Below are 72,089 nucleotides of genomic sequence, written 5' to 3'. Positions count from 1 at the left end.
CATGGTCCCTAGGCTCTTATTTCTGCCGGAGGACCGAGGATCGAGGAGCGAAGAGCGATAATGGAGGAGCGATAATCGAGGAACCACCAGACCATCCTCCGATGAAATCCTCAGATACTCGCCCCGCCCCCTTACTGTGTATCGCTCACTGATTGGACGAGGCAGTGCTTCTTGACATGAGAGCAGTTTCCCAGTGGAGTGAAGAAAATAAATGAAACTCACGAGAGTCACTCCTCAGTTTATACCGTGTTTTTGTTTCAATGCATGTAACATTTAGTTACAAATATGTGATATATCTGAACAACAAAGTGGTCAAAAATCATTTTATTCATTTGTTGGAAACATTTTCATGATCGCTTTTTTCGTTTTACATTTTTCATTTATTGTCTTTCCATTCAGTCAGTCATTAAGTGCTATTTAAAATGTTAATGTGATACATATCCACACAAACAAACAAAGTGTGCAATCCCATGCATGTTAATCTAACTGGGTTTTGATAGATAACATATCTCTTTTTCTTCTCTCAATTATTTTATTTCTATTGTGCACTCAATATTAAGCAAGCAAGGATTTCATTTAACCGACCTGAGACGGGGCCTGAGCCACCGCAGTGGAAAGGAGGCCCTGAATGTGCCCTCCGTAAATCAGAAGATTGAGGTTGAGTGTAATAACATTACAGACGCCTGGGAGACCACGCCCGGAAGGCACGCAGATTTATTTATCTGGCCCCTTTTAAACAGACAAGAGATTAAAAACCATGCATTTGGCGTAAAAATTCAACACAGAATATCCAGGGAGAGCCAAGAAAATAAATTGAAACGGGATAACAATGAAATCAAATAAAAACAAAAACCATGAAGTACTCCTCGTGGCTCTGTGGTTATTTGAGGTTGTATTCCTTCCACCCAACCCACACTTTTCAGGGGCGGGGAACCTCCGGCCCCCGGGCCGTATACGGCCCGCGAGACCATTTGGTGTGGCCCTCGAGGTAATTTATAAACACACGCAAAAAAGAAAAAAATTAAAGAAATCTAGACCGCAAGATAATTAAACAAGTGAGTGGCTGTTTTTCCTGGCCAAGGTCGAGGTCCTTGAACACAACACAAGCCTAACGTGTCATCACGTGGTATATGTCTCGTCTGACAGGGGCGGAGTTCTGCCGGAGAGCACCAGAACGTAGCTCTGCTCCGGCACTTCCACAAATTGCAGTACCCATAAGGAGCCGTACACATGCTGCAGTTTCTGCGTGTCTGTGTCTTTAGTTGAAAGCCCAGTGGCGATCTGTCATACTGATCATACAGACAATAACTTTGTTGTTATTAGCATCTGGTTAGCTAGCTATGCTAACGAATATAAGAAGCTTTTTCTACAACCAGTGAGGTAAAGGCACATCTTTATATGATCATTATAGTTATAAAAAAATAAGAGAATACAGTAAACAGGTATAAAATACTATATGACAGTAAAAAAAAGTTGTTATTAATAAACATAAATACAGTTTGAAAGGGGAGTGATTTGTCAAATACCCATAAATAAAAATAAAATCTGCTTCCAGTTCTGTTTCATCTGGGTGTTGAGAGATGTTTCCATAGATCTCCTAATGTTGCTCTCAAAGTGCACCAGATTGATGCTTTAACTTCAATATTTAAAAACAAATCTTCCCGGGGGAGCATGCCCCCCGGACCCCCCTAGAGGAGGTTAGCCTAGGTCCCCCCCACTTAAATCATGTTCACATGGATAGGAAACTAAATACATTTGCACACATCTTGTGTCCATATCTTTCTGTTTGGGTGGTCACGCCACACCGTGCACGTGCATGCGTGAGTCATGGTGAGATATCTGGACTAAGAGGTTGTTTTTTCTTTGCACAGCATGAAAGAAAGGCCAAATGAATGGGCTGTGATTTTAGTTTTTTTAAGCAGAGGTCAATCATTTGTACGGCCCTCGGAGGATGTTGAAAACATTGAAATGGCCCTTGAGAGGAAAAAGGTTCCCCACCCTCTGTCCTCAGACCCTCTGTCCTTAGACCCTCTGTCCTCAGACCCTCACATCGTACAAGGAAACACTTCCAGAGAAAACCCACAGTTTAAGGGAACATGGGAGAAACCTCAGGGAGAGCAACAGAGGAGGGATCCCTCTCCCAGGACGGACAGACGTGCAATAGATGCCGTGTGTAACCCCTGCTTTAATTCATATTATGTCAAACAAACTGTGGGGGGGTGGGGCATTAAAAACCAAATACTGAACTGTGTTACATAAAGGTTATCACCGCCTCCAACAGCAACACACCTCAAGCTACGTTTAACATTTTAAAACCAATGGCAATCTCTTTAAGATATACAAAGAAGAAAAACTTCCGGTGAGGCTGACAATTGACCGGCCCGACCAAGCAAGGAGGCAGAGGCAGAACGTCCAAAATACAACCCGGTGTGGGAATGTATTACAGCATGAACACAATGACACACACAGCCTTAATCCTGCTGTTGTTTCCTTGAGCACAGCACAGCCTGCAGCCACAAGGATCTCACACACACTACCTGCCTCTCAACAGACAGGGCAACAGAGCCTAAATACCCCCACTCCAATCATCACAACAAGACACAGGTGAGGGGGGAGGAGACAACACAGGACACCAGGTGCACACAATCAGCCACAGACAACATATACTGTGCAATCACGCCAACAAAGTGCCCTATCACCCGGCCTGAAGCCGTCAGTCCATAGTGACGAAGCCACCTTCGTCACACTTCCCGTGAGGATTGTTTGTCGTACTCAGGCTCAACAGATGTCCGCTAGTGATGGCAAAATGAAGCTTTGAACGAAGCATCGAACCACTTGGACAATTGTATCGGAAATAGGTTCATTTCTCGAAGCTTCAGTTACAGCGACCTCTCCTGGCGAAGTGCAAGGCTGCAGTGGGTTTAACGTATCTTTGCCTTGAAACATATTCGATGCACACACACACTAAAACTGAATATCATGTTCTATTTGCAATTAAAGATTGATAATTGTGTGTATTGGGTTATTGAGAAGAGACTAGAGAGTGCTGAAATTTTTTGGGGGAGAGGGCCTTTTATCAGTTATTAAAGTTGAAAAGCAATGATTAGAAATACATCCATTCCGGGCTTTGAACCAGCTGCGCGGAGGACATCGCCGCATCCGGGCCGCCGGCTCGACCCACTGGGCTATCTATTCCTCGAACTATTGAACTGTTTTTATATTACTCATAATTGTCTTTTTGTTCACAACTTCTCCACATTTCGAAGTGTTTCCCGAGCCAGAACGACCTATCTTTCTTCCTGGCTTGCTCTATAATGATGCTACAATTCAAATGCAATGCCAACAACAACTCAACAGCAACAACGCAAACTACGACAACAACCCACACATTGCGCATTGTTTAGAGCGGTCATAAAGTGTTGAAGCGCTCAAATTTGAAACTGTTTCAACCTGTCAACCTGTCACCTGTCAAATCACGTGACATATGTCGGACGTCATATGTCACGTGATTTGAAGCAAGCTTCGAAGCACTGCTTCTATGGAATAGGAAGTCCAGGGTTGAAGCTCCGTTCGAAGCTTCAGTGTCAAACTGCCATCACTACTGTCCGCTGATTGAGAGGAGACTTGATTTGTAAACCCTGACATTATTATTTGTTCTTAATTCAAACCTTAACTTCTTGCTTTTGTGGTTAATATCAGAAACACACATCAGATGGCTGCTTCTAATGTTCCTCTGATCAAAGCACGTCCCTTTTCAGTTTGCCATTATTATAAACGGGGTTTTTATTACACGGACAAACATACATGAAGAATCCCTTATTAAAATCAGAAAAGCACAACTAACTGACCAAGTGAATGGAAATTAAACATCGTAAAATGTTCGCCGTCTTTTGAACAATAGCACACAACCAGAGGACATCAAACGCTGCTTCACTGGCCCTTATTAAAACCAGCAACGGAGTTGACATGCAAGCTTTTACAATAAATAACAATAACTGTATGCCATGAATTGTGGTTGAAATTTGGTCCAGAGTCATTTTGTTCAACCTTAAATCTTTCCACGAGTATAGGCAAAGATTAACTTCCTGTGATCAATCATTTTGGCTCCGATTAACCACCTGCATGTGGACAGTCGTTGCTAGCTGTTGGACATTTCTCACAGTTTTCACTTCAAACTGCGTTCATTTCAAAACAGCTGGCAGATACAAACACACAGTCAGTAAAGGGACACAAACCTCAAAGAAGCTGCAGACACTGAACAAGGTACCGTGACGAGATAGCAACACGTTAAATCAGTGTTTTAAAAAAAAAAAAATACAAAACATTTCTAGAAAAATATATTGTTAAATACACAACACATGCACATTTTAGAAATATATGACGCACCAAAGACAGAACAAATTATTTCCACAGGCAAAAAACACACGGTTAAGCGTGTATCATCAGCATACAAATGTTCCAACTCTTGTCGTTAAAATAAATTCAAGATAACAAGCTGCTGCAGCCGACTGCACAGAAACAAATATCTCAAAATATCTTAAGACAGAAGTAGGTCAGGTTAGATGAGTCCATACCACTGAGTTACTGTATGGTATAAGAACATTTTGATTGTAGTAATTAAACAAAATTACTTGTAGTTGCAACCTGATGATCAGAGGTGGGAAGTAGTGCAGTAGCAAAATACTTCGTTGCTGTACTTAAGTACATTTTTCTGGTATCAGTAGTACTTTACTCATTACTTATTTTTCTGACGACTTTTTACTTTGACATCTTACATGTTGAACACAAATACCTGTACTTTCTACTTCTTACATGTTGAACACAAATACCTGTACTTTCTACTTCTTACATGTTGAACACAAATACCTGTACTTTCTACTTCTTACATGTTGAACACAAATACCTGTACTTTCTACTTCTTACATGTTGAACACAAATACCTGTACTTTCTACTTCTCACATGTTGAACACAAATACCTGTACTTTCTACTTCTTACATGTTGAGCACAAATACCTGTACTTTCTACTTCTCACATGTTGAACCCAAATACCTGTACTTTCTACTTCTTACATGTTGAACTCAAATACCTGTACTTTCTACTTCTTACATGTTGAACACAAATACCTGTACTTTCTACTTCTTACATGTTGAACACAAATACCTGTACTTTCTACTTCTTACATGTTGAACACAACTACCTGTACTTTCTACTTCTTACATGTTGAACACAAATACCTGTACTTTCCATTTTGAACACAAATACCTGTACTTTCTACTTCTTACATGTTGAACACAACTACCTGTACTTTCTACTTCTTACATGTTGAACTCAAATACCTGTACTTTCTACTTCTTACATGTTGAACTCAAATACCTGTACTTTCTACTTCTTACATGTTGAACTCAAATACCTGTACTTTCTACTTCTTACATGTTGAACTCAAATACCTGTACTTTCTACTTCTTACATGTTGAACACAAGTACCTGTACTTTCTACTTCTCACATGTTGAACACAAATACCTGTACTTTCTACTTCTCACATGTTGAACACAAATACCTGTACTTTCTACTTCTTACATGTTGAACACAAATACCTGTACTTTCTACTTCTTACATGTTGAACACAACTACCTGTACTTTCTACTTCTTACATGTTGAACACAAATACCTGTACTTTCTACTTCTTACATGTTGAACTCAAATACCTGTACTTTCTACTTCTTACATGTTGAACTCAAATACCTGTACTTTCTACTTCTTACATGTTGAACACAAATACCTGTACTTTCTACTTCTTACATGTTGAACACAAATACCTGTACTTTCTACTTCTTACATGTTGAACACAACTACCTGTACTTTCTACTTCTTACATGTTGAACACAAATACCTGTACTTTCCATTTTGAACACAAATACCTGTACTTTCTACTTCTTACATGTTGAACACAACTACCTGTACTTTCTACTTCTTACATGTTGAACTCAAATACCTGTACTTTCTACTTCTTACATGTTGAACTCAAATACCTGTACTTTCTACTTCTTACATGTTGAACTCAAATACCTGTACTTTCTACTTCTTACATGTTGAACACAAATACCTGTACTTTCTACTTCTTACATGTTGAACACAAATACCTGTACTTTCTACTTCTTACATGTTGAACACAAATACCTGTACTTTCTACTTCTTACATGTTGAACTCAAATACCTGTACTTTCTACTTCTTACATGTTGAACACAAATACCTGTACTTTCTACTTCTCACATGTTGAACACAACTACCTGTACTTTCTACTTCTTACATGTTGAACACAAATACCTGTACTTTCTACTTCTTACATGTTGAACACAACTACCTGTACTTTCTACTTCTTACATGTTGAACACAACTACCTGTACTTTCTACTTCTTACATGTTGAACACAAATACCTGTACTTTCCATTTTGAACACAAATACCTGTACTTTCTACTTCTCACATTTTGAACACAAATACCTGTACTTTCTACTTCTTACATGTTGAACCCAAATACCTGTACTTTCCATTTTGAACACAAATACCTGTACTTTCTACTTCTTACATGTTGAACCCAAATACCTGTACTTTCTACTTCTTACATGTTGAACCCAAATACCTGTACTTTCTACTTCTTACATGTTGAACCCAAATACCTGTACTTTCTACTTCTTACATGTTGAACACAAATACCTGTACTTTCCATTTTGAACACAAATACCTGTACTTTCTACTTCTTACATGTTGAACCCAAATACCTGTACTTTCTACTTCTTACATGTTGAACCCAAATACCTGTACTTTCTACTTCTTACATGTTGAACACAAATACCTGTACTTTCTACTTCTTACATGTTGAACACAAATACCTGTACTTTCCATTTTGAACACAAATACCTGTACTTTCTACTTCTTACATGTTGAACACAAATACCTGTACTTTCTACTTCTTACATGTTGAACCCAAATACCTGTACTTTCTACTTCTTACATGTTGAACACAAATACCTGTACTTTCCATTTTGAACACAAATACCTGTACTTTCTACTTCTCACATTTTGAACACAAATACCTGTACTTTCTACTTCTTACATGTTGAACACAAATACCTGTACTTTCTACTTCTCACATGTTGAACACAAATACCTGTACTTTCTACTTCTTACATGTTGAACACAAATACCTGTACTTTCTACTTCTCACATGTTGAACACAAATACCTGTACTTTCTACTTCTTACATGTTGAACACAAATACCTGTACTTTCCATTTTGAACACAAATACCTGTACTTTCTACTTCTCACATTTTGAACACAAATACCTGTACTTTCTACTTCTTACATGTTGAACACATATACCTGTACTTTCTACTTCTTACATGTTGAACACAAATACCTGTACTTTCTACTTCTTACATGTTGAACACAAATACCTGTACTTTCCATTTTGAACACAAATACCTGTACTTTCTACTTTTTACATTTTTTAACCCAAATACCTGTACTTTCTACTTCTTACATGTTGAACCCAAATACCTGTACTTTCTACTTCTTACATGTTGAACACAAATACCTGTACTTTCTACTTCTTACATTTTGAACCCAAATACCTGTACTTTCTACTTCTTACATGTTGAACTCAAATACCTGTACTTTCTACTTCTTACATTTTGAACACAAATACCTGTACTTTCTGCTTCTTACATGTTGAACACAAATACCTGTACTTTCTACTTTTTACATTTTTTAACCCAAATACCTGTACTTTCTACTTCTTACATGTTGAACCCAAATACCTGTACTTTCTACTTCTTACATGTTGAACCCAAATACCTGTACTTTCTACTTCTTACATGTTGAACACAAATACCTGTACTTTCTACTTCTTACATTTTGAACCCAAATACCTGTACTTTCTACTTCTTACATGTTGAACTCAAATACCTGTACTTTCTACTTCTTACATTTTGAACACAAATACCTGTACTTTCTGCTTCTTACATGTTGAACACAAATACCTGTACTTTCTATGTACTTCTTCCATGTTGAACTCAAATACCTGTACTTTCTACTTCTTACATGTTGAACTCAAATACCTGTACTTTCTACTTCTTACATGTTGAACCCAAATACCTGTACTTTCTACTTCTTACATGTTGAACTCAAATACCTGTACTTTCTACTTCTTACATGTTGAACCCAAATACCTGTACTTTCTACTTCTTACATGTTGAACTCAAATACCTGTACTTTCTACTTTTTACATTTTTTAACCCAAATACCTGTACTTTCTACTTCTCACATTTTGAACACAAATACCTGTACTTTCTACTTCTTACATGTTGAACACAAATACCTGTACTTTCTACTTCTCACATGTTGAACACAAATACCTGTACTTTCTACTTCTTACATGTTGAACCCAAATACCTGTACTTTCTACTTCTTACATGTTGAACACAAATACCTGTACTTTCTACTTCTTACATTTTGAACCCAAATACCTGTACTTTCTACTTCTTACATGTTGAACACAAATACCTGTACTTTCTACTTCTTACATGTTGAACACAAATACCTGTACTTTCTATGTACTTCTTCCATGTTGAACTCAAATACCTGTACTTTCTACTTCTTACATGTTGAACTCAAATACCTGTACTTTCTACTTCTTACATGTTGAACCCAAATACCTGTACTTTCTACTTCTTACATGTTGAACTCAAATACCTGTACTTTCTACTTCTTACATGTTGAACTCAAATACTTGTACTTTCTATGTACTTCTTCCATGTTGAACTCAAATACCTGTACTTTCTACTTCTTACATGTTGAACTCAAATACCTGTACTTTCTACTTCTTACATGTTGAACCCAAATACCTGTACTTTCTACTTCTTACATGTTGAACTCAAATACCTGTACTTTCTACTTCTTACATGTTGAACTCAAATACCTGTACTTTCTACTTCTTACATGTTGAACCCAAATACCTGTACTTTCTACTTCTTACATGTTGAACTCAAATACCTGTACTTTCTACTTCTTACATGTTGAACTCAAATACTTGTACTTTCTACTTCTCTCATTTCCCAACCAGCTGGTTCCTTTAGTCTGAATGTGTGTTGGTGCGTGATCATTATTCTGTAGAGTCATTGCGTGCCTATTGGTTGGAACACGATCCGTGTATCCATCACTTCCTGGTCTTCTCTAAAGAAGAGGGACCAATGGAAACGTTGTCATGTTGCCGTTGTTCAGCATGGAAACATCCATTAGCTAACAATGACATTATTGTTCTATTAATATAAAGGGAGGTCAGGTACTCTTTAAAGCAGCTGCTAGTTATGGGTACTTTTTACTGGAGTACATTTCAAAGTCTTTACTTATACTTGAGTAAAGAAGTTTAGTCAGTACTTTCACCAGAGTATTTTCAAACACGAGTATCTGTACTTCTACTTGAGTAAAGGATGTGTGTACTTTTGCCCTCTCTGGCTGCTGATGCAGATTGCTTAGGTGCTAATGAATTGTAATGCTGACTTGCTATACACTTGCAATGCATGTACTAAATGTTATTCAACACCGCAAGCACGATCAATTCTGTTATTTTGCATTGAATAATGTTTAACGTATATTTTTTCTAATATTTTCATTATGAAGGCTTTTAATGTTCCTAAGACTGAGCCACCGCAGTGGAAAGGAGGCCTGAATGTGCCCTCAGTAAATCAGAAGATTGAGGTTGAGTGTAATAACATTACAGACGCCTGGGGAACAACGCCCTGAAGGCACGCCGGTTTATTTATCTGGCCCCTTTTAAAAACAGACAAGAGATTAAAAACCATGCATTTGGCGTAAAACTTCAACACAGAATACTCAGGGAGAGCCAAGAAAATAAATTTAAACGGGATAACAATTCAATTAAATAAAAACCATGAAGTACTCCGCATGGCTCTGTGGTTATTAGAGGTTTTATTCCTTCCACCCAACCCACACTTTAATTCATATGTCAAACAAACTGTGGGGGGGGGGGGGGGGGCGGCATTAAAAACCAAATACTGAACTGTGTTACATAACACACTCTCACTCCATAATCGTCCAGGAGCGACGTTTGGTCAGTGTCCGTGGCGTGCAGTTGTGACGCTCCTAGGCTCCTTCAGATTCATAAAGGGACGCAAATAGCTTTCAACTGATTGCAATGTATTCCCATCTGCGGCGGGATTTGACGCTCATGGAAGCACGGCATTCGTTTGTGTCGGCTGCATAGACTGTATATATAAAGGTCGGCTGCCCTTAAAGGCAATGTGAGCGTCCATTCCCATTGGATAACGGAGAATTGTACACCCGGAAGTAAGTATTCCCCTTACTGTCGATTGATTTTACAGTGATATCTGCACTACTCATCGACTCAAAAACACCAGATTGTCCTTGTTAATTACACAACATTGATTGGTTTACTCACCAATTTTCCAACCAGCTTTTATGCGGAGTTAGTCTTAATCTTTTTAATGCGAGCTCGGAAACGGCAGGAAATATGAGACGCATTGGCAAAGTGTTTTTATTGTAAATTGTTTCAAATGGACATAGGAAAGACCTTGTATGGAAAATAAAACATGTAATGTGTATAAAAACAGACACAGACTTTGTACCGTGGAGACATTCAGAAGCGATGTGAAGCTGTGCCGAACAGGAAGAAGCTTTTTCTTATTTCAGAAAAACTTCCCGTGAGGATTGTTTGTCGTACTCACGCTCAACAGATGTCCGCTGATTGAGAGGAGACTTGATTTGTAAACCCTGACATTATTATTTGTTCTTAATTCAAACCTTAACTTCTTGCTTTTGTGGTTAATATCAGAAACACACATCAGATGGCTGCTTCTAATGTTCCTCTGATCAAAGCACGTCCCTTTTCAGTTTGCCATTATTATAAACGGGGTTTTTATTACACGGACAAACATACATGAAGAATCCCTTATTAAAATCAGAAAAGCACAACTAACTGACCAAGTGAATGGAAATTAAACATCGTAAAATGTTCGCCGTCTTTTGAACAATAGCACACAACCAGAGGACATCAAACGCTGCTTCACTGGCCCTTATTAAAACCAGCAACGGAGTTGACATGCAAGCTTTTACAATAAATAACAATAACTGTATGCCATGAATTGTGGTTGAAATTTGGTCCAGAGTCATTTTGTTCAACCTTAAATCTTTCCACGAGTATAGGCAAAGATTAACTTCCTGTAATCAATCATTTTGGCTCCGATTAACCACCTGCATGTGGACAGTCGTTGCTAGCTGTTGGACATTTCTCACAGTTTTCACTTCAAACTGCGTTCATTTCAAAACAGCTGGCAGATACAAACACACAGTCAGTAAAGGGACACAAACCTCAAAGAAGCTGCAGACACTGAACAAGGTACCGTGACGAGATAGCAACACGTTAAATCAGTGTTTGAAAAAAAAAAATACAAAACATTTCTAGAAAAATATATTGTTAAATACACAACACATGCACATTTTAGAAATATATGACGCACCAAAGACAGAACAAATAATTTCCACAGGCAAAAAACACACGGTTAAGCGTGTATCATCAGCATACAAATGTTCCAACTCTTGTCGTTAAAATAAATTCAAGTTTCTTCTTCTGTATCTTTCAACACTTCATTGTTCAAATGGGCATGGGGGGGAAAAGACAAAACCACGATCGAGTCAAAGCTCTGATTGTTCATCACTTTCTCCAGCTCAAAAATATTTGTTGATTAACTAACGGCATTTTAAAACTTCTTAAAATGTGCTGGTTACACCCTAAGATGTTTCTTCATGTCAGGGGAACAATCTTTTTTTGATTTTAAGACATGATGGTTGGCTCCTATACGTTATGATAAACATGTATCTTTATATTTGACAGCTTCGACAGTAGATGCAACCCTACTTCTGCACGATATGATTGTGAGGATGACACTAGGACATGAGTCACATAAAGAGCATACGTATCATTTTCAATAAATGCATTTTTTTTAAACTTTAAAACACATACTTTTCTTCATGGTTTTGGCAGTTTTACCTACGGTGGCCTACAGGTTCAAACGCGAACAACGGACTAAAACACTCTGCAGCGTCAGAAAAGGTGCAAAAACACACCAAAAGTGCCAAAACACGTGCAAAGGAAGAAACATCTTCATCAACATAACACATTCGCAGCATTGAGAAAACATTTTACGAAACATGCGTCTACCAAAAGCGCTGCAAATAATTAAAAAAAAAGCGGCAAGAAGCTCAGAACTCTGCAGAAACGGGGACACGAAAAAGTGACGCCCAGAGCTGGGACAGGAGAGCTTAATGATGTTCTGGGATTATAATGCTGGCCAACTGTCACCGTTGTTGGAAGCGTACCTAAAATGTAAGATTTATTGGCTTAATTTAACAATGTGATCAAAAATGATTCCTTCTGATATTATTGCCGATCTGTTGTAAGCTAGCTAGCTAACATAGCTAGTCATTTCAAATATACTGACAAACCACTGCAGGCCTCGCTCGGTTTGGTTAGGCCTTATTAGGCCCGGCTCACTTTAATGCTGCGCTTCCATTACAGTTTAGGAACTGGGGCAGTTACTATAGCAACGCAGTGTAGGCGGAGCCGTGACGTCATCTTCAATGAGCGTCCCAAAAAAACAACACAGCCGTTAGCACTCAGAGCTCACAGCTCCTCATATCTGTTCAGAAACTAGACAGAAGTTAAACAAGTACAAACCACAGACTGCCTGTGTCATGGCGAATACAGTCGCTGCTTTATTTATGTCTGTAGGCCGTTGTTGTGAGTGTGGACGGTCGGAGCATATACTGCGTTAGCTTAGCCGATCTCCATTCAGAAAACACGCATTTTAAAAAAGGGTTTTTCTCTGCCGTCTGTCTGCAGACTTGTCAAAGCATTAATTCATGGTTTTTACTAACCGGTATCAGTATGTTGTTACTTCGGCATCATTTTGAAACATTTATTACAATTACATCACGGTCAAATATGTTCATCTTGTTGTAGTCGTAGCCCCCTTGCCAGCAATTTTCTCTCTAGTTTAGCATACTCAGCCCGACTCAGCCTGGTTGTTCCTGGCCCTAGAACCACGATTTAGTCGGGCCAGAAAAAAGTGAAAAAGTAGCCCCGGGCCAAAACTCGGCTAAGTGGAAACGCAACGCAAAAAACAGGCCCCGCACGGCTCGGCACGCTTAAAGCGAGCAGTGGAAACGCGCCATTATAGACTAACTCTGCTAACGTCAACAAGCTCTCCTGTCCCAGCTGTGTGCGTCACTTATTAGTGTCCCCTGGTTTACGTTGTGTTTTGAGCTTGCAGCGATTCCTAAATGCAGCACTTGAGTAAACGCCACAAATGTTTGTGAAGATATTTCTTCATTTGTATGCGTTTTGGCACATTTGTGTTTACATTACTTTTGAAAGTCCAGCGTGTTTTTCCTAATGGAAATGTTTTAGCTTGTTTGCACCGTACTAAATCAACAAGAGACACATTTCAAACAACTTCTCTTAAGCCATAGGTACAAAAGCTGCTGATTTAAAAAATGAAATGTGTTGTGATTGTCTGGACTATTTAAGGGATGATGGGGAGGCGATTTATGAATATGATTGTTCCCTCTTGTTCCTCACATAAGCCACTCCAGATATGTTGCGATGCACAGCGTACCGAAACGATTCACAATCACAGGGAAACACGACTCTACACCACCATGTGCTCTCAGGACTGCATGCTCGCCTTAAGTCACTAAATCAAGGATATGTTAGCAAAAAAACAACAACACAGAAACCAAATATATATATATATATATATATATATATATATAATTTTCTCCATTTAAAACATTTGTATTCAAAATACATTTTCTTTCTTCAAGTCAAACCTATGAAATCGTCTTTGGTCAAGAAAAATATCTTAAAATCTACAGGCTTTAAATGTTATTGAACACGGAGGATTAAACAGACAAACGGATCATGAAACTGATCGAATTGGGGAGAGTTGATACCAAGTATCTAATCGTTTCCATTTGGAGAGCTCCAAATATTTAAAGTGCTTCTGCATTATTCCCTCAGCATTTCATGTGAAAGAAACATCCATCAAAGTAAGGCAGATCGGTTTCCTCTACTCAACTGTCCTCGGAAAATATTTATACACTTTTGTTCAGAGCAAGGACACTAAGAGAGGATAAAAGGGGGGACACAGAGGACCATAATCCACAAAGATGATTATTAAATCAACTTTTAAAGACGTGGTGTCAGAGCAAAACCATACGAGATTTGGGAGAGCATCATTAAAAAAAAAAAAAAAATGGGTGAATAAAAGAAATTAGCAGCCTATTCACACACCAGGTAATGATGCTTCTTTCACACAGCTGTAGATATCAAAGAGGACATAAATTAAGATGAGGAAAAGGGACCAGAGGAGGGGGGGGGGGGGGGGGGGGTCGAACAGAGCGAACTCAACAGGGTTCAGAGGAGACGGTTCCGGATCAGATCTGCTCGGGTTAGGAGGTTTTCCCGATGATGGGGTTGTCCCTGAAACAGAGAGAATACAAAAGGTAACTTATCTGGTTGGTAGAATCCACGTGTTGTTGGTTCTTTGGTTTTTCCGTTTCAAATGCGAATAGGAAAAACTAAACACCGGTGTTGTTTTTTTTGTTTTAAAACTAAAACGGAAAAACCAAAGAACGAACCATACGCAGATTTGGTATGTATGTGTTACAGAAGGTATATGCAGGAATCCTGAAGTCAAACACCTTTTGAGACCTTCTTTAAGACCCTCTCCATACATTTTAAGACCTCATCGCCACTTTGAGTTGTAACCTTGGCGACACACTTCACCTCACATTGACTATATACTAGGGGTGTAACGGTACACGTACCGAAATTATTCGGTACGGGCCCTTCGGTTCGGTACACGTGTGTACCGAAGTGTACCGAACGAATATAACGTTAAACGTAAAAAATTGAGAACGGGAACAACTTCTTGGAAGCATTCTCAGGTGCTGCGTCGCAGCATTCAGAGTAATTTGCTCCCATTGGGCTCATCGCGTCATAGAGCGAGCAAGTCATTTCATTGGACGAGCTGGTCAGAGGGATGCGTTCAAATGTAGTCAGTAATTTGAGGAACTGTCGAAATGGCGAACAGATAAAGTTGAGCTCGGCATTGTTCAACTAACATTGGTTACGCGGCTGGCAATAAATCAAACTTGCACACTCATTTGAAAAGGCATCACCCGAACGTGAATATCACCGGTACCAAAAGACTGAAGTGCAAACCCAACTCCCGCTAGCATTTAGCCTCCACCACTCGCAGAAACTTCAGACCGAGCCAAAGCTATTACAAACGGCAAATATCCTTATGTTGCCATGTTAGCAAAGCGCTACCTGGCTGTATCTGCTACCTCTGTCCCTAGCGATAGGGTGTTCTCCACAGCAGGAGACATTGTTAGTGCCAGCAGATCTGCCCTTTCAGCAAGCAATGTGGACAAGTTCATCTTTCTTTAAACAACATGAAATGACAAGCAAGTCCTAATGTCAAACTGGCTGCTTAGGTAGTACAGTTCAAATACAGATTATTTCAGTTCATCGAAAAGCTGCACCTTAATGTTTATTTTATTATATTTTATATTTATTTGAGTGAATATTCATAGTTTAATAATAATTAAAAACCCAAAACTAATAGTTTATGTTTTGTGAGTACTAGTACAGTAAAGTTCAAATGCAGATTATTTCAGTTCATCGAAAAGCTGCACCTTAATGTTTATTTTATTATATTTTGCATTTATTTGAGTGAATACATTATTCACAGTTTAATAATAATAAAAAAAAATATGTTATGTTTTGTGATAATTTTTTCTGCTGTACCGAAAACGTACCGAACCGTGACCTAAAAACCGAGGTACGTACCAAACCGAAATGTTTGTGAACCGTTACACCCCTACTATATACAGTATTGATTGTCCTTCCTCCTTATCTTCCAACCATTTGGACGCAGACTTGCATTTCCCCATAACGATGTTGTTTAGCAACCGGCGTAAACGGACCTTCGCGCGCTATCAAGCAGTGAGCGTGCGATGTCCTGTTCAGATGACGTCAAACCCAACGGGATGCCATCAATAAACTACACAGAATCACACTGCACACCTACGCAATGATTACATTCAGGCAGACTGTAGAACACAACCTCTCTGGACCATTTATATACTTATTGAAAACAAGCTACACAATGTAGCACCTTGGAAAATGCCGTTTAATACTTTTTAATAGCCTTCATTTTCGCTAAATTGATTGATCAACTTTTAATACTTTTCAAGACCCCGCAGGGAAGAACAGCCACCGCTCATGCTAATGCTAATAATGAATAACAATCTGTGTGTAAGCAGGTATGGCTGATCGATTGCAGTCACTGGAATTAACAAGGCAGTGTGAAGTGTGAAGTTCACTGTGTCTGTTACTTCATGTTTTCCTCTTCGACATGAAAACATTTCAAAATTATCAAATCAAACTGTTTTGCACTGGTTGCCCCCAAAAAATATGTATGCATATATTTTACTTTTCCAATTAGCTGCTAATGGGGAAAAAACTAAATGGTCGTTTCGATCAAATGTACTTATCATATTTAAAAAGTTAGGCTGCTATAGTCCTTGAGTTGGCATAGCATCCTTAAAATTCTCTCAAGACATGCCTGAGATTTTATGTTAACTAGACTCGGAGACATCTAAATATTCAACAAGCTATTCTCTAAATTCACACACACCACACAGACACCTCACACAGACTTTCATATTTACCTCGAAGGCAAGGAAACGCACCTGTCCTATCCTGGTAATGCACTGACTTTAGAGACTTATACTTCACATAAAAGGTACATGTAACGGAGTGATAACCGATATGTTTCTACCCCTGCTGGTAGTACAGTACAGATTTGAACTCACATGCTCCCGTACTGCGCCGCGGTGTCGCTGCGGATGTTGTGCTGCCTCTGAAGTTCCTCCATGATGTTTCTGAGCTGCTTCAGGGTCTGAAAGGTCTCTTTGGGTTCCTGAATGGTGAACTTTGAGTAATCCTCCTGCTCCCTCTGAGGCCCCTGGTACACCGCCATGCTGGCACACGCATCTGCAGAGAGGGAACCAAGCATTATAGCATCATTATAGCAGCATCATTATAGCAGCATTATAGCATCATTATAGCAGCATTATTATAGCAGCATTATAGCATCATTATTATAGCAGCATTATAGCAACACTATAAAGCATTATAGCATCATTATTATAGCATCATTATAGCAGCATATAGCATCATTATTATAGCAGCACTATAAAGCATTATAGCATCATTATAGCAGCATATAGCATCATTATTATAGCAGCACTATAAAGCATTATAGCATCATTATAGCAGCATATAGCATCATTATTATAGCAGCACTATAAAGCATTATAGCATCATTATAGCAGCATTATAGCATCATTATTATAGCAGCATATAGCATCATTATAGCATCATTATAGCATCATTATTATAGCAGCATTATAGCATCTTAAGCACTATATAGCATCATTACATCAGTGGCGAACCGTCAGGGCCTTCAAGGTATTCAGAGAATACCCTGGAACACTCAGATAAAACAAACAAAACAAAGATGTAGTTATATAAATAAAATGTAATAAAATGAATAAATGAGAATGGTATCCGTGTTGTTGATCTGTAATATTAGTGTTACGTTGATTTGTTTGTCCTTCTCGGACCATGCTCTACGCATTTCAGTGGTTTTGTGTTAGAAAAACCTCTCTCCCCGACCCCGTTGCAGAAACATTCATTCATACCTTCATCTCCTCTCGTCTGGACTACTGCAATGGAGTTCTGTTCGGGGTCACCAGCAAAGCCCTGGACAGGCTCCAGTACGTCCAGAACTCTGCAGCCAGGCTCCTCACCCACACTAAGCCCTGGCAACACATCACCCCTACCCTCCTCCACCTTCACTGGCTCCCGGTCAAGTCACGCATCCAGTACAAACTCCTCCTGCTAACCTACACATCTCTCCACTCCCTAGCCCCTCCATACATCTCTGACCTCCTTCAGCCCTACACCCCCTCTCGTCGCCTGCGGTCCTCTGACAAAGGGCTGCTCTCCATCCAGCGCTCCAAGCTAAAAACATTTGGCAACAGAGCCTTCAGTGTCGCAGCCCCCACCCTCTGGAATTCTCTGCCCTCTGCAATCAGGAATGCAGACACTCTGGACACCTTCAAAGAACACCTCAAACACCATCTGTTCACTCAGGCCTTTGGCCTCAACTAATTTACAGTCACTTATTTCCTGCTATTGCTCTGTATGATTATTATTACCTTTTGTTTTGTTACTTCCCATTGTAAAGCGTCCTTGGGTTTCGTGAAAGGCGCTATATAAATTGAAATTATTATTACATGCACTATTTTTGTTTTTATAATGCTGTTGTAAATACTCCTGTTGTCTGCTGTGTTCAGACTTCATGTGTGTGATGCCTCATTCAAGACATTCACTGTTCTTTTTTAACAGAAGACCGTTGCTAGAAGCAGAAGTTTTTTGTTTTTGAGGATGGAACAATTTCACACACAGATATAGGGAGGCTAGACCTATAATTGATTAATTATGGTTTATAACTTCATGTCAACACGAAGAAGAAGAAAAGATGGCTGCACTGTTCAGTGTCAATCCTGTGGAGATGGAGGTTATAAATCTCCAAAATCATGTTCAGCTCAAGTCTCAGAAAAACTCACAACATTTCTGGAGCCTTGTAGACTCAGACAACTATAAGAACATTCACCAAGCAGCACTGAACATGTCTGCTTTATGTGGTTCTGTATACATCCCTGTGTGAAGCAGCTTTTTCTGGCATGAATGCAATCTAAATACAGAACAAGACTGACTGATGAACATGTAAATGACTCCATTAGAGTGAACCTAAGTGGGTCCAGCAGACCCCTCTATGGTGGACTCCATGCAGCGCCAGTCATCTCACTGACTGTAAAAAAGAGTGACTGCACTTATTTTACACACGTGCCATAAGATGCTTGCAAGGTGGGGATTAAGGCGATGTATTTACTATGTGGGCCATTTAGACGTTGTATTTTTCTCTTGGACATTTATGTGAATCTTCAGTGAAGTACTTACTATGTTGTCCATATTAATATGTTAGAAATTGTCATTTTCTTGGACCTTGATGTGAAGTTAAGATTTAAGATAAGCTTTAGGTATTGATTTCACACAAAAGTAGCTTAATTCAACTGATGAGTGCTATGTGAATAAATGTAAGCGATGCGATGCAAGTAGCTCTTGGCCACTTTCATTTTTTCAAAGTAGCTCTCAGGTGGAGAAAGGTTGGAGACCCCTGATCTAGATGAATGCGACGAAGCCGTTTTATTGTTTTTAACGTTGAAATGACAAGTGCAACAGGTGAAGATGAAGTTGTTGCGAGTACCCTTTTCAAGACGACAATTCAGTGAAAAGACGGACATTATAATGCCGCGGGTGTGTGTGTGTGTGTGTGTGTGTGTGTCTACAGAAGGTCCAGTTGTGATAGACACGGTTCGCCACTGCATCATAGCACCATATAACATCATATAGCAGCATTATAGCCTCTTAACAGCACCATATAGCGTGATTAATATCATCATTGCTGCCTATTTTACCATTTTGATCCCTGCTTTTTTTGCAGAGCACTTTTGCCCCGACTGCTTTTGCACGTGCAAACATAAATCACTAAAAAGGTCAGGAACTCTGACAAAGCCGTAACGCTCCAGGAATCCACAAGGTGTTTCGGGGGCAGCTTTATGTGGAGTGCAATCCTCAGATGCTGCCATCACTCTCACTTCTACAAACAAACAGAGAATATTTCCTGAACAGAACACACACTGACCCTCCATGTTCTGCAGCTTGGCATCGTTTGCGGAGAGCAGGGAGAAGATCCTCTCTGTCTCGCGGTCACAGTCGATGTCCAGCTGCAGGTTGGCCAGCACGGTGCTGAGAGAGGAGAGAGCAACAAGTGTAAGAGGATCTCACACACAGAGGGGGGGGGGGGGGATCACTGAGACATCTGGGGAGGGAAGACATTGATAGATAAACCCTAAATTATAAAAGTTTGCCTTGGAAAGTAAGAGAGACTAAGGATAAATCATTTATTTTGGCATGTTTGGGGTCAGAGCTTTATTGGAGCTAGAGTTTTGAAACGAGGAGATCAAGGGGATGACATTGCTGTTGAACTATCCAGCCATCCTGGAATTCCTTTTCTTTTGCATTTCTCTACCATAATCTGAGATATTCAATATTTGAATTTGTTGAGATAAAAACAGAAATCCAGTAGAGCCCTGCTTGTGCTTTTATGAGCTAAATAATTAAGAAAGTGTAGGAAAAATACACCAAAAACGAAATGTGTCACACTGACTTAAAGGTCACCTATCATGCTATCTTTAGGCAATAACATAGGTCTCAGATATATAAAAATATATAAAAAAACATGTCACCCATTCTAGCCATGCCTCATATCCCTCTATTTCACTTCCTGTTTCAAAAGTGCTGATTTGGGTATAAAGCTTTAAAACAATTTAAAAAAAGGAGGGGTCTGAGCTCATGCGGGACCCGGCAGCTACCGTCTAAACTAAATGCTGCGGTGATGAAACGCCATATCATGGATTATCAAGGATCTGAAACAGTCTGGAGCTCAAAGGCTTTCTCTCTTGCCGGTTACACCACAAGGTGAGTTCCTTTTTACTTCCTGCTTCTTCACACACATGCTCTCCAGTACAGGTTAGCTCTGAGTGTTAGCGATGCTAATGTAAACACCGACCATATTACGTCCAAAACAGTCGAGCATTGTTTCTGATAGCAACGTTTCTGATTGGGCCGTGGGTCCAGATTTCAGATATTACGTCATATCGGACGCAAATCTGGATCAGCTCCGTTGTTCCCCGTTTTTAGAGATTTGGGTACGGAGGAAAAGAGAGAGGGTTTTATTTTCTGACGCTGCGTGAGTTCCCCGACACACCGGGGACACATCTTTATGTAGAGAAGACATCAAAAAGTTTATTTTGCATGATAGGTCCCCTTTAAGGCAAGGCACGTTTATTTATATAGCACCTTTCAACGTGCTTTACAAAAATGAAAGACATTAAGAAAATGGCATTTAAAATCAGTCATTAAAAAGAAAAGCTAATAAAAGAAACATTAAAAGAAAAAATACATGGATAAAAGTTACAGTGCAGTTCAAGATGTGAATAGTTCAATTAAAGCAGCGACAAAAAGAAAAGTCTTCTTGCTGGATTTAAAAGTAGTCAGAGTTGCAGCGGACCTGCTGGTTTCTGGGAGTTTGTTCCAGATATTTGGAGCATAATAACTGAACGCTGCTTCTCCATGTTTAGTTCTGACTCTGGGGACAGAAAGCTGACCAGTCCCTGAAGACCTGAGAGATCTGGATGGTTCATCATTTAGCAGGAGGTCAGAAATGTATTTTGGGCCTAAACCATTCAAAGCTTTATAAACCAGCAGCAGTATTTTGAAATCTATTCTTTGACACACAGGAAGCCAGTGTAAAGACTTCAGAACAGGAGTGATGTGATCCACTTTCTTAGTGTCAGTGAGGACTCGAGCAGCGGCGTTCTGAATCAGCTGCAGCTTCCTAATATATTTTTTAGTGAGACCTGTGAAGACACCATTGCAGTAGTCGAGTCTACTGAAGATAAAAGCATGGACACGTTTTTCCAAATCCTGCTGTGACATTAGTCTTTTAATCCTAGATATATTCTTTAGACTACACCTAGATTTCTGTCTTTATCTGTTGTTTTGAACATTGGAGACTGAAGCTCAGCGCTAACTTTTATACGTTCTGACTTCGCTCCAAAAACCATTACCTCAGTTTTATCTTTGTTTAATTGGAGAAAGTTCTGACACATCCAGTCATTGATTTGTTCAATGCACTTACTCAGTGTTTGAATTGGAGCATAGTCTCCTGGTGAAATTGTTACGTAAATGTGTGTGTCATCTGCATAGCTATGGTAACTTATTTTGTTCTTCATTATCTGAGCCAGTGGTAGCATGTAGATGTTAAAGAGAAGAGGCCCCAAGATGGAGCCTTGAGGAACCCCACATGTCATATTTGTCAACTCAGATGTGTATTTACCTATAGAAACAAAGTTGTTTCTGTCCTTTAGGTAGAATTCAAACCAATTTAGAACTGTTTTCGAAAGTCCCACCCAGTTTTCCAGTCGGTCTAGTAATATGCTGTGGTCAACAGTGTCATACGCAGCACTGAGATCTAATAATACTAACACTGAAGTTCTGCCACTGTCTGTGTTTAAGTGGATGTCATTGAAGACCTTTACAAGAGCAGTCTCAGTGCTGTGGTTTTGACGAAAGCCTGACTGGAACACATCGAAACAACTATTTAAATGCAAGAAATTATTCAACTGTTGAAAAACTACTTTTTCAATGATTTTACCTAGAAATGGCAGGTTTGATATGGGCCTGTAATTGTTCATTACTGAAGCATCTAGATTATTCTTTTTTAAGAGCGGTTTACTGACTGCAGTTTTCAGGGCCTGTGGAAAAATACCTGAGTGAAGAGATTCGTTTACTATATGAAGTAGATCTGAGGCCATGCAACGAAAAACATCTTCGAAAAATCCTGTTGGAATAATATCAAGGCAGCAGGAGGAGGACTTCAGAAGTTGAATAATGTCCTCTAGGTGTTTATCATTAATCTGATGGAATTGTGTCATGGTGTTTGAATTGATATTAGGTGGACATAAGGACAACACATTTGCTGTACCTGATGCAGAGGCACTGACTGCTTGTCTGATTTTCTGAATTTTGTCAGTGAAAAAGGAGGCAAAATCATTGCACGCCCTGGTGGATAGAAATTCAGAGGCTACTGACACTGGGGGGTTAGTTAGTCTGTCGACGGTAGCAAACAAGGCACGTGCATTGTTTTTGGTAATGATGTCAGACAAGAACGATTGTCGTGCGTTTTTCAATTCCAAATTATAAAGGCCAAGTCTCTCTTTATAGATTTCAAAGTGAACCTGGAGATTTGTTTTTCGCCACCTACGTTCAGCTTTTCAAAATTCTCTTTTTTCTGTTTTAACGGTCATGGCCTTTCTCCATGGAGATATTTTCTTCCCAGTCACTTCCTTTACCTTAGTTGGAGCAATGGCATCTATAACATTTTTAATTTTTGAATTAAAATGATCTACTAGCTCATTTACTGAGGTGATAGCAGAGGCAAGTGTGGAAGAAAAATTCCGAGTAAACATTTCCCTAGTATTTTCAGTTAAATATCGCTTTGTGGTTATCTCTTTTTGAACACTTGTGTGAACAGAAATAGAGCTCTCAAAGAAAACACAGGAATGGTCAGAGAGCGCAACATCAGTCACCACAACCTCAGAGATATTCAGACCCTTTGAGATAATTAAGTCCAGAGTGTGCCCCTTATTGTGCGTGGGCTCCGTCACATGCTGAGTCAGTCCATAGCTATCAAGAACACAAAACAGTTCTTTAGCCCCTCTGTCCTGGGGGTTGTCAACATGGATGTTAAAAACACCAACAATGACTAGACGGTCAAAGTCAAAACACACTATAGACAGCAATTCAGTAAAGGCATCAAAAAAGCTTGCACAGTATTTGGATGGTCTATAGATATTTAGGAACAGAGCTCGAGAGGAGCATTTCAGCTGAAGGGCCACATATTCAAAAGAATCAAAGTTTCCATACGATGTCTTCCTGCATTGAAGGGAATCATTGAACAGAATAGCAACTCCACCTCTTCTCTTATGCATTCTTTCCTGACTCATAAAACTAAAGTTGGGAGGGGTTGATTCGATAAGAACAGCTGCACTGTTATTTTGTTCAATCCAAGTTTCTGTTAAAAACATAAAATCAAGATTGTGCTCAGTGATAAAATCATTGATTAAAAATGTTTTTCCTGCCAAAGACCTGACATTTAATAAAGCTAGTTTAAGTTCGTTAAACACACTATCAGTCAGGTTTTTTGTAACAAGCTGTGGCTGACATGGAATCACTGCTAAATTTGATAAACTCACAAACGTTTGAGCACTTCCTGTATCTAAGATGATTTACCGCTCTTAATCTATTACCTATCAACACAGATATCGGCAAAGCTACTGGCAGGCAGGGCCCTGGCATGTCCTGGAAAGAGTTGAGAGTGCCATACGCCCTTGAGCCTGGACCCAGCACATATCAGTAAGAGTTTATTGCGTTTTGTACACACACATCCTTATCAGGCTTCGGAGACTGCAGATGCTTTCTTGAAGGGAGGGGAGGTGGTTGACGTAGGCACGGTGATGGAGACGGGGGAGATGGTGCGGTGGTAGAGGACATGCTGCCAGGGGGGGGAGGTGGTTGACGTAGGCACGTGATGGAGACGGGGGAGATGGTGCGGGGGTAAAGGACATGCTGCCAGGGGGGGGGAGGTGGTTGACGCAGGCACGGTGATGGAGACGGGGGAGATGGTGCGGGGGTAAAGGACATGCTGCCAGGGGGGGGAGGGGGTTGACGTAGGCACGGTGATGGAGACGGGGGAGATGGTGCGGGGGTAAAGGACATGCTGCCAGGGGGGGGAGGTGGTTGACGTAGGCACGTGATGGAGACGGGGGAGATGGTGCGGGGGTAAAGGACATGCTGCCAGCCCTGCGTATCGCCTTAGTTTGGTCTTTGAACTCCAGGAAGGAATCGGTGCCAACCCTCTGTATCTCCTTTGTGTGTTCAGCGATCTCCAGGAGGGTGGGCGAGGGTGAAAGTGTGAACGGAGAGTAGAGAGAGCTGTGGGGTGAAGGAGGAAGAGTATCCTCAGAGGTGATAGGGGGGGGGGGTGAAGGGCGGTGGAGACTCCTCCATTTGTCTCTCTTAAAAGCATATCCAGGAGAAATGTGGCGTTTCTCTCCTGAATTAAGATTCAAATGAATAGCAAGTGCAGTCAAACACCTGTGGATGCAAACTAAATAAGCTTTTTAAAAAGAAGCAAGAAGAATTTCACACCAACATAAAGTGTCTTTATTGAGAGTGTTGAGCTTGGTTTGCGTTGATGTTGATCCTTATCTGTCAAATGAACTCTTTCTACCCGATACGAGTGTTTTCTCCTACCTCTCTGATCTTGGTCAAGTGTTCATTTAGCAGCTATTTTGGATTGTGTCTTGGTACGAAAATACGAGATGGTTGAAAGATAACGTATCTCCGTGCCGGTGACTCACGTTGTTAATCAACTTCTACCCGATATGAGTGTTTTCTTAGCATCTCTGAAATTGACCCTGTGTTCATTTGGGCAGCTATTAAGTCTTAGTATTGTAAAGAGATAGGCAACATATCAGTGCAGGTGACTCACGTGGTGCAGGGCTTGCAGCCGGGGGCGCTGCTGCTCGGGCTCCTGCAGCACTGCCAGAATCCCCCGCTGTAGTTTGAGGGGTGGAAGGAGGAGAAGCGGCCCTCGTTGCAGCGACTGACCGGGCCGAGCACCTCCAGCCACTCGCCGGCCTCCACGCAGTTCCCCGCCTGCATGTACAGCAGCTTCTCGCAGTGCACCACCTGGAACATCTGACACCACACAAACCAGTCAGGTCAACAGGGTGTGAATGTTTTCATACCTCTACAGTTTAATGTAAAAAGAGTAGAGCTGCTACGATAACTTATAGAAATATAATCAAGTGGAGTAAATCCACCAGCTACCCTGCAGTCTACAAAGTCATTCAGACTAGCTGCACCTTCACCAGCTTTGAGAACACTTTCATGATCAATCATTATAAAACATATCATATATATTATTCTGAAATGGACCAATCTGCACAACGACTACTTTTACTGTCGCTACTTTCACTATATGTTGATGAGAATACTTTTCTACTTTCACTTGAGGAACATTTTGAATGCAGGACTTTTACTGTAACAGAGTATTCCTACACTCTGGTACTTCTACTTTCACTCAAGTACAAGATCTGAGTACTTCTACTTTTACTACAAGATCAGAGTACTTTTACTTTTACTCATGTACAAGATCTGAGTACTTCTACTTTTACTCAAGTACAAGATCTGAGTACTTCAGATGTGGATGAATGATGTGAAATATAACCAAGTGTTGAATCAGACTTTAGTTCCACCTGGAGTAAATCCACCAGCTACCCTGCAGTCTACAAAGTCATTCAGACTAGCTGCACCTTCACCAGCTTTGAGAACACTTTCATGATCAATCATTATAAAACATATCATATATATTATTCTGAAATGGATACATTTTATACAGTTTTATGTAAATATAATCGAGCTGCTCGACAACTCAAATCGACAGAGAAACAACTATTTTGATAATGTATTTAAGAGGACATATTCTGCCTATTTTCAGGTTCATATTAGTGTCTCTACTGTGATATGTCTCCATGCTTTAAAGCTGCAGCACCTCTTTTCACCCTCTGTCTGAAACCAGAGCCCAGTCCATATAGCAGCACATCATACTGTAGCACCATATAGCATGATTAATATCGTCATTGCTGCCTATTTTAGCTTAAACCAGAGCCCAGTCTGTTCTGATTGGTCAGCTGCTCTGTTGTGATTGGTCAACCGCTTCATATTATAAGTAAATAAATAAAAGATAAATACAATATTTACACAATTAATAGAATAAAAACGTTTAAATAACCATAAGAACGAAATGTCCCATCAAAGATAACCAGGTAAAGATAAGTGTCCAATATAGGATAAAACATGTATGCAAGCATAAGAAGTAAACATTCACATTGTTCTAATGTTTTACATATTTGATTTCTATTATTTATTTTTGTTCTTGTGTGGTGATTTACGTATATTTTACGTGAAAACATGAATGTGTATTCTGAGCAAAGTGCATCTATTGACGATCAAATGATACATTCATAATACATAATAGTTTTGCAGCTGACTGTGAAGTAAGTAATAGTTCCCCTTTGTGTTATTAATCAATAATGAAAATAATCAATGGTTGAAAACCCAATAAAGACTATCAGAGCGGACCGTGACAGCAGAAATAGATTTATGAAACGACGTGTTTTACTTCCTGTGATTCATAACGCTGCACTTTGACACATTGCAGGAGATTTAGCATCAGATTTGTTTGCTTTTCCGTACTCCTCCAACACGACTTTCCAGGGGAAAAGGAGTGAAAATACCTCCATCTGTGAGAGTGTTCGTTAACAAGGGGCCATACTTTGAGAGTGATGAATGGGTGGGTGTATCGGGGGGGTCGGCTTACATTTTTGCGGTTAAAGGCACTTTCATCCAGTTTCTCCACAGCCTGGATGTTTTTCACATTGATGATGCAGAGGGCTTCTTTCCCTAAAAAAGCAAACATGTAAAAAATGAAACTAGAATAATAGAAAGTCAGAGGTAAGAACAACCCATGTGTGCTGTACAGTGTAGTTGGAGAAGCTCTCAAATATAAGAAGGCGTAGGTCTATTTTTTTTTTTTTCTCAATGGGAGAAGTCGGTGACATTTTTCGTTTTGAACAAGAGCAGTGATTTTTGGCTCATAGGAAGTCAATGCAATCCTAAGACATTGGTGAAGAGTGCTGTCAGTCGGGGAGCAGCGAGTGGTAACTTTTTATTGAGTTCATGTGTGAACAGCTTGATTTGTATGTTGATCCAAACATACTGAGCACACAGATCGCTACTTTCTGAACGTTAGGGAACTGCTGTTTTTTGACATCACTCCAAAACTTGGCTGGCCCGTTATTTGGCCACGGGAGGCTGGGCCACTCGGGAGTTGGTTCTGGGCCGCGGGCCGCCATTTGAATAGGCCTGCTTTAAAGGTGGGGTAGGTACGTTTCAGAAACCGGCCGAAAAGAATCCGCCCCTTCCTTCAGACTTCCTTACAGAGCACCTCCTGCAACACACACGAACGCGCACATGACGTCAGCAGACTGGTGGAAGTGGCCGCCTGTTGCTGGCGAGTCATTGAAGTACTGCTGCAATGCACGCCCAATGAGGGCACGCCCAATGACGGCACGCCCAATGACGGCACGAGATACATTTGTGCGTGCACGAGACAGAAGGCTGACAGACAGGGCGGCAATCGAGCTGGTTTCTGAAACTTAAACGGTTGTACTTTTTACAGTATTACGGCTTCCACAGATGACATTTTTTTATGGATTTTTTGTCAAAGCACTTCAGATATTCATTGCTATCGGATGTTAAGAGCATTCCATGGAATATAACAACAAGTGTATCTCGAGCCGGTTTCTGAAACTTACCTACCCCACCTTTAAGACCTTTTTTAAGACCCTTTCCACACATGTTAAGACCTCATCGCCACTTGGAGTTTTAACCGGTTACCTTGGCGACACACTTTACCTCACATTGACTATATACAGTATTGATTGTCCTTCCTCCTTATCTTCCAACCATTTGGACGCAGACTTGCATTTCCCCATAACGATGTTGCTTAGCAACCGGCGTAAACGGACCTTCGCGCACTATCAAGCAGTGAGCGCGTGATGTCCTGTTCAGATGACGTCAAACCCAACGGGATGTCATCAATAAACTACACAGAATCACACTGCACACCTACGCCATGACTACATTCAGGCAGACTGTAGAACACAACCTCTCTGGACCATTTATATACTTATTAAAACAAGCTACACAATGTAAAACCTTGGAAAATGCTGTTTAATAGCCTACTTTTTCGCTAAATTGATTTATCAATTTGTAATACTTTTTAAGACCCCGCGGACCCCCTGCATACTGTGCATTAGAAATAACTGTAATGTAAAAAACTGCACATTTTGTAATATGTGGGCCAACCACTAAACCACTGTAATGTCAAACTTTGCACTGAGTTGCAAGTTATTTAGAAAAATAACGTTAAATGCATATATTATGGGGGTTGTTCAGGTCTAGAAACATGATTTTATGATTGTTTGATCCTTATTGTGTGTGTGTGTGTGTGTGTGTGTGTGTGTGTGTGTGTGTGTGTGTGTGTGTGTGTGTGTGTGTGTGTGTGTGTGTGTGTGTGTGTGTGTGTGTGTGTGTGTGTGTGTAGGGTGACCAGGTGTCCGGGATTGGGCGGGACTGCACACATAGCATTTTCATCATTTGTCCCGCGTCCCACAAATTGAGACTATGTCCCGCATTTGAGTGACAGTCGCGCAGAAACGCCGGCTCGGTTCGCTGACGTAAACAGCATCATGTAAGTTGCGCTGACAGGCGACAGAGGTCCACAGTGTACTCCCCCCCCCTTGACAGTTCACGAGGGCGTCCAGTGTCCCTCCCCCCGCCCCGTCCACCCAGTAAAAAGAAATCCCCACTACACCACTGATTATATGTTATTAATGATTTCTTTGATAATTATGTATAAAACAACAATATAACGGTGACAGGATTTGAACGTTTTACTTGTATTAATTTGGCGCCCCCTGGTGGTAGCATTAAGAATGACAGAAAGTACTGCATGCAGCTTTCTCTTGTTGGTTTGATTTTATATTATACAACTGGATCTCACCTTTATGTTTGTGGTAGGAGAGCTCCCTATTGGTCAGTCTGAGCCATCGCTTCTTAAAGTGTTTCTTTCCAAGTCGTTTCCTGCCCTGGGCTCGCTTCTGTACTTCCCTACAAGGACACACACAAGATTAAAAAGGAGTTTAAGACGATGAAAAACAAATAAAATAATTGCATTTTCTTTGTCCAGCTGCAAAAAAATAATACAACAGGCCACTTAATGTTGTTTATATATTATGTCATGCCTTCTGTCATTTTTTTCTGCTATACCACTTTTACTGTAAATATCCCCGCTGTGGGACTAATAAAGGAATTCTAATTCTTAAAAGGCAAGTTTATTACAAAAATGAAAGATATTAAGAGCATTAAGAAACATATTATAAAAGGGCATTTAAAAACACTCATTTAAAAGCAAAGATAATAAAACATGAATGACAAAGGTACATTAATGAAATTACAGCAGTGTGAGATACACGCATCTGAAATGTTGAGCTCTGACTCTCAATCATTGCTCACTTTTTAGCAGAAATTGTTTTCCCATCACCTCATTTCATTTTGAACTTATCCTTATCCTAGTTATTTCAAGTGCGTCATGCTAAACGAACCCCCCTTTGGAAAATTCTAATCTGACCCCATGGTACCTTTTAGTTTTCGCCAAAACTATTGCTCTTTTTTTAAAATGCACATTAGTTAAGTTTACCTCGTCTTTCTAGGACGAAAGAAGCAGCTTCGCTTAGCTTCACAGCAGCCACTGGCTTCGCTTAGCTTCACAGCAGCCACTGGCTTCGCTTAGCTTCACAGCAGCCACTGGCTTCGCTTAGCTTCACCGCAGCCACTGGCTTCGCTTAGCTTCACCGCAGCCACTGGCTTCGCTTAGCTTCACCGCAGCCACTGGCTTCGCTTAGCTTCACAGCAGCCACTGGCTTCGCTTAGCTTCACAGCAGCCACTGGCTTCGCTTAGCTTCACAGCAGCCACTGGCTTCACTTAGCTTCACTTAGCTTCACTTAGCTTCACAGCAGCCACTTAGCTTCACTTAGCTTCACAGCAGCCAAGTAGCTTCACTTAGCTTCACTTAGCTTCACTTAGCTTCACTTAGCTTCACTTAGCTTCACTTAGCTTCACTTAGCTTCACTTAGCTTCACTTAGCTTCACTTAGCTTCACTTCCTGTTGATCAGGCTCATATCGAACACTCACCCCTCCTTCAGCACCACAGCGTCCTCCAGCACACTGGACTCTTTGCTGACGTTAGTGGAGATCTCATCAAGGAACTGGACAACAGAATCATTTCAGTGTTAATCATTTAAAATGAAAAATAATGGAGAACAATTCTACAGAGCTTTAGGTAAATGTACCTTTTTTACTTTTTCGATACACTTGTCTTCTTGGAATGATTTGAAGAAGTCGTACATGTAGGTTTCTTTGAAGCTAGACTACAAAGAGAAAGAAAGAAATACAAAATAAAAAACACAGAATTTATGATATTGCATTTCAAAAAGTTGGAAAAACATTGAATGACTATATTTTACACTTTTGACTGTTCCTCTAAAACATAGACTGCAAACAAATCACTTTTACAAATGTCGTTATATTATTTTTTTGGCTCTTTTTAAAAAGTTGTGATATTCTCTAAACTTAAAGTAAATTGTCACAACCGTTTCAAGGGGTAACACAACTCTACTGCATGTCTAGGAGTAACAACATGTTTCTATGTTGGCCAATACAACCAAAGTGAAAATATGAAGCAGTCCAAAGAGGTAGCGCTTCTGCATGCTCGGCCGGCACCGATTTCTCAGATCTGCACAGAGCCGTTTTACCACTTGTCGTGTGAACGCAGCTTTAGCAAATCTCTGTTTAGTTGTGTTTGCTTAACGAATCAGACATTCAAGACTGTTAAACGTGTTGTTCAGAGACTGGAACTCCTTGTTTTAAAAGGAATTGAGCCAAAGCTGATCAGAAAAACCCTAATCCTACAGAGAGAATGAAGCATCATGCTTCCTCTCACTTTGCCATCATATTTATTTTTACTCTTACCATTTTTTTTGACAGACTCCCCCAGCTGCCCAGCGTCTGGATTGTTTTTGAGATGAGGGTGAGCGTGCGGGAGATCTCAGGGTCCTGGAAATAAAAAGAGAAATGTAAAATCACAACTAGTCTTCCTGTATATATATATATATATATATTAAAAAGGTGTTGGGACGGTGCACTCACAGGGTGGTGGGAGCGGAGCTGGAAGGAGTGCGGAGAAAGAACAGCGACGGCGAAGAACCGCAGGAACACAAAGCTGCTGACGGCCGAGTACTGGACATGTGGGTCAGCTGTAGGGAGAAACAATGAAACATTTCGTTTATCAAGGGCTTTATCAGGCGGCAAGTCAAATCGAGCAATAAAACAACATTTATCACAAGGACCCCCAAACAACACATCAAAAACAACAGATTCAGAGACCTGTACTACGAAGCCAGTTCAACAGACCCTGGATAAGTTTGAGTTACCCGGCTTACCTAACACTAACAAACGCGCTCTCGCCAAGCGGTCCTACGACGCTGGTTATCAACTCGGTAACTCTCGGTTTCTCTCTCTCCGGCTGAGTGCGCGTTCACATGAAAGGGGCGGGGCTAGTAACATTCGACCAATCACAAACATGGAGAAGCGCACTGACAGCGCAGCGTCATACTTCCTGAATGAAAAGTCAACTATAATATTAGACATATGAAGAAGTTAAACTTTAAACATCCATGACTTAAACACTTGATCCAGGATCAAAGCCACAGAGCTGCACCTGCAAGGTGAACACAGCTGGGAACAGAACACGTGTTTGAATGCGTACATTAACAGGTTTATGATATCACTGCCCCGTCTAAAACACGATCTGACTTTAATTACATTTGACTCGAGTGTTTCGTCAACTTATGTGTTGCTTAAAATAATACTTCTGCATCCAGTCTGTGACACTGTGAGTGTTGCACGGCCAGATACGGCTCAGCTGACTCAGATAAGGAGAGATATGATACATTATGAAGTGATATGAATGATAATGGGACACATCGACGTCTGCACTCAGTGCCGCGGACTGTAGGCTACGTAATGTTACTTTGATCCGGTTACTTATGTTGTGGCAGATATTTAAGTAAGCTTTCTTAAAGGTCACCTATCATGCTATTTTTAGGCAATAGCATAGGTCTCAGATATATACAAATATATTAAAAACATGTCTATGAAGTGTTTTGCTCAAAATACCAAACAGATCATTCTAGCCATGCCTCATATCCCTCTATTTCACTTCCTGTTTCAAAAGGGATGATTTGGGTATAAAGCTTTAAAAAGGAGGGGTCTGAGCTCATGCGGGACCCGGCAGCTACCGTCTAAACTAAATGCTGCGGTGATGAAACGCCATATCATGGATTATCAAGGATCTGAAACAGCATGGAGCTCAAAGGCTTTCTCTCTTGCCGGTTATACCACAAGGTGAGTTCCTTTCTACTTCCTGCTTCTTCACACACATGCTCTCCAGTACAGGTTAGCTCTGAGTGTTAGCGATGCTAATGTAAACACCGACCATATTACATCCAAAACAGTCGGGCGTTGTTTCTGATAGCAACGTTTCTGATCGGCCCGTGGGTCCACATTTCAGATATTACGTCGTATCGGACGTAAATCTGGATCAGCTCCGTTGTTCCCCGTTTTTAGAGATTTGGGTACGGAGGAAAAGAGAGAGGGTTTTATTTCCTGACGCTGCGTGAGTTCCCCGACTCACCGGGGACACATGTTTAGTTATAAAAGACATCAACACGTGCATTTTGCATGATAGGTCCCCTTTAACGCCAAGGTTATAATAATTGCTCTGAAGATGGGAGGTGATACAGTTTTTCTGTATTTCTTTCTCCTGTAATATGACTTGATAGCTTTAAACTCCGCACAACACAACAATCAATAAACACATAAATAGAACAAATTGCATAAATGATTTGGTCCAGTCAATGATAATAAAAAATGATGCATAATGCTCATTCATTTTAATATTCTGAATCATATTGCAATTGAATAAAAATAATTGCGATGATCTATTCCGAATCTGGCAGCCCCTCTACAGGCTCTTACCTGAAAAGCGTTTGCAGGCCAGGTTCCTCAGGGACCTGAAGACGTCACACATCAGGGGGGGGCAGCTGGAGCTGGACTGGGTGATGGAGGAGAAAACCTTCTGCACGTAACCCTGAAGGTTCTCCTGCACAATAAACAACAACATTAGTTCATTCAAACCATCGTAAGAAAGAGCGGAAAACTAATATCTAAAAAGGAAAAAGGCCTACAGTCGAATGTGGAAGACAAGGCATCCAGATGGATAGTCTTATTATAGGATCGATCAACTTGATTAAATAAGTTGTATTTTGAGTCTGTGTAGAGGTCTGTAATGGCGCATTCCCACTGCAGGGCCTCGCATGGCTTAGTACGGTATAGTTAGGCCTCGGTAGGCCAGGCTCACTTTGTGCTGCGTTTCCATTACAGTTTAGGAACTGGGGCAGTAACTATAGTAACGCAGTGTAGGCGGAGCCATGACGTCATCTTCAATGCGAACCACAAAACCAACCTCAGCCGTTAGCTCTTAGCACTCAGAGCTCACAGCTCCTCATATCTGTTCAGAAACTAGACAAAAGTTAAACAAGTACAAACCACAGACTGCCTGTGTCATGGCAAATACAGTTGCTGCTTTATTTATGTCTGTAGGCCGTTGTTGTGAGTGTGGACGGTCGGAGCATATATAACGTTAGCTTAGCCAAGCTACATTTAGAAAGCACGCATTTAAAAAGGTGTTTCTCTGCCCTCTGTCTGCAGACTTGTCAAAGCATTAATTCATGGTTTTTACTAACCAGTATCAGTATGTTGTTACTTCGGCATCATTTAGAAACGTGTATTACAATTAAATCACGGTCAAATATGTTCATCTTGTTGTAGTTGTAGCCCCCTAGCCAGCGATTCTCTCACTAGTTTAGCATACTCAGCCCGACTCAGCCCGGTTGTTGGCCCGGAAAGAACCTGTATTTTGGAGAGCCAGAAAACGGTGAAACAGTACCCGCTAGCCGGAACTACGCCTAGCGGAAACGCAACCAAAAACGGGCCGGGCATGGCACGCTTAAACCGCGCTGCAGTGGAGATGCGCCATAAGAGTCAGGCGTTTACCTTGTTCACCACCACGTTGTCGCCTTCTTTTAGTTTAACCGGGTCTATCTCACATGTCTTGTTGGACTCACAGATCTATGGAAGACAAAACAACAACAGTCAGGCCTGAGAAATGAGAAATGACTGATTGAGATTTCTGTGTATAATGCAAATGTTTTCCTATTTTCTTGAAATTAAAAAGGACATTAACAGGATCAAGACATTTCAGACGTCTCTAAACTAAAAATATTCCCTTTAACATGAAGCAATATCAAAACAGAGATAGAAGACAAAAAATGACGACAAAGAATAAAATATAGCACATTTTGAAGATGCAGGTAGACCAGTGTTGTAGTGGAAATGCAGCTGTGTGTGTGAGTGTGTGTGTGTGTGTGTGTGTGTGTGTGTGTGTGTGTGTGTGTGTGTGTGTGTGTGTGTGTGTGTGTGTGTGTGTGTGTGTGTGTGTGTGTGTGTGTGTGTGTGTGTGTGTGTGTGTGTGTGTGTGTGTGTGAGAGAGTGTGTGTGAGAGAGTGTGTGTGAGAGTGTGTGTGAGAGTGTGTGTGCGTGTGAGAGTGTGTGTGCGTGTGAGAGTGTGTGTGCGTGTGAGCGCGTGAGAGTGAGCGCGTGAGAGTGAGCGCGTGAGAGTGAGCGCGTGAGAGTGAGCGTGTGGGTGAGGGTGTGTGTGAGTGTGTGTGAGAGTGTGTGTGAGAGTGTGTGTGAGAGTGTGTGTGTGAGAGTGTGTGTGAGGGTGTGAGTGTGAGAGGGTGAGTGTGAGAGTGTGTGTGAGAGTGTGCGTGAGCGTGAGCGTGTGCGTGTGCGTGTGCGCCCCATACCTCATCTATTACAGGCTTCAGGGTAACAGCCAGGTAATTCTTTCCCACAATCTTCATCATGTCGTCGATGCAGCGCGTTGCCAGTGAGTTGCCACGGAATATAGTGTTAGCCTCCCTGTAAGGACACAACAACAACATCAATATGTACATTATATACAGGTTTGACAACATTTCTTATTTTAACAACAAAACAGATTTTGATTCCAAAGCTTCTCGTATATTTGGATAAATTCTCAAGTCACTTTACAACTTTGATGACAAATACATAATTTAGTTTTATACATTTGAATTTTTATTTTATCCTTATAGCACATTCTTGCATTACAGTATTTGTATTCTATTTTTTTTATGTATCTTTTATGTATTTAATTCTCAAGTAAATCAACTGTTACAAAAGCCGATATAAAATATTCTGATAATTAATGACAAAAAAAGATAAAAGAAAATCCTCAATTTGAATAAAGTGATTCTCGTCCAGTAACACGTTTATCAAAGTTAAAAAATAAATAAAGATACCGTGAAAATCATCCAGACTTCCCATTTATTGTTTTTCAGAACTACTTCCCGTTTCTAATTTCACTTTGGTTGCATTATGACAGCCGGTACAAATGATGCATGAAAATAGAACGATAACACCAACGTTGTGGAGAAAAAAGGGAACTTAACTTTAGGGTTAAGAGACGTTACAGAGTCGACCATGATAACAATCTGTAACCACGTACTGTATACGTCTGTGTGTAAACTCACTGAGTGTTTTCCAGCTCCAGCGCTGCCACCGCAGAGACGAAAGGCACAAAGCGGTTGTGGTGGAGCAGCAGCCGGACCGTGGGCAGGACCGCCTCGTAGCGCTCCCTGCAGATGTCCCCTAAGATGTGAGCGGCTGAAGCCGAGATGGGCTGAAGGAGGCCGGGAGAAAGAGGGGGAAGACATGAAATACATAGGTGGCTTTTCATTATGCTAAAGCAGGGGTGTCCAAACTTTTTTCACCGAGGGGCACACAGAAAAATATACGAAGGGCTGGGCCGCTCACTAGAGGTACATCGCCTCATAGGTTCAGTTATAAGTTAGAAAAATCAATCAAATGTAATAATAATACATTTATTTTGGGGGGCGCCTTTCATAACACCAAAGGACACCTTACAGGGCATAGGGGCAATATAGGGAACAATTAAAACAGTGGATTTAGTGAAATGTCGGTAAGTGATGCTCGTGAGTGTTGGCAGCTCATCCCTCAGATTGATTACAATAAGGAGAAATATGAAGGGTGTATTTCAAGCTTGTAAATAAGTCATTGGGATTCTTTCTGATCAACTAAGATATGTTAGAAAAACTTTAATTGACTGAATTTATTTGAAAAGTCTTATTAACACATGAATACTACTGTGTGATATATGTTTACATATTACATTACATGTTAGACGCTTTTATCCAAAGCGACTTACATACTCAATACTGTGGACAATCCCCACAGGAGCAATTTGGGGTGAAGTGTCTCAGGGACACAACGACATGCTGACTGCAGTGGGGTTTGAACCTGTGACCCCTGATCCCAACACCCACGGACAATCCACTGCGCCACACGCCCCCCGTATATATACATATATATTTAAGAAGTACAATATAAGAAAAGCACAAGTTTCCTTTGTGGGCCGTCTTCCATTATACTTTTTGGATTTGCTGAGGGCCGATTCAAAATGGCCCACGGGCCGTAGTTGGACACCCCTGTGCTAAAGTGTCTGGCAGAAGATGGGCTGAAGGAGGCCGGGAGAAAGAGCGGAAGGTGAGAGGGGGAAGACATGAAATACATAGGTGGCTTTTCATTATGCCAACGTGTCTTGGAGATGGCGAGAAAAGAGGCGAGGACGAAGGAGCCGAAGCTGCCAGATGAGAAATCCTTGGTGCCGTAGCTAGATCATTAAATAAAAAATAAAAAGTGGGTACAAGTGCTAACATTGGCACATTAAACTCCTACTATAAGCCTGTTAGCCATTGAAAAAATAATCCAAGATGGACACCACTGATGGCTTAGAAATATAGTTACTTACATTATTTAAATCACGCAGAAACTGAATGTAGACTTCAGGAATGACTCGGAAGCCTCTTATGTGACAATATGTAAGTCACACAATCAAAATAATGGAAAACTAGCCTGACATGCATGGTCGTTGAGGTGGTGGAGGTCATTTGGGTGTAGGAGTGTAGTACTGTAGAGGTAGCACTACGCTGGAGACATCACTGCTACGAAGCTTGGGGTTCAGTGACGACTCATTTTGCCAACACAGAATCTAGTATTAGTGTAGTGTCCCAAATCCTAGTATTTTAACGTTGTGTGTTTAAAAAAGGACAGAAAACATCTCTGAAGAAGTTTCTAAATGCTAAGTTTGACCTTCCCATCGTAAAAGAAACAAAACAATTAAACACCAAAAAAATAAAAATGGATTCAGCGGTTAAAACTGCGAGGTAGAATACTGGTTCCTTGGCAGAACATTTCAGTGTTCTTGAAATGTGGGAATGTTTGTGCTTGTATCCGCTTTTGAAAGGTCGTTACAGCTATCTGCTTCACCAACTGTGTAGAGCAGGTCTGGCATTCAAACGTCACGCCACTTGCTAAAAGAATCACACGTAGTACAAAGCGGGCTCTCAGCTCCTCGAGAAGCCTCCTCAATCTGAGGGTTGAGAGGCGTTTGAAAATCCTCCACGAAGGCAGAGAGGAAACGATTCCCGGGTCGCAGGAGGAGAAAGGACACGAGGAAGCACACATAATGAAAAGCACCCGTACGTTAATGGCAATGAGAGAAGAAACAAACGGAGTATGGAACAACAAAGGAACAAAACAATTTGCAACTACACGTATTTGGAACTAGGGACCATTTGGAAACATGTCTCTGATCATTGTGTGATGTTTTTTAAAGAGGATCTGGATCAAAGAAGGATTTTGTATTAAGTCTGCAGAACCGTTTGTAGGTCAGGACTTTACGTTACACTTCCTGCAATTAAAATATTGCACTGGTCGATGTGGCACTGATGAATTGTGCAGCCCTTCTTGATACATTTTAAATGAAAGGAAAGTGACTTATCCATCAGGAACAATTGGATCCTAATGAGAAAGGCTTCGGTGTCCTTTTCTCTGAAAGAACAAACTCAAGTGGATATTTCTGAGGTTCTCTCTGCGCTGTAACTTGAGCTCCTACCTTCACGTCGGGGGATTTGAGCAGCAGGTTGCAGAGCGGCGTGTAGAAGGCAGATGGCAGCACCGTGTCTTCGATGTAGGTCAGCTTCAGACGCAAAGATCCCAGATCATCGGACTTTGACTTGCTGCCGTTCCCTTTGGGCTGGAGGAGATACCTGTTCAAAACCACAGGAACGCACAACGTGCTGTGAGGATGTGCGGGAAATACACATACGTTTCCATGTCCCGATTATACATCTCCTTGAAATGGAGCTTGATTATAAAATAAAGCCAATCAAATAAATATACATACATAATGATACATCGGTAAAAAGATAATCGAAATTAATGTTCGGAAAGAAATGCTGAAAACGTGTACCGTTAATATAATTTGTTATACCTCACACCTTGTCCAAATACAGGATAGGTTGTGCAAACTAATACATTTCTGCATTAAATGAAAAGCTGGTGGGCAATGAATACAAAAGATACATTAACATCTCATTTAAGTCAATAAATGAGAGAAACAATTGGAAAACAAGTTTTTACAGATCAGAATTTGGCACGTTTCCCCTCCAAAAGAAACGTGTAAACGCATAAAACAAAACTGAAGATTCCTGAACGACTTTAGTTTAACTACATTATTGTCTAATATATAATTGAACAGACTACCAGGGCTGCATTAATGCCCAGAGAAGGATTCGCACTGTGAGGCTCAAACTGACTCCATAATGCTAATGTGAATCAGACCGCAGTCTTTGCCCTTTTTTAAACTATGTTCCAGCTGTTTATCCACATGGTTTACTTCTACTTTAATACTAAAAAAGGACATGTTAAATACTTCTATGTCTGCTGCATGCATGTCCTCCCTAAAGCCAACAGGTGGAGCAAGATACCAAAGGATTTAGTGCAGAGTTACACAGCAGTGCTTTAAAAGCTGCAGCTACATACAGTAGACCCGTCTATAAGCCGCTTGATCTGTCATCAAGGTAAACAGGCGCAGAGACGCTCCCCAGAAGACGTAAACAGATCACCTGTCCTGATTTCATGAAGCTGAACCGCCTCAGTGTGTGCACCATGGACCATGTCCAGCATAAACACAGGACAGGAGGTACTGCCACCACGCAAAGAGCCGCCCACACACTCCACTCACAGCCCTCATGTACTAACAGATTGCTATCTGGCATAATCCCACATCACCTACGCTGACGCACAGCTTGGAAACACCCACACAAAAGGAACTGCTGAACACGGAGAAATCCGGGAAGACTTTTCAAACCATCGAGTAAAAGCAGGGAGAAACGTAACGGTTAAAGTTAAGCAGGGTGTGTTTCCTTCACATTCAGACTAGAAAGTAAGTATCAGACCAGATGCAGTTATGACCAGGCTATGAGGTTTATTGCCAACAAGTTAATACATTTATGAATTAGCACACCGGACTTCCTGGACTTGATAACATTAGTATTGTCTCCGGTGTTTCCACAGTCCATTACCAAAGAGAAAGGCTACCACTGTTTGTCCAAAGAAGTCTTTTTTTTTCAAACCGCAGACAACCACATATCTGCCGGTGTATGAAACTGTTGCAAAGTTATTCTTTTATCTTGCCTGGAGATCTAGGAATGGCCTATTCACTCTCAGCCATGGCAGTACAACAAGCCTTCAGGGCATTTGACTGCATGAAGCCAACAGACTGTGCAGTGTGTGTGGCAGACTGGCAGTTTAACCAATGTCTTTTTCCTTTATTCAAATGTAATACACATTACAGTACCATGAACCCAAAACATTATTAGCAGAGATGAGTGGCCAATTCCAAAAAGAAATTGATGACAGTAACTCAACTTCATGTAACCCATGAGTGCAATCAGGTGAGCAAGTTACCCAGAATGACTAATATGCTTAACTATGAGTGTTTTTAAATGTATTCAAATGTTTCCTTTGTTTAATGCTTTTGTAATACACTTTGAATTACCTCTATGTTAATGAAATGTTCTATGAAAAAAAACATGCCTTGCCTAAACAAGTGTGCAAGTTGTTGTGTACCGTACTTTTCGGACTATAAAGCGCACCTGCATATAAGCCGCAGCAGCTAAATTGCCCGTCTGTCTTGCTCTCGTTCTGTCTCTCGGTTCCACTTTTACTTTGGCGCGCTACCTGTCTCGCTCTTTTCCGGCCTCCAGCTTTTCCTGCTGGAGCCCGCCGCTTAAAGGTGGCGGGCACGGACCAGTCATAGAGCCCATAGGGTTAAAGGTGGTTAATTTTACCTGTAAAGTCCATAGATTTAGGAGGTTCCCTAGTGGCCGTTAGCTGTACAAAAAAAAAAAATGGGGAAAGAAGTCGCGGCTTATAGTCCGAAAAGTACGGTAAATTGTGTGACAGGAGGAAAAACCATTAAAATATAAATATATATATAACAAGAGCAATGGTGCAGAGTGTTCGAGTTTTTAACGCCTGAGTTTAAAGACGTGATCAACTTCTTAAAAATGTGTTTGCTCAGCTCAGAAATATCGATATTTTTTCAGGTTTATGCACGATAAGTTTACCGACGCTGGGGGACCGTAACTCAGGATAAGCCACCTGCAGAAAATGTGCAGGATTTGACGCACAGGCTACTTTATTTGATGAAATATTAAAAACAGTTTTTATTTATTTCAGTGTCACAGTATCACCTCAAACTATAAGAGGTGATACATTAGAAAGACAGGGTGTAAGCAGGAATCCTGAAGTCAGATGTAAGACCTTTTATAAGACCCTTTCCATACATTATAAGACCTCATCGCCACCGGTTACCTTGGCGACACACTTTACCTCACATTGACTATATGCAGTATTGTATGTGTTACACAAACAATTACCGGTTGCCTTGTCACAGACAATCTGCTCGACAAAATATGTTTGTCTTTTTTGTTTTCCTGCGATGATGGTTCTTCAGGACTGCTTCTTGAGCTCTAATCACACTCTCGCAGACTTTTCCGGTGTTTCTAAATTAGATGACAATGTGTGTGTGTCGCTTAAGAGGAAAAGATGCCTGTTTTTGTTGTTGTTATTACCGTCAGGAAATGTACAACCTAACCCTGGACCACCCAGTAGTAATAGTCAGATCGCTACTCCTGCTGATTTTAAAGCTAGGTCTGGGTTGGGTTTCATCCACTTGAATGTGCGCAGTCTGTTAGGTAAACTAGATGTTGTCCGCATCTGGGCGAGCTCGACTGACGCTGACGTCACAGTGTGCGAAAAAGTACACGTCCCACCGTCCGGGACGTGTTATTTACAACATCGGACAAGTAGATCTTTCAATTGACTTGTCCGGCGGACAAGTGACTTTTTCGCCCCGATTTATTGACAAATTATTGATACATTCAGTTTACAAAAGGCAGAACTCATTCGCAAATTGTCCGTGTCCGCCATTTTTAGTTTAGAAATGTTAGTTTCGGTTCTGCTTGTCGATTCATAAGGAAATGCATCTCGCACCTTCAAATCAATTCTAAAAGTTACAGGAAGCCAGTGTAGAGTAGCTAAGACAGGACTAATGTGTTCCCTCCTTTTGGTATTCGTCAGTAGTCTAGCTGCAGAGTTTTTAATGAGCTGGAGTCTTTGTACATTCTCAAACTGCACCACTTGGAACTAACTAAACAATGCAGAGATTATTTTTATATAATTGTATTCAATAACCGTAAGAAATTCAACAGTATGAAGTGATTTGTAAATAGGAATAGAGATTTGACTTAATGTTTTCATAAATATATTTTTCTCCCAGTTTGTCATGGGACTTATTTTTACCCTCTCAAAGAACCGGAATCGAGAAACAAAAATAACCGGAATCGAAAAGCAGAACCGGAATCGTTAAAATCCAAACGATACCCAACCCTATGTGTGATGCAGTAGAATCTTACCGCTCACTCACGTTAGCGGTGTTGTAAAAACCGTGGGAAAATGTAAAAAACGATGACGAAGAAGAAGATTCCAGTGGCCCCAATTTTTGTCCATTCTGGACAAGTGAAAAATGTATTCGGACAAGTACATTGCCAAACTCACTTGTCCATGGACAAGTAGTCTCTAAAAACTTTTTCTCACACTGCGTCATTGTCTTATCAGAAACATGGCTAAACAAGTCTATTTTGGCCTCTGACATTGCCTTAAATGGTTTTAATGTGTATCGTACCGACCGGCCTAATAAAGGTGGTGGCGTTGCCATTTATGTTAAGAATAAGTTCAGTGTATCCACATTAGTTTCCAAATCGATCAGTAAGCAATTTGAATTTTTAGCCTTAAATATAAAAGTGGCAAAGGGTCAACAGGTCATGGTGGTGGTCTGTTACAGACTGTCAAAGACTCCTCGTCTTCGCTAGCAAATCTTTTACCGCAACTAGACTACAAGGAAATAGTGCTACTTGGAGATCTTAACTGGGACTGGTTAACTGCAGTGTCAGAGGATTTTAAAAACCTTTGTATCTCTTTGAATGTTACTCCGATTGTTGACAGTCCTACTCGCCCTAACATTAAGTCCCCTAATAAATCCTCCCTAATTTATCTCATTCTAACTAATATTCCCTATAAATACTCAGCTGTGGGAGTATCTGCTAATGATGTGAGTGATCACTGTGTTGTAGCCACAATTAGGGACACTAAGGTCCAAAAGGTTAAACCTCGCATTATCATTAAGAGACACAAAACATTTTGTGGAGCAGGGTTTTGTTCATGATCTGTTTGGGTTCGATTGGGGTAAAATCGATCTGTGTGCTGATGTAGAAACCGCATGGTCTTATTTGTATCTTGGTTTTATGGAAATTATAGATAGACATGCACCCCTGCGTACATTTAGAGTGAAGGGACGAGACAATCCCTGGTTTTCTGCTGAGCTGTCTAGTCTCCTTCATGAGAGAAACAAGGCCTGGGCAAAGGCTAGGCAATCAGGCTCAGAGGTAGAGTGGCTGCGTTTTAGGCAGCTAAGGAATAGCTTCACTTCACATGTAAAAAGTGCTAAGTCTAAGTACTATCTGTCAGTTACCACAAAGAACCTGAACAACCCTAGAAAATTCTGGAAAGCCATAAAATCGATATCCACCGGTGAGATCCGTAATGAGATACCTCCGTGCCTCACCACAGCATCTGGCTCTATATCGGACAGGGCCACTATGCTAAACTGCTTTAATGAGCATTTTGTGTCCTGCGGTTCTATGTTTGATTCTGTTTCTAATTCTGCTTCTGTAAACACCACAGTCGGTGACTCTGAACAACGTGGTCTGGAAAACCCTTTCAGTTTTACTCCTTTTACTGTTGATGTTGTTCGTGAAGTCTTATCTAAGCTAGATCCTAAAAAGCCGGCTGGTCCGGACAACGTAGAACCTTTCTTTTTAAAGATAGCTGCAGATTTTATTGCTCCACCTCTTACTTCTCTTTTTAACCTCTCCCTCAGCACGAACACAATCCCAAAAGTATGGAAGTCTGCTTATGTCTTGCCTTTACTGAAAGGAGGGGAGGCAACTATTTTAAATAACTATAGGCCAATCTCTAAATTGTCAGTTCTGGCTAAGGTTCTTGAACGCTTAGTGAGTGAACAAGTAAAGGAGTTTTTATGTATAAATGATATCCTGTCTAAACATCAGTCAGGCTTCAGAAAGAAACACAGCACCATCACTGCCACGATGAAAGTGGTAAATGACATTACTACTATTTTAGATAATAAGCAGAGTTGTGCAGCTCTGTTTATTGACCTTTCCAAAGCGTTTGACACCGTTGATCATCGCATTTTAAAGCAGAGGCTACTCAGTATCGGCATATCCAGCAATGCAGTGGGTGGTTTGTGAACTACCTCTCTGAAAGGTCCCAATGTGTTCACTTTGATGGGCTGTCTTCCGAGTGGTTAAACATCACTAATGGTGTACCACAAGGTTCAGTTTTAGGTCCACTATTATTCTCTATCGATATTAATAGTTTAGGTGAAAATGTCGAAGGAGCAACCTTACATTGTTATGCGGACGATACCGTGCTGTACTGTGCAGGTCCCTCGATTCAGGAGGCTGTTGTTAAATTACAGGCTGTTTTTAACACTATTCAGACTCAGCTCTCTGAATTAAAGCTTCTTTTAAATGTGGATCAAACCAAGGTAATGCTCTTTTCAAAAGCTAAAGCTAAAAATACACCGGAGACTACTTTGGATATTGTAACTACGCAAGGAACAACACTTGAAGTTGTTGCCTGTTACAAATACCTTGGTATCTGGCTTGATGATTGTCTCTCTTTTAAACTTCAGGTAAATAAGCTGCTTAAAAAGCTGAGGGTTAGGCTAGGTTTCTTCTACAGGAACAAGTCCTGTTTCTCGCTTGAGGCCAGGAGAAGGCTCTGTGACCTTTGACCTGTGCTGGACTATGGTGATCTGGTGTATATGAATGCACCTGCCCATTGCCTGAGCAAGTTAGATGCTGCGTATCACAGCGCACTGAGATGTTTGATAAATTGTAAAGCACTTACGCATCACTGTACCCTGTATACCAAGGCGGTTTTGCCATCACTAACTGTACGGAGGCTCAGTCACTGGTACTTTTTCATTTACAAAGCCATGTTGGATAAACTACCATCTTATATCTGCTCCCTGATCTCTCTGCGAACTGAAAGTACTTATTGCCTGAGATCGCATGCTATGGTTTTATGAAATGTGCCAAGTGCTAGGACTGTCTTAGGGAAGAAAGCTTTTAGATGTGCAGCTCCACTAACTTGGAACAGTCTGCAAAAAGAATGGAACATTACCAAGCTAGTACCACTACATGTTTTTAAAGCTCGGTTGGATGCTACACAATCAGATGCTGTTGGTTCCTGTGCATGTGGTTAGATATGTAAATTGTAATCCCTGTACATTTTGCTGTATGATGTCCTTTTTGTTGTTCTGTTGTTTATGTTTTTATGTCTTCTTGTGGAACCTACTGCTGCAGGTCGCCCTTGAAAAAGAGATCTTGATCTCAATGGGATTTTACCTGGATGAATAAAGGTTTTGAATTGAAGAGCCGCAGGTCGAGTCCTTACCAGGCTTTGTGGATGTGGTCGCTTCTCAGGATCTTCACGTGGACCCGCGTCTCCCCCAGAAACACATCCTGAGCTAGATTCTCATTGTTCCACAAATCCACTCTGCACAGGTAGAGAAAGGACAGTTATACAAATAATGTTCAAAGCATGTGAAAATATAGTGCATTCAGTACAACTCCTGTATTGTTACGGTGTGTGTGTTCAGCACTAACATCACCACCCATTTCCAAACTAAATGGCAAACATGTCACTACAGGAGTGATGCTTACCTGCTCGCTGCATAAAAGCTAAAACAATAACCCGTGCATTGACACCACCTCAAATCCAAACCTTTAAAACCATGCATGAGTTTACCTTCCAGCCTGTCTAGTCTTACCCAGTGAGCTATGAGTCCACTGTCACGGACGCCCCACATATCCTAACCAGAAAGCAAGGCTCTCTATCAGTAGTCAGAACACACCACATCTAAAATGCACCTTTTTGTCCTCAAGATGTTAAGACATACGAGTTCTTCTGTCAGGACTACAGAGGGGGGTGAGACCGAAAGAGGGAGGCTCACAGAGGGACCAGATGAGAGTGAAGGACAAACGTACTTGATCTCCAGTTTTTCTATGTCTTCCTCCTCCACTTGGAAATGAGACTTTTTAGAGTAGCTGCTGGTCCGTGTGACCTGAGGGGGGGGGGGGGGACATGTGAGGGTTTACTTACAGAATACAGGAGTTATTCTACAAATAGTGTTGAAGAAAGCAAAGTGAAATTTACCTCAAAGAAGAACGTCTCTTCAAAATGAGGGTCGCTGGTTTTCTTCTTTACCTTCGTTTTCTTTTGGTCCGATCTGAGGAGAAACATTATGGAAACTCTTAAAAACAACAACATGTCCTGCTGATCTTTGTCTAAACTGTATCTATGGTTACTATCGCTTTTTAAAAGACTGTTTATCAAGATCACAGCCATTGAAAGACCGTGAACAAACACATTAACGTCATCATCTCATTGTCGATTTGATAAGTATTGTATTATAAAAAAGATATTGAATATTGCCGCTTTAACATTGAAGTAGAGCTGCAACAATCAGTTGACTAATTATTAGGGATGCAACGATATCAAAAAGGCACGGTACGATAATATCGCGATAACAAGTCCACGGTACGATATTTATGGCGATATTGAAAAATAAAGAAAAACAATTTCAAATCTTTTTTTTATTAATTTGCTACGTCAGAACTCAATTGGCTTTTCAGGGTCCCAGTTACTATGGATGAGTAACGCCTACGTCACTTCCGGGCGAAAATTACAGCCCCGCCCACTTTTGGGGGAAAACAACGCTGTCTTTTGATTGGCGGTTAATACAAATTATGAAGTTTTTGCCAATCCGATCAGACATTAAAGAAAACCGTGGATGTGTGGATCTTCAAAGAGCCCGATCACGATGGCCAGTCAGGCAAACAATTACATTCAATCATTTGAAATCGACGATCAGGCTCGATATCTGGTTAAATTAAAATCAGTAGGCGAGCCTGTAATTTCGCCAGCTGTTACTCTCATGAGCGAGGCGGAAAATAATAGTTTTATCATGCCAAAAAGCTGCCGTGTCGTTTATTGCACCTCAAACATTAAAAATAATACAGAGTTACGTGTTTCTGTACGTCCTCTAAGAAGAAAGGACGGTAACAGAAGAGCTCTGTGGCTTCAGACTCGATCGCCGTTCAAATGATTTTCCGTTTCCCCCAAAAGTGGGCGGGGCCGTAAAGTGACGTAGATGTTACTCTCATCTATGAAAATCGATCGCCTACTGCTATATTTAAACATATCGAGCCCGATCGTCGATTTACAATGGCTTAATGTAATTGTTTGCCTGACTGGCCATCGTAATCGGGCTTTTTGAAGATCCAAAAATCCACGGTTTTCTTACATTTCTGATCGGATTGGCAAAGACTTCAGAATTTGTATTGACCGGCAATCAGATGACAGCGTTGTTTTCCCCCAAAAGTTACTCTCATGTATACAAACTTATTTTGGACAAGGCGAAAAAACACCTCAGGTGAGCTTAAAAAAACATTTTGGGCCAAATTGAGAAAGTTATGTCAACTTGCTTACAATACAGCATTTAATAAGTGATACTTTAAAATGTGCATAAAATAAAGAAATAGCAAACAGGTTTATCGCGATATTGAAAATGGACTTTTTGACATTTTAGTAGGATAGTAGTATTTTAAAGTGTCAAAAATATAATAATCAGACCCTGCAATTCACTTCAGTTTTTTCAAGTAACTCAAACTCACTCACTCAGCATCATCAGGTTATCTTTTAGGGATATGAGCATGTCCACATTCCCAGGTAGAAGCTGGGATGTTTGGGCGTTAACAAAATCCCCTGCTGTGGAACAAACTCTCTTGCTTGGTACTGATGTTGCTGAGACGGAGAGATATGCTTATGTCTCTACTGTAGGTGTGTGCATGTAGCCCTGTAAATACGATGTCCTTTTGTGTCATCTGTCTTATGTTCATGTTGTAACCTACTTGCTGCCATGTTGGACAGGTAAAAAGGCGATATTCGATATATCGTTACATCCCTACTAATTATTTAGACATACACAATAAAATCATGACAATCTTTGAAGTGATTTCTGATTAAATAAAAGGCAGAAAATGCAGTTTTCAGCCTCTCAAATGGAGGTTTCCTGCTTTGATTTATATCACATCGGTTTGACCAAAGAAACTTTTGGGGGAAACTACGAGTCTGACGCCACAGAGCTCTTCTTTTACCGTCCTTTCTTCTTAGAGCAAGTACAGAAAAACGTAACGTATTTTTTATCTGGTGGGTAATTAGAAAATTAGTAGTAATGTAGTGATGTTGAACCATCAAGTTAAAAAGGGGCAAACGTGCTGCTAATATACTTTATAACATGCAGAGAAGAGCAATAGGTAAAAAAAAACATTGCTATACGTGTGGTATTTAATGAGTTACCTGGCGGGTCCGACGAGTGACACGGTGGCGTACGGGTCACAGTTCTGCCCGCTGATCAGAGGCAAACCCTGACACTCGATTATCCTGCAGGAAACAGTGAGGGACACGGTTAATACAAATGCTGTGCACGGTTTTAAATGACAGCAGTTCAAAGTCAGTCATGTTGTTTATTATAGCAGGGTGGTGGTCAAGTCACTCGTTTTACAGTCCTGTAATAATGGAACATTTCAAGCCGTTATGAATAAAAGGAGTTTAAAGTGTCCCAGACCTTGGGAGGGATTAGTTCTTAAATCCAAGTCTTTAAATCATGAATGGTAAATATGCTTTTTTGTTGGTTCAACAGACGGCAGAGCGGAAATGCTGTTGCTGTTAACCCTCTGCAGACTGAATTTTATCAGCATGGAGTATATTTATTTACAACAACAAGAAAAAATGCATTTATGACGCTGCACTAAACATACGACGACTGAACATTTAATTGAATCGGTAATAAATGCTGTGGGCATCAAAGTTTCTCTCCCACACACTAGTGACATTAAGATTAAGATGGACTTTTATTAATCCCTCGTGGGGAAATTGTTTCTCTGCATGTTAGGAGCAGTGTGCTGCCATTTTGAACGGCGCCCGGGGAGCAGTGTAGGCACCTCGGTAGCACTTGGTCTTGCCGGGACTTGAACTGGTGACCTTCCAGTTGCCAAGCCAAGTCCCAATCGACTTCGCCACCACCGCCCCACATCACGATGTAACACGGCTAGCGCTCCAACGCATTGTACGTGATAACGTGAGGGGCGGGACATCTCTAAGATCAATCACAACAGAGACGGCCAGCTAACCAATCAGAGCCGACTGGGCTCTGGTTTCAGACAGAGGGTGAGAAGAGGTGCTGCAGCACAGGCAGTATGACAGCAATGAAGAGCTTTTTGAACATTAAAGGGTTCATACACTTTTTCACCAATGATTTTCAATGACCAAAAAAATGACTCTTTCTCAGCGGTTCCACTGAAAATGGTTTATTTGAACACGGAACAGGAAAATAAAGTCTGGATATGAAACATGTCGTGCCTTTCTAAAACAAATCAAGTAGGCGTACTAGCTTCTACACGCTAAAGCAACTAAAATCTCTCACCAGCAAAACACCTCGTCAGTTAAATGCCATTTTACGTTTCATTACGATACAGTATTTATTAGATGGATAAAATATAAATTATATTTGATGCAACTTTAGTTAAATTTCCACGACTTTTCCAAAACCTTGGGAAAAATATCGTTTTCCAAAACGTTTCCAGGGCCTGGAATCAGCATTTTGAATTTCCATAACTATTCCAGATTTGTACTGACCGTAAGAACCCTGACATTAAAGCATGGAGACAAGTCAGAGGCAGAACATACAAACGTGAACCTGAAAATGAGCAGAATACGTCCTCTCTAATTCCCAACAGACATTTAGACAACAATATAAAAACAGCAGCGTTGTTGTCGGTCTCCATTGAGAGGCAGAGTGCTGTGCTCTCATGCTTGGCTCTTGACACACAGGGACCTCTGCTTTTTTCACAGGTGTTTCATGTGACAACAAACAGACACTGTAGGCACCCTAAACAGGATGTGGCTGCTAAGCCCGAGTCACCCGAGAGTGAGGATGAATACAGCCGTCACTAAGTGAAGCCGGAGGGAGATAGTCGGGATCAGGATGTTTGTGTATCACCTTCCAGGGCGCCATGACAATATTCCCTACAGTGTCCTTTGCATCCCTTAACTTAACCCCGTCTCCCCGAGTGCTCTGGGCATCTCTGGTGACTAATCTGGCTGCAACAGGATGGCTGGAAGTGTGCAAGTGATAAGCGAGCAGGCGACGGGTTAAGCAAACAATCCGAGAGGCGCAGTGAATGACGGCAGCAGAAAACCGCAGCGGTTGCAGAGTGAGAGGCGAGACTTCCTGTTCAGATGCCATCACTTCCTACTCATTAACCCGCTCTCCAAGTATGAATGGGGGATGCAAAACAACAGCATGAGGTCTCACACGTACACGTATGTGAATGTGTGTATACATGCTCAAGCACATCCTTTAACGAGTGTTTTTCTCTTGAGCAGACCAGCCTCCCGTGGCAACAGTGGCGACAGTGACGACTCTTTGAAGTCGAACGCTGGGCAGAAATAGATAAAGTAATGGGACACAAATAGTAATTCGATTTTATCAATGAAGACTTCTTTTTGATAACTACTCGAACACATCGTTTTTGGTTTCATTCTCAGAACTAATTTGTCATCGTTTTTTCTACACAATTTTGAGGATACATATTTTTAAAACGTGTGCCTATAATCCATCAGAATACGTATGCAAATCTTCTCAGTGGCTGTAGGTCATAGAGTTCAGAGGAAGCGAGCCATAGTTGTTGTTGTTGAATCTGCACAAAAGATACGATACACATTTTGTTTATTTCTATAGTAGTGCGTAGGAAAACTCCCCTTAGGGCAGTGTCTGATTAGGACATGTTGTGTTTGCCCATCAAAACAAACTAAGAGAAACTATTTGGAGAAACCTTAAAATTATCCTGCATTATTTTGTATTTGTATGTTTTTTTATTTTAAGGAAGAATTTTAAATTGTAATATTTGAGAAGATGTCGAGATCTGATCCGTCATGCAAGTTAAATGAAAATGTATTCGGCTTTTCAGGGTCCCAGTTAGTAAACAAGGTATTTTGGACAATGCAAAAAAAAACACCGCAAAAGTTTCTGGGTGTCTGTGGCTCAGCGGAAACTAGGGAGGGAACGATGAATCGAATATTCAAAATTATTCAGGTGTTCAAATATGAGTTATGAATATTTTTTTTTTTTTTTTTTTTTTGGGAGAGGTGCCTAAGTTGATTACATATGATCAAATGGAATAATTCAATGTGCCATAGCTAAGTGTGTTAGGTCTAAAGGTGTGCAGAGCTGCAGGCGCTGATCTCTCTCTGGTTATACTTCACTCGCGTTTATGTCCAAATCCATCAGATCTAGTTCTAGCTAATGATATGGCTGCTGCCCCTCCAGATCACGCAGACTCAAACCTCATCTTATGCCCACATCCCAGCTGAGAGGGTCTTCTCTACAGCTGGCCTGATTGTGAATCGCCTCCACACCCGCCTCTCCCCTGAGTCGACATGCTCACATTCTTAAAGAAGAATGAGTATTGAAGAGCTGCATTCTGTGCACAGGCCGTGTTACAGGTTGTTGATCTCTGTTGTAATAGGGTGACGTTACCCTGACCCGTTAGGTTGTTCGTGTTTTAAGCGTGAAAGCTGTAGGCCTATCGCTGTCAACTGTTCAAACTGTGAGCACCAGTTCAATACATTTCACAAATTCGTCTTGGTTTCTTTACTTATTTGAACAAGTATTTATTTTTTTGTCAATTTTTTTTTTTTTTTTTATAGGATATGTACATTTCGGTTAACTGTTTTTTTCGGGGTCGAATATTCGAATATACATTAGCTTTCACATTCCCATCCCTAGTGGACAGTGTGCTGGACTTCGAATCAGGGGATAGCAAGTTCGAGTCCCACTGCAGTCAGCATGTCGTTGTGTCCCTGAGACACTTCACCCCAAAGTGCTCCTGTGGGGATTGTCCACAGTATTGAGTATGTAAGTCGCTTTGGATAAAAGCGTCTAACAAGTGAAATGGAATGTAAAAAAAAAAAAAGTCAACTTGTTTACAAGACAGCATTTAAAAAAGGTAGGGAAGGTAAGCATGGAGAAACCAGCTTGAGTGCGCTAGAATTTAAAAATACGCAGCCGAAAAACATCTGCCCCTTCCTTCAGACTTCCTCACAGAGCCCCTCCTCCAACACACAGGAACGCGCACATGACCGATGAGGGCACGAGATAAGTGTGTGCACAGATGGAAGGCTGACAGGCAGGTAGGCCATTCAGTTACTTCGTCGTGCTTTTGACAGCGCCACGGCTTCCACAGATGACATTTTTTAATAGATTTATTGTCAAAGCATTTAATGTATTCATTGCTGTCGGGATGTTAAGAGCATTCCATGGAATATAACAAGTGTTTCTGAAGTGAATTACCTACCCCACCTTTAATGTGCAATACTTCACACATGTGCATAAAATATAGAAATAGCAACCATTCCCAGTTTATAAGACAAGATCAGACATGGCTTCTCAGGCGAGGTACTCTTGGCTTTTGTAAGTGCAGCTAAAGGAAGTCTGATGTGATGGTACTCACCGGACCACTAAGTGTTGACCCACTGATCCGTTCTCTGTGATCACTTCATTCAGCCGCATCTCCAAGTGAACCTTTCCCTGTAGGAGCAGAGAGGGAGCGGTTACTCAAAACATCACGTCTGTGTTTTAAACTACGACACAAAGGTTTCAAATCAAAACCCAGGTTAATATAAGGGATGTGACATGAGATAGAAACGTGTGCAGTGGTGGCATGGAATTACACTTAAGAGCAATTTGAGCTACCGTACTTTTCGGACTATAAGCCGCGACCTTCCCCCCCATTTTTTTGTACAGCTAATGGCCACTAGGGAACCTCCTAAATCTATGGATTCTACAGGTAAAATTAACCACCTTTAACGCTATGGGCTCTATGACCGGTCCGCGCCCGCCACCTCTAAGCGGCGGGCTCCAGCAGGAAAAGCTGGAGGCCGGAAAAGAGCGAGACAAAAGTAAAAGTGGAACCGAGAGACAGAACGAGAGCAAGACAGACGGACAATTTAGCTGCTGCGGCTCATATGCAGGTGCGCTTTATAGTCCGGAAAGTACGGTACTTGAGTTTAACTAGGTTTTGTAGATTTATGCTACTTTATACTTCAACACCACTATTTTCTCAGATACATTTTGTACTCTTTACTCCAGATTTTAAGTAATACAAAATATCAACTTGTAAGAAAAACTTTGACATATAATAAGTTAAAAGCAGTAAGTCATTCAAACCACATTGTAAAGCTGTGATGAACACATGAACGCATCAATAATCCAAACATTTAGTAATTGCATTTTGTTTTAAACATTTCTCGGGGTCTTTTTCCTCTCATGTGTCCGGTCTCAGCCTCGTGTTGTTTTAGGTTAATGTTGGTACAAGTGTGTGACAAGAGCCACAGCAGCTGCACATTTTGTCATCAGTCATAAAAGATCTTTACGGGGTCGGATGTGGTGAAGGCTGCCGGTCTCGCCTTCGGAAGTGTCGGAGAGAGAGTGAGTGAGATATAGAGAGAGACGGAGCCAAACAAAACGCCAACACACTTGCACTCTGCAAATCAGCACTTGGCTGAGAAGGCAGGCAGCTCTCTCTCTCTGATGCAAGACAGGCCTTTAAGCTAATATTATATTTACTTTGAAGGATCTAAATGAACCAATGACATCAGGAAAACAACACCTACATAACACGTTAGTATCCTCCTTTTTCAAAAAGCCGTTGTACCTTTGTCTTCATTACAAAGCTGCTCACATAACAGCCGTTTGACTAAAAGCCAGAGAGGTATTGCAATAATTCCTCGCTCTCTCACTGACTTTGCAGTTTAGAGTGTCTACTTGTGAGTGAATCAGTGTAGCGGCACAAACCCAGAATAGTCTGGCGTGGGCTAATGGCAGCTCGAGTCAACACGGTAGCTTGCAGCAGCACAGAAGTGGTAGTGAGCTGTAGTTTCACCCAGCGCAACCACACCGCGCTGATATCTGATAAAAGACATGTACAGTTGAAATAGGGCAACCCACATGCGCTATATGCGAAAGAAACTAGAAACTGCAGCCTGAAAAAAAAGATCAAGAAAATGCTGAAAGGCAGACATGGGCCCAAAATAAAAACACCTGATAGGTCAAGATTATAGCTATAGAATCATAAGCACTAGTACTTTAGGTAGGTGCTACCAACTCCAACAACTATTAAGAACCAATAATCATAGAAAACTTGTATACAATTATATTAGCCTTGATTTAGGCGGTATACACATTTTAAAGGGGCCTTATTCGGCTCATATTCAGTGTCTCTACTGTGATATGTTTCCAAGCTTTAATGTTCAAAAAGCTCTTTATTTTTCTCATACTTCCTGTGTGTCTTTTCACCCTCTGTCTGAAACCACAGCCCGGTCTGCTCTGATCGGTTATCTGACCGGCTCTGTTGCGATTGGTCAACCGCTTAGGCTAAGGGGCGGGACATGGCTATCAAGTATAATGTGTTGGAGCGCTAGCCAATAGAAGACCGCTGTTGAAACATGACTAACTATTGGACATGAAACAATCTAATCAGTTTGCACGTTTTAGGTCACATCAGTGTTTCCGCCAGAGCAGGGCTGAGAGGGCGTCCGCCCCGAGAGCGGGAGGTGTGACGTCACGTTGTGTCGCGTGACTTGAATTTTGAATTGAGCTGTCCCTTTAATAGATACTCTCTCTTTACGTAGTAGTGAGTTCCGGCTCGTCATGTTACCACAGTTTACCACGGAGCCTCAGTTTCGCCGCTGCGAGGCTCCGGCGCTCGCAGTTCACGCGCTTGCTCCACTAGCACCCCCCCCGCCAAGGCTCGCCGGCAGTACACTTTCCGTCACAGGAACTCGCTTTGCTGGCGGCGACAAGAATCCCACCAGACTCCTTTGCCCCTCCAACTGAGGGATGTCCTGGTTCTTTTTGTCATTTCAAAACGATAACATTTATTTATTTTTTTGGACGCCCTCTGCTCGAGTTCAGGGCGTTCCGAGCTGAATAAGGTCGTCAAATGACGGCAAGACGCCCCCCTGGCGGAAACGCTGGGTTACATGCAATACAAATTAAATTATATTTGTGAATCTTTATTTAAAACATTAAACTGTTGTGGACATTACCTGGACTTCTGAGTTGGGATCTACTGGATGAAGGCTGCACCAATGCTCTTTTCCACTGTATTTGGCCAGGTCATCCTTCCTGATTGACACCTTGCCTGTAAAGACACAAACACATTAAACTACAGAGTTCCAACTTGAATAGGAAAACATGTTTGTGTGTCCGTGCCGTGCTTAAAGAAACTCACCAACAGGTAGGTCCCTTTGGAAAACGCTCTTGGCATAAACGTAGAAGGATAAACACTGAAATGGACGAGGGATCTCAAAGTAGAAGTCCTCTCCATAGAAGGGGCTGTGTATAAAGACAGAGGATTCATTTAGGACACAAGGATGCATCTTTTGGTTTAAAAAAAAAAAAAGGGTGTCCAAATGTGTGTTTCAATGTGTGATAAACAGATTAGTGGCAACAGCCGGATTCAATGGCTCACCGTGAAGGCTTGGCTATTGAGTTGTTTAGTTTGGATTAAGAATGGGTAAAAACTACCAGTGAAAATGGTCATTTAGGGTTTTTTTATTTCTGGTTTGGTTTCACAGTACACAAATCAAATATGTAGCCCATGTACAAAATATAATTTGCTCAGGGTAATGCTGTTACAAAGGAGCAGGGGTTAAACAGTAGTGGTAGAAGTCATTCTTACTGGTCAGAAATGTAGCCATGGAAATGGAGAAAACATTAACCGAGCAACATGAAGTCAAACGCGCCACAGAGATGTTCGGTGATACCGTCAGTGTTCCTTACTGTGAAGCTGACTGTTGAGCGGCCCAGACCAAGCAAGGAGGCAGAGGCAGAACGTCCAAAAATATAACCCGGCGTGGGCATTTATTAAAACATGGGCACAAAGTTCACAGTCTCAATCCTGCTGTTCTCTTTGTCCACATCCTGCAGCCACAAGGATCTCACACACGCACCCAGCCCCTCAACAGACAGGGCAACAGAGCCTAAAATACCCACCCTCCAATCATCACAACAAGACACAGGTGAGGGGGGAGGAGACACCACAGGACACCAGGTGCACACAATCAGCCACAGACAACATATACTGTGCAATCACGCTAATAAAGTGCCCGATCACCCGGCCTGAAGCCGTCAGTCCGTAGTGACGAAGCCACCTTCGTCACACTTACAAATAATGCTATTCTGTATGTTCTCTTCGGATCAGATGTATAGCAAACATCAAATGTCTGCTTTAGTCCACTCAGTCCTTTCCCAACTCTTCATAACCTGTCATTTACCCGTGTCCATCAGCTCAAATGATACTGCACGGACATTGGTTCACTGCCATTTGGTCGGCTTACGTTCTCACTGCAGTTGAACCGACGTAGCATTCGGTTGGAAATGGTGCGAGAAAAACTCAAACGGTCTAACGCCATGCAAACACCAGATTGTAATTACTGCATTCACAACTGTCCAAACAAACCACACCAGACAGGGCACTGAACCAGAGTTTAACTTTTGAAAGCCACTTAAAAAACTCCTTTTTAAAAAAAGTGTATAAAAACTGCAAAGTTAGAATTTGAAGATCTCGATATTATTGTGAATTTGTGACAAAAATCTTGTTCAGTTTTCAGAAATGTATTCCGTCACCTGCAATAGAAATTAAAGGTGGGGGAGGTCATTCACTTCAGAAACACTTTTTGTAATTATCCATGGAATGCTGTGGCTCAGTGGACAGTGTGCTGGACTTTCGAATCAGGGGGATAGCAAGTTCGAGTCCCACTGCAGTCAGCTTGTCGTTGTGTCCCTGAGACACTTCACCCCAAATTGCTCCTGTGGGGATTGCCCACGGTATTGAATGTATGTAAGTCGCTTTGGATAAAAGTGTCTAACAAATGACATGTAATGCTCTTAACATCCAGATAGCAATGAATAATTTAAATGCTTTGACAATAAAAATACATTAAAAAAAAGTCATCTGTGGAAGCTGTAGCGCTGTACAAAGCACGACCAATCATCTGAGCCGGCTAAAGTAACCAGATGGCCTCCTACCTGCCTGTCAGCCTTCCATCGGGGCACAAACTTACCTCGTGCCCTCATTGGTCATGTGCGCGTTCGTGTGTGTTGGAGGAGGGGCTCTGTAAGGAAGTGGCAGATTTTCTCCGGTTGTGTACTTTCAAATCCTAGTGCACTCGAGCCGGTCTCTCCATTCTTACCTTCACCACCTTTAAGATCTGTTGACTAATGGTGTGAGTGCTTAATTGACTTAATATAACTTTAAATGTGTAATTTCCTCAGCTACATCGTACCCATCCACCTAACCTAACTATATGCTTGACTTGCTGTTAGTTATAATAATTGTGTAATATCTAATGTTCTGTTTATGGCTCTAAATTATGTACGTAATTCCTTACAAAGGTGGTTTTGTGCTTCAGGGAAAACGTAATGACATCATATCTGAGCAATACCATCATAAACACAGGATTTGTTCACGTCCTGGGAAAAAAGCAGAAGGTGGACGACACGGGGAGTCATGAGGACTCATCGTGTTGGGGGAATATCTCGCTGTGGATTCAAATGCATCACTTTCCCCGTCCATGTTCTTTAAAACCTTATTTGTTATTTCCTTAACATGCAGACAAACGGAGTGCAATGCCTCTTACAATTACTTTGGAAGATCATTGTGTTATAATCCTGTACATTAACCTATGTCAAACATAACGGGAAAATGAAATCGCTTGGAGCGGTTACATATCTGTACGATTACAGCAAATCTGGGTTTATTTAAAACTGATGAGAAGTGCCATTTAGGGAACATTGAGGCAGTTCAGAATCAGAATACCTTTATTCGGGACATTTTATATATATATATATATATATATATATATATATATAAGCTTCTTTTCTGCTAGCAACGGTTTCTTAAACATGTCATTTTGTCATGATACTGGGTTTGCAAAATAATGTTTAAAGAAAATGTCAAGGTAGGGCTGCTCAATTAATCATATTTTAAATCGCGATTACGGCTTGCAACGATTACGAAATAAAACGATTATTATTTTTTGGTTTTTCAGTTGAATTATACTTCAAGTTCAGGGTAACTGTCAAAAACATACTGTTCAATTTTATTTATTCTTTTGTATTGGTTTTTCAGTTGATTACCTGAACGTATAATTGAACAGTTAAAAAGTTCAAATTATTATTTGCATTTGTTTTAAAGTACAATAAATGGATGCTTTCAAAGTCAATGAATAATCGCAATTACAATTAGTGACCCAAATAATCGAGATTATGATTTTTGCCATAATCGAGCAGCCCTATGTCAAGGTATATAAAAAGGCTAAGGATAACATTTCAAATAGAGTATTGTGAAGCTGCAGGGATGCCGGCAATGGCATGGCTGTATAATAAGAACTGGATACAGCGTGGGAGGCGGGGTCTCGTTCTTTCCTATGAGAGCTGCTCATTGGCGCATGAGGACAAAATGGCCCAACTTTTGAGAGAGCGAAACATCACAGATTACCCAGCATGCCTGGCTGTCAGAGCAGAAGAACCCGTATGTGCGCTCACAGAGCATGCGCCCCTTAAGCCCCGCCCCCCGAGCACCCACTCTCGGCTCAGTAGAATGAATGGAGACAGAAAACAAATCTAGATTCGGCTTTTAGAGCATTTTATAACTTTAAGGACCTAATGATTCTAATACGGGCTGTAACATAGTTCATACTGGGTAGTTTATTTAGTCTTTCTGGGCCCAGTGACGTCACGGACTGATACGGGAGTTGTAGTACCGCCGTTTGGACACAACGAATATTTTCATCAGATTCCGGCGCACGTCCTGGGGGCTTGGTTACCGGTCCGACAAATCATATCTTGCAGACTTTACAAAACATAATTCTTCGGTACAGATCCTCTAAAAAAAAAAAAATCATTTGTTTTAAAAAGTACTTGCGTTTAATTTTTCCAGATCATACAGCCCTATTGTGCAAAAACACATTCACAGCTCACTTAGAGTTTCTAATGCACCTAACCTGCATGACTTCAGACTGTGTGAGGAAACCTGACAACATAAAGAAACCCATGCAGAGACTGGGAGAGAACATTCAAACAGCATGTGCTGCAGTACATGTACACCCTGGTTCGACCTCTCTGGTGCAGCACGTGACCCTCTGCCCTGCAGGCGCTGGCAGGAACAGAGGACAAAAGCATCTGTGCCACTAATCCTGCCAACACGATGACCTCACCGATGACATCGAGAGCTGACCGGCTGTGTGTGACACAGCCGGTTGTAGGTTAAGCACCAACTCAAGGTGCGTGCATCCAGCAGGTTGACCACCTGTCCAACACACTGAACTTAGACCGTTTTACTGAATCGCACCGTTTATATGTTTAGGTAAAACTGCAGGCAGTCATTTTGATTTTTCTGTAAAAAGTTATGGTTTTTGGAGTTTTCCCTTTCCTGTAGTTTGTTATATAGGTTTTTGTGCATTTAAAATGGTCTGCAAAAGGCTAAAATCCCAAAGGTCCTTCCTACACATTCCCCCCTGCCTGAAACGACTCCCTTTACTTCCTGAACATAGTGACATCACTATGCAATATTTGCGTTTCTATTGGCTAGCGCTCCAACACACTCTTCTTCGTGATATGAAAGGGCGGGACATTGTGGTTGACCAATCACAACAGGTTCACAAAATGTATATCTTTTTGAATATTTTAGCATGGAGAAATGTCACAGCAGGGTCGGCGTCATGGGGGGGGGTAATTCGTGGGCCATTCCCCCCCCCCAAACGAGTCACTATGCCCCCCCAACGTAGGGCGGGCAAGCCTTGCCACTTTGCCGGGTTTAAAAAAATAAATAAAAAAACTCATAAGTGAAAAAGTTTCCACAAAAAAAAAATGTGTGAAATAAATCAGAAATAAAGAATACACATAAAACACAGCCTGAGGTGTGCTCAATGCTGCCCTCTGATTGGTGTGTTGCTTGACCAATGACCCCCGACCTTTGTTTTGCTGTGGCTACGTTACGTGGCTGTGTGTTTAGATGAAAGCCCAGTGACGATCTGTTCAACTGTTAGTGATTATACAGTAAAGCCATCGAAAATAATATGATATACAGTACAAGTAAATAAGAGAATAAATGAAACAGGAAATACTATATGGCAGTAAAACAAAAAGGGGCGTGATTAGTAAAATATCCATAAAGAAAAAGTACATCTGCTTACAGTTCTGTTTCATATGGGTGTTAAGAGATGTATCCATAGATCTCTTCATCTTGCTCTCAAAGTGTACCAAATTGATGCTTTTAACTTCAATATTTAAAAAAAAAATCTTCGATGTCCATATGTTTCTGTTTTGGTGTCTGTGCCACAACCGTGCATCATGTATGCACAAGTCATAGGTGCGCTACACCCCTGCAATGTGTGTGAAAGACAATAGACTTTACAGCATGTTTTGAAATTGAAGTTGCGTTCGTGTTGGCTGCTGACGGCAGTGTGTGGCCCCCCCCCCCCCCCATTCGATTTGTTCTAAAGCCGACCCTGGGTGTTTCTCAATCTCGAGTAAAGCTGCCCCAGAGCCACTATTTCAAGCATACTACGTCACCGAGTGCCGCCGAAGGACTGTTCCAATGTCAAGCATACTTGGAATTCTACCGAGCCCGGCGTACTTCGTTTGGAGAAATGTTGAGGCTGCACATGTGTAGACTCCGGTCTTAAAATCCCCACAATGCTTTGCGCACAGACCAATTTCCCCAAATCTGTGGTGGAAAATGTAAGGCGGGGCCTCTCATATGACGCACACCTGCTCGCCTGTTCCACTCTTCGTTTTACGAATGCCAGGAAGTATTCTTGCCTCGCTGCTGAAGCAAGACGCTCGGAAGACATGTGCTACCAAGCAAGCGTACTCGAGATTGAGAAACACCCCCTGTGTCAGAGTAGAGGCACTAAATAGAAATATCAACCTGAACATTTGCAGGATACGTCTTCTTTAAAAGTCCTATCAGTTAAGTTGACGGATGTGTGGAGGTTTAAAGCTTAGCCAGAATAGGCTCAACTTAACAGACACTTGCTTTTTCTTTACATCGGCCAGTTTTAAAAAGACCTATACATGGTAGAAAAGGAGTGCCACTTACACATGCGTTTGCCTGTCAAACATTAATAGAGTTTATGAGTCATGTGTCCGAATATTTTCACTTTTCAACTTTCTCCGTTTTCAAATTCTGAAATCAGGACCTGGAACTCAGCCTCGTGAATATCTGGATAAATACTCACCGCACTGATGTTTCACTCTACAGTTTATGCATGTTGGATAGTGAAATACTTCCGCACTGGTTTGGCCAACACATCCAGAGTACACCCACACAGCCTCCTCAAAACACATGGAACAATGCACCTATACCACACACACACTCAAACACACACTGCCTTCGACTGGGGCTGCGAGGGAGTGCGGTCGTCTTTCAACCAGAAGGCTGTGGGTTCGATCCCAGCCCGTGCAGCCAACATGTCGATGTATCCTTGGGCAAGATACTTAACCCCGAGTTGCTCCAGATGGCCAACGGTGTGTGAATGTTAGTTCCTAGAGTAAGGTACACTGCTCTGTATGCATGAGTGTGAATGGGTGAACGACATGTATGTAAAGCGCTTTGAGGGGACTGGATAAAGCGCTTTACAAGTACAGTCCATTTACCTTGCTTTCTGTTGCATCCAAATCATCGAAATAATGTGAGACAGTTAGGTAGAACCACAACTGCGTGCTTTATCCATGGATTAGCTGCAATTAGAGCGTCCATACAGCCTTTAAACCGTTAGAAACTGGAGCATATACAACCGGAATGAGTCAAACACCAGATAAAAAACACAATGGAACAAATTGGAGTGATTATTAGGATGTGCTAAAGAGAGGTTAAGGTAGTTGAGAGTGACACAGAGAGGAAGACAGGGGAGAGCGTGGGAGGACACACTTCCTCAGAGATTGTAAAATCCTTTTGAACCGCGCCGAAATCAGCAGAAAAAATAAAAGAGCTGTTGTGAAATACCCAGGCTCGTGTTTACAGTGAGTGAGATGTGCAATGATGTAGATAGAAACCTAAAAGGTGTCAGTGCTGCCCGTCTCCCACACCTTCCTCTGAAGCCAATGTAGCTACTGGTAAAATAGCCCATTTCAGTCTGAATCACTTCATGCTTCCCAGCAGTTCAAACGGTCCCCTGCACACATGCAGCTCTGAGTCACGGTTTGTAAGACGTAATCAAATGAATTTCCAACCGGACATTTCTCACATGATCGGCCAGCTACACGCATTACTTGTCCAGAGTTTAGTATAAATGTTTCCACATGAGAGATTGTATCAGGAAGCTATTTTCTCTCAGTGAAATGCAATGAATGTAACTCTTAACTAAATTACAAAAGGAATAAAAGCAGCCAAAGGTTCCATGTTAAAAACTGTTCCAGCAACCCGTGTTATATATTAAGGAAAATAAGTGACTAGTTCAAAAGTATGCTAAAAAAAAAACCTCAAAGTTTTAATCTTCAAAATGTAAGTAAATACTGCCAACACTCCGCCGCTGAAAACGCCTCTATTGGACTCCTTTCTTTACTTTCCAACATAGTGACATCACTAGGTCACACTTACGCTTCTTTTGTCTAGCGCTCCAACACATTGTACGTGAGGATGACCTGGCCGAATACAGTGGAAAAGAGCATTGACCAGTAGATTCCAACATGACTAACGCGCAGGTAACTTCCACAAAAGTTTAATGTTTTAAATAAAGATTCACAAATATAATTTAAAGATTTCGCACTCCAACACAACAAAGTGGAAATTGCATGCAACCTAAAACGTGCAAACTGATTAGATTGTTTCGTGTCAAATAAGGCGCGTTAGTCATGTCATAGTCTTTAGCTAGCCTCCAACACATTATACTTGACCAATCACAACAGAGCCGGCCAGCTAACCAATCAGAGCAGACTGGGCTCTGGTTTCAGACAGAGGGTGAGAAGAGGTGCTGCAGCACAGGCAGTATGAGAACAATAAAGAGCTTTTTGAACATTAAAGCTTGGAGACATGTCCCAGTGGAGACACTACATATTAGGGCTGCTCGATGATGGCAAAAATAATAATCTCGATTATTTGGGTCAATAATTGATATCACGATTATTAAAAACGATTATCCATTTACTTTGAAAACATCAATTTATTGGAGAATTAAAAAAGAAAGAAAAGAAGTAATAATAAAAAAATAATCGTTTTATTTCGATTACGTTATTTTCGTAATCGTTGCAAGCCATAATCGTAATTGCGATTAATTGAGCAGCCCTACTACATACTGATATGAACCTGGAAATGAGCATTACAGTTGGGTAACTAAATGTTTAACTAAATTAAAGTAGTTCCTAAAACACATGTAGCATATTATCCTGAAATGCATTTCAATTATTATGGCGGTTAGAATAACAACAGCAGATATAGGTTATAGTTAAAGGAAAAGGTTAAGCTTTCGTAACAGCACTCGCTAGCTGATTTAAAATCATTCTGAAACAAATACTCATCTTCCTTAAAAAATAAGACAAAATAAACAAAAGACCCTCGAAGTTCCACGATGACATAATGGCAGCAAATCCTCACTCTTGTAAAACGGTTGGAGCTTGGCATGTTGATCGATTGACGGGAACCTAAGCTACACATCCACTACGACGCGGTTCACTCATAGTTCAACAATGAGGAAATAAAAGAGCCTGAAACTTCGCCCACATAAATACAGGAGGACGTTTGGATTCCTTCATGGATATCGCCGACAATACTTGATGAGGATGAGTAATGACTGGACTGCATGATAAAACACAACTGCAATCATTCCTCTTCTGAATCACGTCGTTACACGGCCACTGAAGACGTTGACACTTCCCATAATATTATCTTTTCCCCTAACGGGTGAACTGTGTGGACATGTCATTTTTTTATGTGAATGAATACTTACTGGCAGTACTTTTATACTTTCCAAGACTTCTACTTCTCTGTAATAGTAATATTTAATTGCAAACTTTTTACTGCTCTTTATTTTTCAAATAGAGTTAATAGTTTGACAAATAATACCACCCTACAATTTTTAGAAAGATATGAAAAGCTGAAAAACAATATTTTAAATTGTACATGTGTTTTTTAGGGATGCTCCGATCGATATGGGCCGATATTCACTCTGTCGATCCATCGGTGCTCTCTATAAACGCCGACCGGGAGAGCCGATCACATGGCGTAAAATACATGACACCTTTCTCTGTGCACGGCAAAACAAGCTCGCCAAAATGGCTTCACCAGTCTGGCAGTATTTCAAGGTGTTCAAAAAAGACAGTAAAATAGCGGTATGCAACGTGTGTGAAGCAGAAATCCTGCAGCTCCGCCCGCTGTGACGGACCGGTGAGCGGAGCAACACACACTAAGAGTTACGGTATGTCCACACAGCAGCTTTTCAAAAATCTTGAAAATCTTGGAGCTGGGCGTGTCTGACAACTTGGGGATTTTTTGCGAGCAACGCGACCAACAACCAATCACATGAATCTCCCGCCCCCGACATACAAAGCAAGAAACCCCGGGGATTTTATGCGAGCAATATATATATATATATATATAAATATATAAATAAACTCCCCAAACAGGCGAAAACCTACCAGTTTCACCCACTGCCTCTGCCACCTCCCTCCATGCCTGGTTCCTCCGGTTTGTATCCCGTTAATAGTTCTGGTCGTAAAGAACCGGGTGATTTGCTACCGTAACTTCTCGTTTGGAATATGAGGAAATGAACTGCGGTCTGGTTCTCCCAGCTTACACGCGGTTTGATTGGCTAGCGCTTCTACCGTCACATTTGCATAAACGTGTTTGATTGGCTGACGCTTCCAGCTCAGCTTCAAAAGTTGAACATTGCTCAACTTTTGAATCCTGGAGATCCTGGACATCTTCGCTTCGCTCCCCCACAATGCAGTTCGGCGAAAAGCGAGGCAAAGTGACGTCATCCCCATTCAAAGTCAACGGGCAGAGAAGTGGTGGAAGATTCTTCTGAAGCTGCTGTGTGGACGTACCGTTAGACCTAACACACTTAGCTATTTATCTACCTCTGGTACAAGCTACACTAGTTATAAATATGTTTATTCTTCACTGTCGGGTCACTCATTACTGGATCAGTGAGCTGCATGGGATACTGACAGGCGAGAGAGAGGGAGAGGGAGAGAGAGAGCTTCTGCTCATTTCTCCCGTGTTATTCTCCAAAGTTAATGTAAACTTGAATAATGTACTTAATTTGAATGTAATAATGACGTTGGTTGTTGTTTGTGGAAGCGCCAGTGAATGAGCCCCATTAACTGAGTTTTAAACATCACCTTAATGGAAGATCCCCATAGGCCCCGCCCCCTCGATCGGATCGGCCGATACTGATTCCGGCAATCGGCCCCAAAATTGGCGATCGGAGCATCCGTAGTGTTTTTATATATTGTATTATTTGCAAATAACTGGTTTTATTTATTTATTTTTATAAATAATGTGTACTAGTTTATCTTTTATTTTCACTTTTAATTTCTTATGCATTCATAAACATTTCAAAAATTAAAGTTCTTGTGTTTATATATATTTTTTCTAGTATTTAAAAATGAACTACATGCCAAGAAACTCACCTCCCGGGATAAAAAAAAAAAATGCATTCTGATTCTTATAATTGAGTGAATAGGCTTAATATTATACATCCAAAATAAAACTATAGGCCTTTCTTCCTCGCAGAGACCACCTTCAAAATAACTGTTGACCACATCCTTAGTAATTATGTAGTTCAGTGGCATTTTATGTCTCTTAAGAATGTGTGGTGTAATTCAGTATTTATGACACGTAATAAACGTGTGTAATGTTTAACTTGACTATCGTTATCAACCCCTCCCTGTACAGTATCAGCTGGAAAACTGCATATAGGTCTGGGTGTATACCTGGATAGAGGTTTAGTAGGAGATGCAGAGGTAACGTTGCTTACCTGACGCTCTTGTCGAACACCTTTGTGCGAAACACCTCCTCCTGATCCAGACTTATGGTGCAGAAGGTGCAGAGATCTCTTTGTCGGTTTGGACCCGAGAGTGGACCCAGGTTCTTAGCCTCACCTGCAGAACAAAGACAACATTAATATCTCGACTGAAGCATTAAAACAGCAATAGCCTTTACCAGTTAAAGGAAAATGACATCATTTGTAATCCTTTCAAAAGACACATGCGTACTTCCGTTGGTACATATATGGGTTTTGGACAATCCCCACCTCTGCTATGTAAACATATTTCCCCATTTCTATACCGCCCTTCAGTCTTAAGTTGTATACATCTTATGGGAAACTTGACTGAGAATTGACTAAATGAAATGTGAGCAAAACATTTAAAAAACCTTCAAAAAGGGGTGCCTTTCTTTTTTACCGATGACTTAACTATACCCGTTTTAATTCCTATAAAGAAAGGGTATACCAAGCCACATTAAAATATATTTTGTAAAAACTTACATTGTCCCGAATATTTCCAACTAGTTGAAACCTAAATAATTATTTCAGTTTAAATCAGGGTTATGGGCCGTTTTATTTCGTTGCTTACAAAAGGGGATGTATGCATAGTTAGTGTTGTAATAAATGTAATTTTTGTGCTATTTTAAGCCACATATACTTCTTAGATCGTAGTATGTTTCACTCTTTTATCTGGACGAAGGATTTTAGTTATAGTCGTGGATCTTGAATTATTAGAGGAACAAAGTGAGCAAACGTAAGCGGCAGGAAAACTGTTGGTAGTGAGAAACACGGATTTTTAACATGAAACGTCTTTATTCTACGTTTTTATTTAAATTCAAATCAACAGGTCTATTTGTTTTCAGTGATAAGATCCCATCGGATTATTCAGCTTCCAGTAAAAACCACATCCTCAACAGGGAGGAGCTGACGGCAACGATGGCATGTGTGGTAAATACAACAACTCCCATGATTGCACGCTTCTTCAAAATGCCACCAAACTATGTCTTACTTTTTTGACCCCTATGGGCCAAAAAAGACATATTGGTATATATCATATATGCCATATCATATCCCAAAAGGTTGCTCTGCAAATGTATTGCAATTGACAAGATCAATTCAAGTTTAGCTAACAGTTTTACTACTGCTAATCTTAAGCACCAAAAAAAAGATTTGAAATATTCTGATGTAAACAAACAACAAAGTACAAACTAATTATATTAAAATAGGAGCATATGTGATTAAACTCATGCTCAGTACACCGTAAAAACACACTTTTATGTTCAACATCCTCATGTTCACATGGGGACCCTTGCCAGTAGTTCGGGCAATCTGCAGAGCGGATGTAGCTGATGTAGACTTGAGGTTCATATGTGGTTAAAAACATGAAACATTGACTTCCTCAGCATAACCAATGACGACGGTACAGCGCTGATTCAGAAATGACAAACACCTTTGAAACTCACACCACTCGACTCGACACACGCTTCCATCACATCCCCAGGCAGTCCCAGATTGTATGCCATGGGGTTTTGTACGAAACAAACATACAAGAAATCAAAGCCAGATAAGTAGCACTATCAATAACGTGGAACCGATTTAGGACCGGTGGATTAGAGTGGCAGGAGTCTAATTGGTCCCATAGCAGTGGATAGGTACCTTAAGCCCAGCTGGAGACTTAATGAAGGAAAGCCACCAGTGAGATCAGCGTTTTGAACAGGCTATTAATAATGCCGGTGTATGGCTAATCTTAGGAACGGTCGAAGAAAACAGCCACGCCGCCTCTAAGCTTGGACTAGGGTTACCTGGTGGGAGTAGAGCACATATGCACACAGCTACAAACAGTTTACTTAGCCAACCAACCCTACTGTTGTCTCTTCAACAACATTTCCAGTAAAAACAGAAGCATGTCACCTTGTGAAAACCCAACAAAAGGTCAGAGTCTGCCTAAAGAATAGCTCAGCTGCACACTGCCGAGTCAACTGGCCTTTTCCTCCTTTTATTCTGACAAAGAGGCAAACAAGGGTATATATCAAAGTACCATACAACTGCTGTGCCAAGACAGCCTATATTTTTACAGAATGCCTCCATCGATGTAGGCTAAAGGAAAAAGGACAAAGCGTGAACGAGGAAGAATGGAGTTTCGTAAGACTGCAAAGTGAGTTACATGCCACGGTAGTTCCTCTATTTTGTTCTGCTTACTGTTTTCACATTAATTCATAGTAGTGAAACTGACATTTGTCTTCCCACTGTGTGCCTAGCCTTACTCAACCAGAGCCTATATTTTAAATAACAATAATCATTATTATTCAACTTTAAAAATCTGCTTTAATTTCGTCTGAAGATTGACAACGCTGAAGTCTACTTTCCCAGTTGAGATGAAGCAATGCCACTAGGGCATATGTAATCCTAACCATAATAAATTGCTTTTAACCAACAGAGAGGATGGTGGAGCAGTGGTCGTACACTAATGGATGTGGGTTAAAAAATAATATAAATGGCATGCTGCATATCTCTATGAGTAAATATATGTAAATGGGAACCACTCATTCGATCGCAAAACGTTGGTAATGGCTTAATCTTTTGAATATCAGCCATACACATTTTACTGTGGAGTGATTTAGCAGAGGAAAACACATGTACACATTCAAACAGGCAGCCTGGACCAGCCTGCATGAGAGGATGAGGAAATTGGCTTTGAAGCCAACATTCTGGATTTGGACCCCACATGCATGACTATTGTATTACTGTACTACCACCAAGATGCTGTAATCATGCGTCTAGTGTTGCATAACAGACATGATGATTGCATATAAATGTTTCTGTACTAAAGCCTCCAGATGCAGGTCAGAGAGCAAAGCTGTGTGTTGAGACGAAACTTAAAATAGAGTCCTCCGGTTGCGTCTTCTGCCGCCTATTAATCAAAAAAACATGCGATACAATGTAGGTTATTGGCAGTAGTAAGGTTATATAGTTGGCAGTTTAATGATATTTAACCTTAAAAAAAAAGGTGGCAACACTTGAGAAGATTGTTTGAGATTAAACAATGAAAAAGGGGCAACTATTTTAGATCTTATTTGATATGCTTTACAGTACAGCGTTATGTCTTTGCTGAAAAAACAGGCTGCAGTGAGTATATACTCACTATACAACAACTCTGGCAGAGAACTCACTGCTCCATAGGTTTCCCTTTCTATAATCATGAAAAATGGGCACATACATGTTGTAGCCTACTTACACTTCCTCACAGGATATATTTGACTTTTAATGAAAAGCTACAGTGCACAATTGTATTGTATATTAGTATGTGTATATGTTTCTGTCTCTTTAGTAGATTGCTATATTAGAGAGAAGTCTCATGTAATCTGTATATTTTATAGTGTGTGTTATTAGATACTCTTCGTTATGTATGTCTTTTTGATGTGAATATATTTGCTTATAAAAAAGGTTTATTTTACATGTAATTCTTGCTGTCAAAAATGCTGCGGTGACAAAAACAATTTCCCAACTTGAATGAATTAAGTCTCCATCCATATATGTTAAAGCGGTTGTTAGTAAGCAGAGGTTGAAGAAGTACTCAAATGATTGTACTTAATTGAAAATACCAGAGAGTAGGAATGCTATTACAAGTAAAAGCCATGCATTGACTGTTATCAGAGCTGCTAAAGGTGCAGCTTATTTAATATATTTGCATACTGCAGGCTAGCTTGTTATTGTTACTTCAGGCGTAACTAAAGTCTTATTTAAGTGTTGATTATATAATCTGCAAAGTAACTACAGGTTTTAAATAAATGTAGTTGAGCAAAAGTATACCATTAACATTTGAATTGTAGTGGGGTAGACATAAGAAGTAGCAACACATTTAAATACTCAAGTAAATCACAAGTCCCCCTAAATACATCACTCGAATAAACCTACTTGGTTACTATGTTAGTAAGCTAGCCTACTTTCCCACCAACATTAACCTAGCTTTAAACAACAAATCCACAAACACAATAAAAACAGCCTTATTTTGAAAACGGTTCAATTTTCAAATATGCTTCAAACACCCAGTGGGCTAGAACAGCAACAACTGACGGCGGCTCCATGAATGAAATCATTCACAACAAGCTACCGGGCTGCTGTTAGCATGCTAGGCTAACTCCACAGCGTTCACAACAAGCAGCTACCAGGCTGATGTTAGCATGCTAGGCTAACTCCACAGCGTCCACAACAAGCTATCGGGCTGCTGCTGCTGCTGTTAGCATGCTAAGCTAAGCTAACAGCAGCCAGTAGACCGACCAGATCAACCGCTGCCTCCACACACACTGTTGATGGCACGCCGCGCCCCTCCGGCTTCCCCTCTCCGCCAGCTTCTCCCCACCGACCTCACCCCATTGTGAGAGCCGGGAAACATCGCATCCCCTCCGGTTAGACTTACATATTTTCCCCCGCAGGCTCTGTAAAATCCTAACCGTCGCGTCTTCCGCCATGGTCAGCGTTGACTGCCGCTCCGGTGCTGCTCTCTCATATCCGTTTATGAAGCAGGCAGAGCGGAGGAGAGCCAGCCCCACTGCCGCGTCACCGTCCCGCACACACTGCTGCTTTAAAACGTGTGGAGGAATATAAACTTCCCTCTAAACACGAGCACTTCATGCTGGAGGTAGATGGTAGGAGTGTATACAGGGGATTTAATACCTGTATTTAGTGTTGCTCATTATCCAACGCCAATGCTCTGCTCAACGAGGACTACTTTGACTTGTGGAGAAGTTCAGCTAGCTATATTAAGCCAACTTAAAGAACATATAATAATGTTTATTTTGGTTAACACTGCCTGTATTCAGTTGTTGGAAGTTTTTAAGTTCATTAAGTTCAATTTGAGGTACTTAACTTGAGTATTTCGAATATAAGCTTCATATTCTACTACTCCAATACACGTTTAATATAGCCCACTTACTAATATTATTGAAAAATGTATTGTAAATAATTGAATAAAACAAAGTGATAATGTCCCTAAAGCTGACTAGGGCACTTTTAAGATGTGCAAATTTGAGGTAGCCTACTGTACTTGAACTTGACGTGGCCTATTTCCATATGTGCTATACTTTTTATTTTGCACCTTTTCCTCCACCTTATACCTCAATTTGAAAGATTCAGTAACTTCACACACTATACACACAATATGATTCTGAAATGGGTCATTCTGCACAAAGACAACTTTTACTTTTTGGTCATTTTGGTATAGCTAGATGCTAATACATTACATTACATTGCATTTAGCTGACGCTTTTATCCAAAGCGACTTACAATAAGTGTGTTCGACCAACAAAATACAAACTTGAAGAAAACAGAATCATATAAGTACATCAGGTTTCATAGAGCAAAAACATTTCAAGTGCTACTCAACTGGCTTTATAATAGTTCTATCGCTCGAAGTGGAGTCAAAATACTTTTCTACTTATATCTAAGTTAGATTTTAAATGTAAGGATTTATCATAGCAGCCTATTTTACTTGAGTATAATATCTAAGTAACATATTTCTTCCAATACTGTCTGCATATGTGTATGAATTACCACTCCTTTTTTCAGGCTTATGCAACTGGTGAGATCTTAACAATATTGCAAAAGAAACCTCACAAAGGTCAGAAGCAAATGATGGAAAGTG

The 72,089-nt window shown here is 40.9% G+C and overlaps 1 protein-coding gene across 1 annotated transcript; it reads right to left on the bottom strand.

Moving 5' to 3' along the window:
• Positions 1 to 14,477: 14,477 nt before the first annotated feature.
• On the bottom strand, positions 14,478 to 70,988 carry rasa2 (RAS p21 protein activator 2). Its single transcript, XM_034098135.2, has 24 exons — positions 70,866 to 70,988; positions 66,440 to 66,563; positions 55,690 to 55,793; positions 55,505 to 55,599; positions 52,909 to 52,985; positions 48,695 to 48,778; positions 46,490 to 46,562; positions 46,321 to 46,397; positions 45,728 to 45,829; positions 38,733 to 38,886; positions 36,289 to 36,437; positions 35,542 to 35,656; positions 34,730 to 34,804; positions 33,653 to 33,776; positions 31,763 to 31,869; positions 31,586 to 31,669; positions 30,907 to 30,984; positions 30,749 to 30,822; positions 29,557 to 29,663; positions 27,310 to 27,392; positions 25,417 to 25,625; positions 19,945 to 20,048; positions 16,985 to 17,165; positions 14,478 to 14,582 (listed from the first exon to the last, which is right to left on the bottom strand). Exons 1-24 carry the CDS (start codon positions 70,915 to 70,917, stop codon positions 14,552 to 14,554), a joined length of 2,463 nt encoding a protein of 820 aa, XP_033954026.1. The 5' UTR covers positions 70,918 to 70,988; the 3' UTR covers positions 14,478 to 14,551.
• Between the last annotated feature and the right edge of the window lie 1,101 nt (positions 70,989 to 72,089).

This window comes from Pseudochaenichthys georgianus, chromosome 13, assembly GCF_902827115.2.
Source record: "Pseudochaenichthys georgianus chromosome 13, fPseGeo1.2, whole genome shotgun sequence".
NCBI classification, from domain to species: Eukaryota; Metazoa; Chordata; class Actinopteri; order Perciformes; family Channichthyidae; genus Pseudochaenichthys; species Pseudochaenichthys georgianus.
Note: the sequence above shows the minus strand (reverse complement) of the source record. Positions and strands in the feature narration are given on the sequence as shown.

What these genes read in the sequence shown, in the direction of transcription:
- rasa2 (XM_034098135.2), bottom strand. Translation starts at nt 70,917, where the DNA reads ATGGCGGAAGACGCGACGGTTAGGATTTTACAGAGCCTGCGGGGGAAA. An exon ending in GGTCAACACTTAGTGGTCCG is followed by an intron (nt 48,779 to 52,908) that starts GTGAGTACCATC and finishes TGTTTCCTGCAG; the next exon opens with GATAATCGAGTGTCAGGGTT. An exon ending in GGCTGCAAGCCCTGCACCAC is followed by an intron (nt 20,049 to 25,416) that starts GTGAGTCACCTG and finishes CTCCTCTCTCAG; the next exon opens with CACCGTGCTGGCCAACCTGC.